At 42.6% G+C, this 56,465-nt stretch overlaps 2 protein-coding genes across 2 annotated transcripts; one reads left to right on the top strand and one right to left on the bottom strand.

Annotated features, from left to right (window-relative positions):
* Positions 1-19,044: 19,044 nt before the first annotated feature.
* On the top strand, positions 19,045-19,725 carry LOC308313425 (protein rapunzel-like; the record flags this gene model as incomplete). Its single annotated transcript, XM_080760522.1, has 1 exon — positions 19,045-19,725. The coding sequence occupies one exon, from the start codon at positions 19,045-19,047 to the stop codon at positions 19,723-19,725; it is 681 nt and encodes a 226-aa protein (XP_080616648.1).
* Positions 19,726-30,162: 10,437 nt separating this feature from the next.
* Positions 30,163-55,601, bottom strand: gtpbp2b (GTP binding protein 2b; the record flags this gene model as incomplete). The annotated part of the gene is made up of 13 exons (XM_080760520.1): positions 30,163-30,375; positions 33,221-33,385; positions 34,303-34,474; positions 35,530-35,588; positions 36,917-37,052; positions 39,639-39,706; positions 39,959-40,110; positions 42,062-42,236; positions 44,492-44,689; positions 45,926-46,037; positions 46,793-46,977; positions 52,015-52,041; positions 55,395-55,601. The coding sequence occupies 13 exons, from the start codon at positions 55,599-55,601 to the stop codon at positions 30,163-30,165; spliced, it is 1,869 nt and encodes a 622-aa protein (XP_080616646.1).
* Between the last annotated feature and the right edge of the window lie 864 nt (positions 55,602-56,465).

The raw sequence follows: 56,465 nt of genomic DNA, 5'->3' as shown, positions 1-56,465 counted from the left end.
ACTGTTCAGATATAGACCAGCTTCTATTGGCTACAAAAACACTGTTCAGATATAGACCAGCTTCTATTGGCTACAAAAACACACAAACCTGTGTGTGTCAACCAATGGGACTGCGGACCCCAACATGAGCCGTGAGACATTCAGACTATTGTGTCCTCACTCAATGTTTAATAATATATTGTTATCAGAAAGAAACCTTCTATCTCCGTGTTTCAACATTTTGTAAATCAATGAATGCCTATAGCTTCATCATACGAGTGTCAACTAAAAAGTAGCAAAGAAAAAGAAATGCCGATCCACAAGCTGACAATGTGTCACATTTCATTGCGTTGTGAGCTTGCAGATCTGCTATTTCACCATGTCTGTGAAAATGCAAGTGATTATGTGCAGTATGTCTGGGTTTTATAAATATTTAACCAATGAAAAGCTTTTTTATTTTTATTTTTATTTTGACGTGCAAGGTTTCCAGCCGACAGCAATGATATTCTGGTCCTGATTTCTAACATGGAACCAGCTTAGAACCCTCTGGAATAAACCCTGAACACTGGAATGTACTGGATTTTAGCACACAGTAGAAACCAACCAAGAGACAAGGATTAGCGTAACAACACTGGTCATACACGTCTATGATGCCACCATTTTTGTTTGGCGTGATGTGGTCGTGAGCTGCACTTCATTGTGACTTGCATTGGTCCTCAACGATGATTTCACACAGCTTTGTTGAAGTGGTTGGTCATTAATGTCAAGAAACAGATACATAATGAATTCATACTTATCTGAGATATTGTCTGTTCTGATATTGTTGAAGTCGGGCAGAAACCTTGTACTGTATCTCCATATTTCAACTTTGTAATATTGTTTTCGTCAATTAATGCTACATGCGCGAAAGCTTGTAGATCTGGATTTCATTTATTTATTTTTATCCTAAAAAGTAACCGTTATGGGCATATATGAGGTTTCCACCCGACAGAGAATATCTGATACGATTGCTTCTTTGGCAGATCCATATTTCAACTCTTGTTTGCGTAAATGAATGTCTCACTTCATCATGTCACCCCAAAGTAGTGAAGATAGCTGATCTACAAGTTCACAACGCTGCGACGTGTGGTTTTGGACATCCGACAGTGACGATATAATATGATCTATCTATAAATCTAATCTATTCTAATCTATACTGCCATCACTGCACTACAAAAGCCTGGTTCCAGCCTGAATCGTTAACCACGCTCATTAAAAAAAAATCACACCTGTGTGAACTGAGTGGTGCAACTCCCCTCTCCCCCCCCCTGTTCCTTGGAGTCGGTTGCACCACGCAAAAATATATGTTCTGGTGATTCCAGAAGTGAAACAAAATGAAAATTCGGTGTCAGGCTAGCATTCCACAGGTGGGGAGGGGACGTTGTATCTCTGTTGGTTCCTGCTGTGTGAAGGTATACCTTCTCCACCTCTCTGACGGAGCAAAGGTTTTTCTACTGTGTGAATGTACCTTTTCTTCTCGGCCACTTGGATGGAACTGGTTTCTGTTGTTTCATTTCATAAGATTTGGCGTGGGCTATACTGTATATACGGTAGTCCCCCGCCCGTAAGCATCGGTGTCATTTGAGATTTTAGCGTTGACTATTCAGAAATAGCAGAGCTCACGGCGGGTCACTTTGTGCAGCACTGCGAGCTTATAGCATACATCTGCTATCTTTGAAAGATCTTGAAAGTTTGAGAACTACTGACTTAGAAGGCATTTTGTAGAATCGCTCTTAATCAGGTTGAGAAAATGAGAAATGTGACTTTGCAATGTGTGAACTAGATGTTCTTATGGCAGTGTTTACTCATCAATGCAGGTTTATATTATCTTATCGAGATTCCAGTCCGACTAATGGATGACAAAGTTGTAGCATTACTGTAGCGTTTGTTTGAACAAAAATCAGTTGACTACAGTTTATAAGGACGAACCAAAGGTGAGACTGAGATGCATCACAGGAATGTGTGAAGCAAATCGACTTTCAAATGCATTCCTGTTAAATAAAAAAAACCTTTAAGGTATATACATTCATGGCAGAAATCTGGTTAACCCATTAAATCAGGGAAAGCACCTGTGTAATTTTAGATTTTTATAGCTATACTGTGTATATCGTCTGTCGGGTTGAAACCTCGTATCTCCAAGACTATTACTTTTCAGGATTCAAATTCAAAATGAGCAGATTGACCAGCTCAAAGCGCGTTTTAGCTTGTAGATATTGCTATTTTTGATGCTTTTTGTGTGACGCTCCAGTGTAGGATGATCAAGTATTGATCTGCATTGATTTACGAAAACAAACAAAATGAAACGTTTAAATGCGGAGGTTTCTGCCCGACAGCAACAGCATATAGCAACATGTTTTTGAGGAAACTGTTTTAGGATTTTAGAAGGCATTTGTAGTATCGGCCTCAGGTCTTAATGGGTTAAAACAAAGACAGGTTTGTGAATGAATGCTTCTTAAAGGTAGAGTAAGTGATTTCACTCAAAAAACCTTAGGTTTCGTTTTTGGCCTTGGCCTTTTGGTTTTTAGCCTTCGTCCAATCAGGATAGAGAGTCAAAAATGAAACCTAAGGTTTTTTGGCCCCCAGGGGTTAACTGGGGACAGGGAGGAACTCCTTATATGGTCAGCACACTATTAGTAGAGAGGATTATCACAACAAAACAAAAAAATAAGTGAAATCACTTACTCTACCTTTAATGTAAGTTGATGACTGAGTTCCTCAGTTTGGATGTGACGCTCTGTGATGTGACGCTGTCGCTTCTCGCTGCCTCTGCTGTTCTTTTTTAGTGTATATTTTAAGAACCTGGGTGTGCCTGTGTCTGCTAACATGGAGAAAATGTTCTCGCTTTACTTCAGAATTGTGAAAATAAAGAAAGAAGAAGCTGTGACAATGAACTATGAATGTCATTACCCTTACCGCACAAACCCTGACATGCCAATCCGCTCTGCAACAAGATATGCTGTTTAGCCTGAATATGAATTAAGACAAAAATGTGATATCCACCATTTTGTGTGTTGAGTGGAGCCTATCTTTCATAATTACTATAGCACAAAAACAAATTTGACATTTTTTAAGGATGGATTATATCCAGTATAATAATGGTATGGATGATGTTGAGGTAATGGAACTGAATATAAAATTAAAAAAAAAAACTCTAATTGTTAAATTTGATTTGTGTTTTTATACATTTGCATTTCTGAAAAAAACATCCCCAAATAAAAAATATATATATCAGAAGAACTCACTGATTTATGCTGAATTCTTGTTTCTAAATGTATTTTTTCTGAATCTGTGTATCGTTTCTGAATCCGTGTATCTTGTGTTCAATCAATATTCTGCCTGGTGTCCCAAAATTGAAAATCGAAAATTGGCTTGTTTTTCAATATCAGCTTTTTGAAAAAACGAAAATTTACTGAAATCGTGTTTTTCTTTTTTGTTAAACACAACTTATTGCCAAGAGAAATCCAAAAAATGATCTTCTTCCAATATCCGTGTTTCACCAACGTGAACGGAAAACAATGTCTGCTTGCGTTTGAGCTCCGTTCTGTGATCACGGATAAGAATTCCGGTTTACTTCCTGTTTATGAGCTAAAGCAGCACTACTTTTGGGGTGTCAATAGTCAACGGCAGATTTTGGCACAAAACATAACTTTCACCTAGAAACTCCATTCACACTTTTTATAATTCAGCTAATAGGTTAATCTTACGGTGGACATGTTTCGTCTTTTTTCCAAATCCTCAAAAATGTGCTATAGTATGCCGTCCGAGGCCATGGGCTGAACTTGAACCCACGACCTGTGGCTCACATATAGACAGCAATTTAGCTTGAACCCACACCCAGCTAACATGTCCTCCTGGGCCCAATTGGGTTTTGACATGGGCTATGGGCATGGGTTCCAAGTGGGCCGTGCACCCAGTTTTCACAAAGGGCCCACCCGTGTTAGCCCATATGGGCTTACGTGGGTTTCTAACTGGATCTTAGGTGGTATCCAAATGGGCCATTGAACTGGGATCTGATTGGGCCTTAAGTGGGTACCAGCTGGGCGAATTATATGTGACCCATGTAGGCCACACTTGTGTCCGCCCTCATTGTCTTCCGTCCTGTTTCTGTTGTCACCTGCTGTCGATTGTTCATTCCTACGGATAGGATGCAGTGCGCCACATTGGCGGTGTTTCCAGTTTTCTGTAGTATAGTTTCTTCAAGTGTTCAAACTTTATGACTGAAAAGCACTCGATCTGTCCTACAGTACATTACTATCTCCTACGATCAAGGGTTAGGGTTACTGTAGCATGCTGTTTTTCATCATTTTTGAGGACGAAAATCACTCCGACACCATGGACTGTAGCCCATGTTCTGGAAGTGATTTTGTCTTTTTTCAAATCCTTGTTTTTCATCGTTTTTGACCATGGATTATAGCCGGGTTAGGGTTAGGTTAGGGTCCTTGACAACAAAAGGTTTGGGAACCACTGTTGTAGAGGGTCTATAGAATACATAGATGTTGATAGTATTAAGTTAGTGACTTTGACAGTGTACAAATGGAACCGGTTTTCAGCAGGTCAAATGAGGTACAGAAAACCGTATGACTCCCAGGCTGATCTCACTGGGGGAAAACTGTATGAGTTTATTTGTTTAAGAACTAACAATACATTGAAAAATATATTCTGGATGTGACACTTACAAAACGAAATAGCGCAGTTGGTAGAGCATTAGACTGAATATCTAAAGGTCCCTGGTTCAATCCAGGCTTTCGGCAGTTGAAATGAGGTACATTTCAGATTATAGGCTGATCTCACTGGGTGAAAAACTAGATGAACAAGACCAATTTCAGGAGAACAAAACAAACAAAAAAGGGGTGTGAATTGTCTTGAACCAGTGGCTCAGTGTGTTAGAACATTGGCCACATGATTGGGAGATGGTGAGTTCAAGCCCCACTCAATTCTTTACTTTCAAGACCGATTTACAGAAGAACAAAACAAACAAAAAAGCACTGTGAATTGTGTGGAACCAGTGGCTCAGTGTGTTAGAGCGCTGCCACATCATTGGGAGATGGTGAGTTCAAACCCCACTCAAGTATTTACTTTCACAACCAATTTTCAGAAGAATAAAACAAACAAAAAAGCAGTGTGAATTGTCTGGAACCAGTGGCTCAGTGTGTTAGAGCGCTGCCACATCATTGGGAGATGGTGAGTTCAAACCCCACTCAAGTCTTTACTTTCACAACCAATTTCAGAAGAATAAAACAAACAAAAAAGCAGTGTGAATTGTCTGGAACCAGTGGCTCAGTGTGTTAGAACGCTGCCACATGATCGGGAGATGGTGAGTTCAAACCCCACTCAAGTCTTTACTTTCAAGTCCAATTTCAGAAGAATAAAATAAACAAAAAAGGAGTGTGAATTGTCTGGAACCAGTGGCTCAGTGTGTTAGAACGCTGCCACATGATCGGGAGATGGTGAGTTCAAACCCCACTCAAGTCTTTACTTTCAAGTCCAATTTCAGAAGAATAAAATAAACAAAAAAGGAGTGTGAATTGTCCCGGAGCCAGTGGCTCAGTGTGTTAGAACGCTGCCACATGATCGGGAGATGGTGAGTTCAAACCCCACTCAAGTCTTTACTTTCAATCCAATTTCAGAAGAATAAAATAAACAAAAAAGCAGTGTGAATTGTGAGGCAGGAGGAGAGTAGGCGAGGGGGCCCCAGGCTGGAGGAGAGTAAAAAATCACTTTCACCTAGAAACTCCATTCACACTTTTTATTATTCAGCTTACTGTGGAGACACATGCTGGAACCTTTTACTTTGAAATGTTTTGTAGTTTCTGGGTTATTTAACTTACACGCCCAATGCATTCTCTATGGCAAAAGCACTATATTTCTAAAACTATGAAACATTTCAAAGATTCCTTTTCAGGCAAACATGTCCACCCTAAAATGAACCTAAGTAGGCTAGAATGGGGTTGGTAGGTTTAAGTATGTACTATGTACTAGTACAGTAGCATGCCAAAGTTTGTGCTATTGCCATAGAGAATGCATTGGGCGTTTAAGTTAAATAACTCAGAAACTACTAAACATTTCAAAGTAAAAACTTCCAGCATGTGTCTCCACAGTAAGCTGAATAATACAAAGTGTGAATGGAGTTTCTAGGTGAATGTGATTTTTGAATGCCTAAAAAGCTGCCATTGAGCCCCATGTTAAATGTCTCAAATTTGAAAGCACTATATTTCTAAAACTATGACACATTTCAAAGATTCCTTTTCAGGCAAACATGTCCACCCTAAGATGAACCTAAGTAGGCTAGAATGGGGTTGGTAGGACTAAAACGTTATGAGTATGCCGTACGATATGGGTTATAGCCCATGGTCCAAAATGATGAGAAACGAGGATAACTATTTTTTTCAAAATTTCAAAAAACATGGGCCCATCGTTTTTTTCAAATCCTCAAAAATGATGAAAAACGGCGCGCTATAGTATGCCGTACGATATGGGCTATAGCCCATGGTCCAAAATGATGAGAAACGAGGATAACCTTTTTTTTCAAAATTTCAAAAACATTGGCTATAACCCATCGTTTTTTTCAATTTTTCAAATCCTCAAAAATGATGAAAAACGGCATGCTATAGTATGCCGTACGATATGGGCAATAGCCCTTGGTCTAAAATGATGAGAAACGAGGATAACTTTTTTTTCAAATTTTCAAAAAACATGGGCTATAACCCATCGTTTTTTCCATTTTTTTATTATTTTTTAAATCCTCAGAAATGATGAAAAACGGCGTGCTATAGTATGCCGTACGATATGGGCTATAGCCCTTGGTCCAAAATGATGAGAAACGAGGATAACTTTTTTTTCAAAATTTCAAAAAACATGGGCTATAACCCATCGTTTTTTTCATTTTTTCAAATCCTCAAAAATGATGAAAAACGGCGTGCTATAGTATGCCGTACGATATGGGCTATAGCCCATGGTCCAAAATGATGAGAAACGAGGATAACTATTTTTTTCAAATTTTCAAAAAACATGGGATATAACCCATCGTTTTTTTTCATTTTTTCATTTTTTTTAAATCCTCAAAAATGATGAAAAACGGCGTGCTATAGTATGCCGTGCGATATGGGCTATAGCCCATGGTCCAAAATGATGAGAAACGAGGATAACTTTTTTTTCAAAATTTCAAAAAACATGGGCTAAAACCCATCGTTTTTTTCATTTTTTCATTTTTTTCAAATCCTCAAAAATGATGAAAAACGGTGTGCTATAGTATGCAATACGATATGGGCTATAGCCCATCGTCCAAAATGATGAGAAACGAGGATAACTTTTATTTATTTTTAATTAAAAAAACACAGGCTATAGGGGTTGGTAGATTTAAGTATGTAGGACTAGTAGCATGCCAAAGTTTGTGCTATTGCCATAGAGAATGCATTGGGCGTTTAAGTTACATAACTCAGAAACTACAAAACAAAAAAAAGTTCCAGCATGTGTCTCCACAGTAAGCTGAATAATAAAAAGTGTGAATGCCTGCACTATGGGCAATCAGAATCTTGGACTCAGGTAGAAGGGAGAGAGAGTAGGAGACTGGCTCCACCATACCTATATTCAATTCTTTATAGGATCAATATAAGTAAATTGATATATGATAACCCTTCCACAATAGCAGCTTTCATATTTTCTATTTTTTGCATATTTTCCCTATATAATAGGCCTACCTCATTTGCATATTTCAAGAAAATACATTTAAAATCCAATAAATCATTGCCCTCGTGTAAGTAATCAACCCACTTGGCACTAGGTTATATTGGCTTACTAGCACTCCTCGGTTTCCTCCTAGCATTCATGGTAAGGAATCTTCCAAACAACTTCAATGAAGCTAAGTTAATTACTTTCAGCATGTTGATCTTCTGTGCCGTGTGGATAGCCTTCATACCAGCATATATCAGCGCCCCAGGCAAATATGCCGATGTAGTGGAGGTGTTTGCTATTTTAGCATCTAGTTTGGGCATTTTGGTTGCTCTGTTTGGACCAAAGTGTTATATAATCATTTTGAAACCTGAGAGAAACACTAAGAAGTCCATCATGGGTCGAGGTGCCGCCACGTAGAAGCAGACATTTTTAACCAATTAACTGCTTGTGACGGAACGTCATAAAACATGCGTAAACTAAGAACGTAACAGTGGAATATCTATATAATGAACCTATACATATAAACTACACTGTTAGCCCAGATTTTGTATCATGTAGTATCAATGTAACTAAAAAAAGTACAATGTAAATACACTATTTACGTTTTATTGCATAACTAATAAAACGACAGTATATTCAGCAACTTAGTACTTGTAATGTGATGGGTAAAGAAGTATTAGTTCAAATATTTTAACATGTTTTGGTATACTTTTAAAATAACTTAACATTCATAAGTTGAAGACTGCAATGTATTGTGGGAAGAAGGAGAAAGGAGGAAGGAAAGCACTAAAGCTGAAGAACGCCATTATCAGCACAGTCACTCAGTGGTCAGAGAACTTTGACAAGTTGGCCAACTTTTATTTTGGTTTAAGAGATATCTGTTCGGCATCGTTGAGGCACTTGTGGCCCAGCGCCGGTGCATGTTATTATCTCGGGAAGCAGTCAAATCTCTCCAGAGTTTATCGGGCGTCCAGCACCAACTTCTAAAAGTACCAATACAACACTGCATAGGCGGCTATACCGATATCAAAGCAACAACAAAGCCCGTTTAAAGTAAACTGGTCACAACTTTTAAAACGAGGTAATTATCTGGTCCACTCACTGCACTGGTAAATCTGCATATTGTGGGGAACACATTTCAGGCTGATGGAAGAGAAACACAATCACGTTGGTTTGGTTTCAGGCTTCAGCCATAGACTGTGCCGTACTGTAGACTGTAAGGTTTCAGCATTGTTTGAACTTGTGAATCAACACCGCCCCCATCTGGCAGAGTGTTGTTAGAACCCATTTGCCAGAGTTAACTTCTGAGTACTAGAATACAGTAAAATCATTTTGTTTTATAAACAGTTTACAGTAGCAAAAGAGTACAAACATAGACAAATACCCTTTATATCATTACATTATACATGTATTAGTTAATATGCACAACATGTTGCAATGCTGGTTCCACTGTACAGTATGTGGACCATGGTGACATTGATCAATTCTTGATGAAAAAAAAAACACAAGGTGCCCTTTTTTCACTTGAGCACCTGCCCCTCTAAATGTCTGTGCACGCCACTGATGGTGTGTGTGTGTGTGTGTGTGTGTGTGTGTGTGTGTGTGTGTGTGTGTGTGTGTGTGTGTGTGTGTGTGTGTGTGTGTGTGTGTGTGTGTGTGTGTGTGTGTGTGTGTGTGTGAGAGAGAGCAGGGGGGAACGGAAATAATATATTGAAACTGTGGAATATATTTGTCTACTATAAGAGGTTGAAACTGCTGCTTTTGTGTATAGGCATGCTATTTTAAACTAGAAAGCAGTTCCTGTAGAAACTGCGTGGGCTCGCATAAAATGCAATGTATAAAGTTATTGCTGTGACAAGTTTGGGGAAACTTGGGGACCGGAGTAATAGTGTTCCCATTGGTGGTCTAAATCCATAATCAAAATTTCGAGACTGTAGCATATTGTAAACAAAAGTAGAAAATGTATTAAAGCTGAAGTAAAAGTTTAAAAAAAGTATGAAAATTTGTAAAAACTATAGTTTAAGCATAAATAACTGCATAAAGCGGAATAAAGTATATGTGGAAGTAGTATGATGCCCAAAAAGTGGCAGAATAAAGTAAGTAAAGTTATAACTGTGTCTACTAATGATTTGTAATGTATGAATAATGCTTTACAATGTATTCTTGATTAATTAAGAAAAGGTAAAAAGAAAAAAATACATCAATGGAAATGAAAGCATGAATGAGCAGAAATTGTATTAAATAGCATACTTTTACATTTAAAAAAGGGTCAAATAGCATATATGCCTATCTTTTTAAGTTAAAGAATAAAATAAAAATAAAATGTAAAAAGTTAATAAAAAATAAGTTGTTTATTAAGTTTTTTTAAGTTTTCTTTTTAAGTTTAAAAAAAAAAGTTAAAATTTTCTTTAAGGTTTTTATTTTATTTTAAGTTAAAAAAAAATTAAGTTTTTAAAAAATATATATATATTTTTTTCTTTCTTTTTTTCTTTTTTCTTTTATAAACATGCGTGCGTGCGCGTGCGAGAGCTGTGTAAAGGCCAGCAAATAGGAACTTAGGAAGACAGGGTGTGTATCCCCGTAGGCACACTGGACGCGTCAGGAGCGTCAGAAGAAGCTGAAGCCCTTCTTCTTCGTGGGGTTTTTAGACAGCTGGTGGATGGAAAAGAAGCTCCACCTCCGCGCCAGACGGACGCGACGGACAGCTTCACGGACGCGCTCTCCTCCGCGTCCGTTGGGTGCGGAGGTGGAGCTTCTTTCTTTCTCGAAGAAGGGCTTCAGCTTCTTCTGACGCTCCTGCCGCATCCAGTGTGCCTACGGGGTGTGTGTGCGAGAGCTGTGTAAAGGCCAGCCAATAGGAAGACAGGGTGTGTGTGCGTGCGTACGCTTGCATGTGTCAGCCTAATTGTGCAAATAGCAGACCTATACAAGCTCACAAGGTATTGCAGAGAAACTCATTGAGATCTTGTAAGTTTAATGTCAGCCCTGTAATTAAGCCCTTATGTCTCAGCTGTGAAGAGTAAAAGAGTGCAAGCACTATGCCAGCACTATGACTGGGAGATTTCAATGGTCCTGAATGGGGGAAAACCTATGCCCGAAACAAATTGCTCTATGGCAAAAAGTAAAAGTCGAATGCAAATATTTTCTTCGCTGTGAGTGGCCTGAGTTATTGAGGTACACCATGTGCGATTGTGGTGTTGGTACGATCGAAACAAAGTATAGTAATGATGCTGCAAAAGTGAGGTTGATTTAGAGATAGCGTCCCATACATCAGGGATACTCAAATAGCTGAACCTGTGGGCCACATTATGAAAATGGCAAGGGGCCAAAAATTATAATGCACAGTGTCTTTCTTTCAGTGGAATCGGTAGTTCTGTATTTCTACTCAGCCTCTGACTCTGGCTGTGTACTCGGGTCGTGATCCTGTCACTCCTTTTCCATACTCCGTATACTTCTGGTTATCCTCTTCCTTCCTTGGTAGTTCTCGTAGCAGCGCTACAGTTTGCACGCGCGCTCCAAGTGCGCGTTTAGCGTGCTGTCGGTATAAGCCTGGGGGAATCCTAAAGTGGTAAAATAAAAGATACATGAGAAAATTTAACACCAACAAGAAACTTGGGCCAACTGAAGACACTCAGGTTGCCCAAGTGTATAATGTGATCATGTGTTGTGTAAGTGTACTGTATAATGTAATCATGTGTTGTGTAAGTGTACTGTATAATGTGATCATGTGTTGTGTTATTGTTATGTATACAAACAATAATAAAGTAGTGAAACCACATCAATCTGCTCAGATCGGTCTGTCTATCAAATAAACACAAACTAAAAATACAAATAAATGATAATTTCTTTTCAATTAAAAAATAATAATAGTCCAGCTAGTACATACTAGGAGTGAAATAAGTAAATTAAAAACCTGTGTATTTTACAATATATAGTAATGGCATTTACAAATTGTACCGGATCCCTCTTAATGGTTCCGGTTCCTAACGGTTCCTAATATTATTTCTTTCCCCCTTTTTTCTGACATATATTATGCTTAATTATAACTAACCAAGTATTTAATAAAAATAAAATCAATTATTGTATTTGCACTTTACAATTATGAGGTGGCACTGTTGACATTGAACCACGACAATATCATTGTTGCAATTTGTACTGTATATTAAATATACAGTAGCCTACAACACATTGCAATAATGATATTGTTGTGGTGACAAATATTGTCTCTAATGTTCAGATTAATTTAATATGAAGGACACCAGTTACTCTAATGGAAACAAGCCATAGTGCTTTCTTGGGTTATAAAATCCTCTTAGCAGACCTTGTATTGAACTGTATAGGCTACGTTCCTGTGCTTTTTTCTGCAAACTGTTTATAAAGTAATCAATGTATGGAGGTATATATATGCACCTAAAGGCTGGGCTCTCAACAGTTGCGCGATTAATTTAGAGCCAAATCAAAAGCAGTTGAGTTGCTTATAAGTAAAAATAAGTGCAGACAAATTGATTTTTATTTAATTCATGGCTCTATAGTTGTTTGATTTTGAGATGTTTCCTCAATGTGGACGTGCAACTGGTGCAAGTTGCAACGACCTTTGCAGGAAACTATGGCATCACATTTATTGCGTGCTCAGCCTCAGTCATTTCCCAGAGGCCCCTTTTCCACCAAAAGAACTTCGGTTCAGAACCAGTGCCGTTCCGAACCTTGGTGCTTTTTGCGAACCGGTAGCGAACCGGCTGCATTCAACCGGTTCATTTGGTGGCGCTACCTAAACACAAAATGTTGAAAAGGAGAAGGATCCGTCATGCCCGCAGACGCCCCGAGGGTGTTGCACAACACAAACCGATGTAAACAGTATCCACGAGGTTGTGATGTCAAGGTTACAAGTTATTATAACGCCCCGCAAGTCTCCGCTGGATTCTGGATCGCGATGCATCCGTATACGTTTGGATCTTTTCATGTTTGCGTTGGCAATTAATGTAAACGTATTTTTGATCACATCGAATATCTGTTACGTGTGTCACTCACTGTGTCTGCGACCTCCCAAGTTCCAACCCACTGACAAGTTCCAACCTACTGACACACCCACTTATATCGTCTCGGTTCACAAAGCGTGCGTGCAATTACAAAGCTACAAACCACCGTTTTGTGGTTCACATTGGGAACGAACGTTTATGGTTCGGAACTAACTCATTTTCAGTGGAAACACTGTCAAGCTACCTGTTGTCACCAAGGTCCCCAAAGCAAAGAGTCAACAAGGCCTGTGACAGTAAGGGCCCCAGCGACTAAGGGTCCCAAAGACGAAAGAGTGTCCAATGTGCAGGTGAATGCAAACGAGGAAATCACAAAGAGGAGATGGTCTACTTCGTCACAGGAGCATGTGAATGCAAAGAAAAATGTCGAGTTCAAAAGGAAAGAAGTGCTTGAGAGATGTCAAGGTGGGAGAGAGGAAAAATGGTAAACCACCAGACAGATCAAAGGTCAACTTGAAAACTGGTCACGGTTAAACTCAACTCAAAGGTTCTCAAACATGATTTCAGAGTTCAAAAGGTTGGGACTAATGAAGTCAAGTTTTTGTATATACATTTAAGGTGTGGTATAAAGGGTTGAACTGCTTGAAGCAGTATTGTGATTTATTAAATTGTGGTGAATTATTGAAAATTAACTTAAGCCTAAATGAAATCCCAAGATGTGATTTGGTGGGAGTTTGGCTGCCAGAAATATGTTTCTGTCATTAACCTTCTCTTCTCCTCTCCAGTGTTTCTGGGACCTGCGCTCTGTGGAGCCTAATTTAATTAGTTCATCATGAAGCCATCAGCCAGTGTGACTTCTTCAGAGAGAACATCTGACTGACACCTACAGTAGACTAGCAGGTCGAGACGACTAGACACTAATGGACGTGGCCATCACCATTGATATTCATCCAAGCTCAGTCATTACAATTGTTTCAAGCTGTGACACATGTTTTGTTAGCGAGGTTAGCGAGGTGCGAAAACTGTGAATGGCTGTGCAGGCTTGCGTACGTTGAACTACCAGGGCGGCACCCTTGGCAGTCCTCCTGAAGAGGATCTGCATGATAGCCATCAGAGGTGAGATCATCAGGCTGCTACCTGTTGAGATGTTGATATGTAGGGATTATCCACATTCCCATCTATCGCTCCAGATTCCTTCTGCTTCTTCTGCCCTCACCGAGTACTGTGTCTGCAGGGAGGTAGATTCTCATGAAGTATACCTATTAATTAACCTGAGCATTCTGATGAAGAAACGTTAATCTATAGATTATAGATTAACTTGCTTTACAAAGTCACACTGTAACTTTGAAAGCTCCCAGTCAATTAAGGCTTTACAAAGTTACAGTGTGCGGACTTCTATATTTTTATAATGCCTTATCCACTGTTTGGTCCTGCCCCAGCCATCCAGTAGATGTGCCAATATAGGCTACTCTCTCATTCTGTTATTCTCCCATGTTAATTTATTAAATGAACATTACAATATGAACGTGATTTGTGCAGGATCCCTGGGGTCCGGGGACCCCCAGGGGTCCTTGAGGGAGTTCCAGGGGGTTCCCCAGCTAAATGATAGTTTGGAACCAAATGGACCCTTATGGGTCTGTAACTATACAAATAGAACCAAATACGGGTCCATTTGGTTCCATTTGTACACTCTCAGAGTTAAATTAACATTGATTTTACAATATAAATTGGGGGTCCCATGAGAGATAGAAATGCCATTAAATGGGGGTCCGTAGACTAATGCATGTCAAACTGGGGGTCCTTGAATTTAAACGGGTTGAAAAACACTGCTACAGCCGTGAAAATCTTCTCTTATGGGGGTCCCTGGCATATCTTTTCAAATGGGGGAGCGTGGGCTAATTAGTGTCAATTTGGGGGTCCATGACATGAAAAGGTTTGAGAACCACTGCTCTCTATGTAACAATCTGAATTTGTTATAAAGATAAATCACCAGCTCCCCCTTGTGGACAACATCTGGAAATACGTTTTTGGTTCAGGAGTTATGATGATCAGTAATCGCCCATTCAGAGACTTGGCTGCTTAAATGCCTAAACCTGAGTCCTGTATTGTAAATTAAAATCAGCAGTAGCCTACGACGTACCTCACGTAACAAGTCATAGCCTACATTTAAACATTTGTGAGTAAATTGTGACTAAAATTGCTCGTGTTTGTGGATGAGTTGACTCTGCCCTGCTGGTCTCGGACAGGGACAAATTAGCACCATATAATGAGCCAGGAATAGACTGCGCAGGTTGAAAAGACCCTGCATGAACTAATCTGCACCTGGCTCGCTGATAACAAACTTTCATTACACCTGGGGAAAAAGACGAGAAGATTACCTATAGATTCCATCCTGGAGGCAAATCTTTCCTTTGCCCCTTGATGAACTTGAAGAACGAATGAGGCAGTTAATTGGTCTGTGTATGTAGCCTACTGACGGCTTTATTGTAGCAAGCATAATCGCTTCCAAAGCCCACGTCAAAACTGACATATAAAACATGATCAGAATGAGCAACATAAAACAATTATTCCTCCCAACACTAAAACATATCGTCATTACGTCACCATCGAAAATGTTTGCAAAAGCGATATGAAAAGAAAATAAGAAAAAAAGTACGGGTTTGTACCTAGATCTGCTATTTTTGAATAGCCAAAGAAATGTAAAATGACGGATGACTTTCCCAGTTTTAATGGGTTTTAACTAGTGGTGGTTCTCAAACATTTTCATGTCAAGGACCCAATTTACAATTACAATTTAGGCATTTAGCAGACGCTCTTAATCCAGAGCGACTTACATTAAGCAAGAACAAAAGCATGGGAATACATCACATAAAAACATTCATCATGAAACATGCGTAAGCTAAGAAAGTAACAGTGGAATATCTATATAATGAAATGTATACGTATAAACTTTACATATATACTACTATGCTATACATTATACAACTATGGCGTGCTATGACTATATACAATGCAATTCTAGTGCTGTCTACATAACATGCTATAAGTCTGTTTCAAATGCTATCTAAGTCTACAGAAGTGCTATCTAAGTGCTATGGGCCATGATGGAGTCTGAAAAGGTGGGTTTTCAGACTACGGCGGAAGATTGGGAGTGATGCTGCAGTTCTGACTGCCATGGGAAGTGCATTCCACAGTTTTGGAGCCAGAAGGGAGAAGAGTTTGGGACGTGTGGAGCGTTGTCCCGGCGTTTTTAGTGAGGGTACTTCCAGCTTCCCTGCGTTAGCTGATCTGAGTGCGCGGGAGGGTTTGTAGGGTTCAATCATACTTGCAAGATATGGGGGAGCCATACCTTTGGTTGCTTTGAATGCCAGCATCAGAGTTTTGTATTCTGTGCGGGCAGCGACCGGGAGCCAGTGGAGGGAGCGGAGCAGGGGGGAGACATGTGAGAATTTTGGCTGGTTGAAGACCAAGCGAGCTGCGGCATTTTGGATCAGCTGGAGAGGCTTAAGTGCACATGCTGGTAGGCCAGTAAGGAGGGAGTTACAATAGTCAAGTTTTGACAAGACTGTTGTCTGGATTAGGAGCTGGGCTGATTCCTGGGTGAGGAACGGTCTAATTCGTCGTATGTTATAGAGTGTGAACCTACAGGATCGAGTGACAGCTGTGATGTGAGCTTTGAACGAGAGCTGATTGTCCAGGACAACACCAAGATTCCTGGCTGTTGGGACAGACGTTACCAGGGCGTTGTCTACGGAAATAGTTAACTCCCGCATAGGGCAGGACTTAGCTGGGAAGAAGAGAAGCTCAGTCTTGTCTGGGTTCAGCTTGAGGTGGTTGGAGGACATCCACTGTGAGATGTCAGCCAGGCATGCCGTGATGCGCTCTTCCACCTGAGTGGCAGAAGGGGGGAAGGATAGAAACAGTTGTGTGTCATCGGCGTAGCAGTGATAGGATATATTGTGGGCAGAGATGATAGTGCCAAGGGATTTAGTGTACAGTGAGAAAAGGAGGGGACCAAGTACAGATCCCTGTGGGACCCCAGTTTGGAGGGTTCGGGGGGATGATAACAGACCTTTCCAGGAAACCTGGTAGGTCCGTCCGTAATTAATGTTTTATATTATGTATTTGTCCGCAGACGATTTGTGCCATGACAGCACCCCCATTCATGATTTAAATTCTTCATTTATCCTTTCCCGGGGGAAATCGAGAGGCAACATTCAACTTTATTGTAAGATCACATTTAACTTTAAATTCACATTAAAAAGATGGTTGGCTGATAACATGACGTACATTTTAAAATCCATACTGACCATTTAGATTAGAATAGGTTAAAAAACAACAAAGAAAATCTAGTTTTTATTGGTTTTTGGTTGGGTTTTTTGTTTTTGTTTCTTGTTATGACTTTGTCTCCTGCCCCCCTTTCGTTAGTTAGTTAGTTTCATTTATTGTCCACGTGTGGAAATTCGTCTTCGGTCTCAACAGTAAAAAACAAACGGTTACCACAACAGCAACAACACTTAACATAATTATTTTCTCATGGCAAAAAAGTGCAGGACAACAGTGGCAAATACATTGGAAAAACAAACAAATCTAGCGAGACATTTAGTGCCTTAATGGCATTTGGTATGAAATAATTTAAAAAAATGTTGTACCGTCTACCAGAGGGAAGCAGTTCGAACTCCCCGCAGAGTGGATGAGAGGGGTCGTTTGCTATCTTGATAGCTTTTTTACGAAGTACCTCCTTGTAGATACAGCCTAATTGTTGCTGTCTGTCTGTTGCTTCCCAAAAGGAACAGGGCAAAAATACCAAAATGGTATTTTGTTTTTGTCTGTTTTGTTGTGTTACTCCCCATGTCCCCCTTTCCCCAAAAGGACCACAACGGAAACAAGTCTAACGGCTTTCTTGTGTCTGTATCCTTTTGAATTAATTTTCAATAAAGTTTTCAATCAATCAAAACAGTACAAAAGAAGAAGAAAATTGAAAAAATAAATGAGGGGGAAATTGTTTTTTTTTTGTTGTTGTGTAAACTCAATGCAACCTCCCAGAAACCCCCCAGAACCCGCCCAGACCCCCCAGAACCCCCCCAGGACCAAGCACCCAACCTGGTGGACAGGTCCGGTCCCCAGTCACCGCCCATGACTGTGAAACTCACTCTGGACCCCACCTTCAAAAATCAAAACCCACCTAACATTAAATATAATGTCCCATATCCATATTCTTTAATTTATTGAGAACACACAACACATCATCACACATACTGAATTTGGCAACCACTTTTATTGTGGTTTGTGTTCAACAGTTGCGCACCCGTTAGAAAATGAAAGACAATAGAGATCTTAAAATAAGGATTGTATTAACAGCAGTCGGAACAAAGCTTCATTAAAGGCCTATTCCTTCAGATGATTAGAGACACATTATCCATCTCAACCATGAGGACCACGAAAACAAACACAAACATATTGTCACGTATATAGAAATGATTGTACTTCACAGGAGTAGGCTCAACTAAAAAGGCACAGCAGCCGGAGTCAAACATAATTGCCTTTTGGACTTTAAGTTATGCAATTTCATTTGCAAATACTGCCCGGGTGTTCAAAACACCATTGAAACAATATATTATTCTAGTCATATTTCCACCCGCACCAATACTCCATTCTAGTACTACAGCAACACTCCAGCAATGTTAGTTAGTGCGACACAATACTCAGCCGGCATCCGTTATGCTCATTCAAAAGGCAAAAGAGATCAATACAAAACTGGAGGCAATATCTCCCTTCACACTATTTCAGACAAAAATAGCTACAACAGTGTTAATTCAGAAAGGATTACAATGTAATCTTAATAAAGTGATGGTGATCTTTGGTAGAATATCACCTTACATGATATACCGGTAGCCTACGTAAGTCTAAGAGTTAGACAGTTAAACGTGACTGTTTAATTATGCATTTACCTTGCATCACTGTAATTTAATTAGTTCATCATGAAGCCATCAGCCAGTGTGACTTCTTCAGACAGAACATCTGACTGACACCTACAGTAGATCTAGCAATCTGATTGGTCAGTTATTCAGGAGGTAGCCAAGGGCGGCCCTTTAATAGAGGATCTGGCAACAAATTCACGTCATTGTCATTTGGAAACTGTGGTGCAACGGACTCACACATATTATAGTCAAGACATATTAAGGCTAAAGTGTCGCTGAATTGTCGCTGAATTTGTTTCAGTTTGGTACTTTGGAGAGGGAGATTGTGAGAGAAAAGACATCACCTTGTCCAGGACAAAACCCTTACTCATTCTGAAGATAAAGGATTATTAAGACATCTTTGTGATCTTCAAAAGAAGAATTCTTATACTTCCATATTTCACTGCATAGTGATTTCCATCATGTCAGAGGAGATCATTGCTGATAGCTCCAAGCTGAGGGAGGGCCTGGTAGCGGTACTGAACTGTGTGGCCGCCATCTCTACAGCAGCAGCCACAGTGAACCCTATTTTCGGTTTGGCTGGCTCCCTTATCCGGTTGGTGCTGAAAAACGTCGACAATGAAGTCATCAACAAGCTGAAGCGTCAGTTTGGCACGATCGAAGGTGCCCTTGACACGCTGTCCCAGCAGATCAACGACGCCTTGTCGCAGATCCAGATCGGAGTTGTGGATTCTCAGTACGGTCCTGTGGTGGAGAGACTGCAGAACCAGTTCCGGATGTACATGGAGATGCTGGAGGCACAGCCTAGGCACCGGGACAGTAAGAAGAACGACTTCATGGAGAGCTACAGGAATGACCTAGATGACCAGCACCTGAACTCCCTCTACAATGGTGTGTTAGGCACGACTAGCGTCTTCGGCCGACCAATCCTGGATGTGTACCTGAGGCACTCAGGGCGCAACCGCCACACCATGGAACGTCTCTGCACCCGTCTCAGAATCGTCTTCTGCATGGGCCTCGTCGCCCACATGGGCAACACTGCTATCGTTGGAGGTGATGAAGACAAGCTGATGAGGGACTGGTCCAAGAATATGATTAAAGTGGAGAAGAAGATGAAGGAGGCTCTGCAGAGATGCAGATAAATGAGTATGTCTGATTAAAGAACACTTACCGGTAACTACTTTCTCTTTCAAAATGTTTCAAAAATAGCTAAAATTGTTGATCTATACAAGCTCACAATGCATCATCTATTTTCACTACTTTTGCACAAGACTGTTTTGTATGACAAAACAGGCCATACATTTACAAGAAAAAAACAAAAAGTTTAAATATGGAGATATTAGGTTTCTGCCAGACTATGACGATATTGTTGTATATTTTGACATTATGTCTCTCATGTCATAATTGAATACTTTAACTCCAAAATCAGCCTAGGAGTTTACAAAGAGAAGCTGAGTTACTGACATGCCCAAATGGGAGTCAGGATCAGAATTGCTTTTAACCTAAACAATGCTTTGTTTAGCTTTTGATAGAGAAAGACCAAGGGCCAGCCATCTTGCTTTAAGGTGAAGACCCATGTTGGAAGACCTTTTGTTCTGGGGACAGGGGAGGGTCATTTTACATGTAAGCTGTCACACACACACACACACACACACACACACACACACACACACACGCACATCCTCTCGAAAAAGTAAGCCCCGTTTTTAGGTTAGACCCACTATGGGCTGTTTGATGTTTGTGGAATAAAGCATGGGAGTTAGAGAAGGACAGAGAGAAGAGGGAAATGGGGAACCAGGCGCTCTGTGCCCTTGGACGGGGAGGCCTAAACATGCTGTAACTGGAACTAATTGAATGTATGGAAGCTGTTTTATCTAGTAAATGATGGACATGCATTTCAACCAAGTGGCTAAACCAAGGAATTGGTCATATAATCCACAAGTACAAGATACGACAATATGTAGACAGTTATGAAATGTTCTTTTGTATTCGTTGATAATCAACAGTTATTTGTTGCAGTGTTGAATCCTAAAGTGGTAAAATAAAAGATACATGAGAAAATGAACACCAACAAGAAACTTGGGCCAACTGAAGACACTCAGGTTGCCCTCATATGTGTTGTGTAAGTGTATAATGTGATCATGTGTTGTGTTATTGTTATGTATACAAACAATAATAAAGTAGTGAAACCACATCAATCTGCTTAGATCGGTCTGTCTATTAAATTAATACAAACTAAAAATACAAAGAAATGTATCAGAAATGATAATTTTAAGGTCATTCTTTTAGGTGTAAAAATGTTTTATAGTCCGACTCCCATACTAGGAGTGAAATAAGTAAATTAAAAACCTGTGTATTGTATACAATATAGTATATAATGGACCCTTATGGGTCTGTAACTATACAAATAGAACCAAATACGGGTCCATTTGGTTCCATTTGTACACTCTCAGAGTTAAATTAACATTTACAATATAAATTGGGGGTCCCATGAGAGATAGAAATGCCATTAAATGGGGGTCCGTAGACTAATGCATGTCAAACTGGGGGGTCCTTGAATTTAAACGGGTTGAAAAACACTGCTACAGCCGTGAAAATCTTCTCTTGTGGGGGTCCCTGGCATATATTTTCAAATGGGGGAGCGTGGGCTAATTAGTGTCAATTTGGGGGTCCATGACATGAAAAGGTTTGAGAACCACTGCTCTATGTAACAATCTGAATTTGTTATAAAGATAAATCACCAGCTCCCCCTTGTGGACAACATCTGGAAATACGTTTTGGTTCAGGAGTTATGATGATCAGTGATCGCCCATTCAGAGACTTGGCTGCTAAATGCCTAAACCTGAGTCCTGTATTGTAAATTAAAATCAGCAGTAGCCTACGACGTACCTCACGTAACAAGTCATAGCCTACATTTAAACATTTGTGAGTAAATTGTGACTAAAATTGCTCGTGTTTGTGGATGAGTTGACTCTGCCCTGCTGGTCTCGGACAGGGACAAATTACTAAAATTAGCACCATATAATGAGCCAGGAATAGACTGCGCAGGTTGAAAAGACCCTGCATGAACTAATCTGCACCTGGCTCGCTGATAACAAACTTTCATTACACCTGGGGAAAAAGACGAGAAGATTACCTATAGATTCCATCCTGGAGGCAAATCTTTCCTTTGCCCCTTGATGAACTTGAAGAACGAATGAGGCAGTTAATTGGTCTGTGTATGTAGCCTACTGACGGCTTTATTGTAGCAAGCATAATCGCTTCCAAAGCCCACGTCAAAACTGACATATAAAACATGATCAGAATGAGCAACATAAAACAATTATTCCTCCCAACACTAAAACATATCGTCATTACGTCGTCACCATCGAAAATGTTTGCAAAAGCGATATGAAAAGAAAATAAGAAAAAAATCTACAAGTACGGGTTTGTACCTATAGATCTGCTATTTTTGAATAGCCAAAGAAATGTAAAATGACGGATGACTTTCCCAGTTTTAATGGGTTTTAAGTGGTGGTTCTCAAACATTTTCATGTCAAGGACCCCCTAATTAATGTTTTATATTATGTATTTGTCCGCAGACGCCCATCTGAAAATAATTTGTGCCATGACAGCACCCCCATTCATGATTTAAATTCTTCATTCATCCTTTCCCGGGGGAAATCGAGAGGCAACATTCAACTTTATTGTCAGATCACATTTAACTTTAAATTCACATTAAAAAGATGGTTGGCTGATAACATTTTAAAATCCATACTGACCATTTAGATTAGAATAGGTTAAAAAACAACAAAGAAAATCTAGTTTTTATTGGTTTTTGGTTGGGTTTTTTGTTTTTGTTTCTTGTTATGACTTTGTCTCCTGCCCCCCTTTCGTTAGTTAGTTAGTTAGTTTCATTTAGTGTCCACGTGTGGAAATTCGTCTTCGGTCTCAACAGTAAAAAACAAACGGTTACAACAACAGTAACAACACTTAACATAATTATTTTCTCATGGCAAAGTGCAGGACAACAGTGGCAAATACATTGGAAAAACAAACAAATCTAGCGAGACATTTAGTGCCTTAATGGCATTTGGTATGAAATAATTTAAAAAAATGTTGTACCGTCTACCAGAGGGAAGCAGTTCGAACTCCCCGCAGAGTAGATGAGAGGGGTCGTTTGCTATCTTGATAGCTTTTTTACGAAGTACCTCCTATACAGCCTAATTGTTGCTGTCTGTCTGTTGCTTCCCAAAAGGAACAGGGCAAAAATACAAAATGGTATTTTGTTTTTGTTACTCCCCATGGCCCCCTTTCCCCAAAAGGACCACAACGGAAACAAGTCTAACGGCTTTCTTGTGTCTGTATCCTTTTGAATTAATTTTCAATAAAGTTTTCAATCAATCAATCAAAACAGTACAAAAGAAGAAAAAAATTGAAAAAATAAATGAGGGGGAAATTGTTTTTTTTTGTTGTTGTGTAAACTCAATGCAACCTCCCAGAACCCCCCCAGAACCCGCCCAGACCCCCCAGAACCCCCCCAGGACCAAGCACCCAACCTGGTGGACAGGTCCGGTCTCCAGTCACCGCCCATGACTGTGAAACTCACTCTGGACCCCACCTTCAAAAATCAAAACCCACCGGTGAATCCCACAGAAACCCACCTAACATTAAATATAATGTCCCATATCCATATTCTTTAATTTATTGAGAACACACAACACATCATCACACATACTGAATTTGGCAACCACTTTTATTGTGGTTTGTGTTCAACAGTTGCGCACCCGTTAGAAAATGAAAGACAATAGAGATCTTAAAATAAGGATTGTATTAACAGCAGTCGGAACAGAATTTATTATACACCTCACAGATTATATCAATTTAGCCACGAGACATCACCCAATTGTCTTCAATGTCAACATGTTAAAGGGGACTTAATCCACACGTTCTGGAACTGCCGGAAGTTAAATTATTATTGGAAATTTATATTTGAACAACTTTCAAAAATGATTGGAAAAACGATTACTCCAGACGCACAAATAGCTATTTTGGGTGATGTCTCTTATGATGAATTCCTGTTCTGTTCTTTATAAGTGTCTATTTGTACGTCTCTAAATGTTTTGATGAATTGAACAAGGTGGACCCTCTTGTAGAGTGTAATTATTGGGTCGTCCACTCACAGTTAACAGTCTTTGTATTGAGTTGTGCTTAAACTATTTCCTCTATTTTGTTTTATACACGGTAAGTAAATGTTTCATTTTGTCATTCTTGGTAAGTGAATAACATACTAAGAGCAGAAAACTCTAGTGCAATGCTTAATTGGGTCGTCCACTCACAGTTAACAGTCTTTGTATTGAGTTTGTGCTTGAAATGTATACTGTAATTCTGCAAACTGTTAATAAATATTTCAATCAATCAATCAATGTTGGAAGACCTTTGTTCTGGGGACAGGGGAGGGTCATTTTACATGCAAGCTGTCCGTCCACACACACACACACACACACACACACACACACACACACACACACACACACACACACACACACACACAACCTATCGAAAAAGTAAGCCCCGTTTTTAGGTTAGACCCACTATGGGCTGTTTGATGTTTGTGGAATAAAGCATGGGAGTTAGAGAAGGACAGAGAGAAGAGGGAAATGGGGAACCAGGCGCTCTGTGCCCTTGGACGGGGAGGCCTAAACATGCTGTAACTGGAACTAATGAATGTATGGAAGCTGTTTTATCTAATACATGATACGGATGAGCCGTTGAAGATGGATGGACATTAATGAATAAGCAGTCAATGCCATGATTAATTATTTTTTTAATGTTCAAGCAGGGCATAATAGTCTGACATTAAACTGTAAATCTATGAAGCAGGAATGCTAATACATTTGGACATGCTTGTAGAACCAACCTGTACTGTATCAAGGGTGATTTATACTTAGATCCATGTCTGTGTTGTACACCGAAAATAGCAGATCTACAAGCTCACAACGGGTCAAGCTGTGACACGTTGTAGATCTGCTTTTTTTGGTGTGACTGTGCGACTGAGTGTGGAACAAGTATATCAAGCCCCTTTACAGTACCAAATGTTTCCCAGTTATTGTATTACAACAACCATCAGTTAATAAAAATACATCCAGATCGCCAAAACCCTTAAACCTCAATTGGTATAGAGCGCCGCAGTCCCGCCCCCAACGAGTGGCCCAGGAAATGAAACCCCAATGCATTCTCCCATCGCATTTTCTAATATAATTTATTTAAAGACGGTTATACGCCGCGGACAAAGCCAACTCGGATCGTGACAAATCATGACAATGAACACAATGTTTTGGGCCGATCAAATCATTAGAAAGAAGAAAGGAAAGTCAAGAGACAACACTGTTTGTTTTGTTTTTCGTCTTATAAATTATTTGATCGGCCCCAAAACATTGTGTTCATTGTTCATGATTTGTCACGATCCGAGTTGGATTTGTCCGCGGCGTAACCGTCTTTAAATAAATTATATTAGAAGTGCCGATGGGAGAATGCATTGGGGTTTCATTTCCTGGGCCACTCGTTTTTCTGAGAGGGGGCGGGACTGCGGCGCTCTATATAGGTTTGGGTTGTGTTACAACTTGTGTATAGTTTACCTTGCAATGATGTAACTCCACATAATGGTGAGCTATCTCACTGCGTTGCTGTTGATTATAAATCGATATTCCAAGAACGGTCTCATAGCACGCTGAAACAGGTATTTAGCACATAAAAGTAACTGTAACAGTTTCTGCCAATAACATCACACAACTCCAGTAAAACAATTAAGTTAAGATGATGAACAGAATCAGCTTTGTTTCATTTATGTGCTCAAAGAGCTGTTTCGCTATTAAGAAAGCCAGGAGATTATCTTTGGAATATCAATTTAGCAATCGACAGAGCAAGATGTACCTCAACAATAATATATGGAGTTACATCATGACAACCCAAATCTCCACCAAAGTGTCATTGCGCTTTAACGGTCCTACATGACATGTTGTTCCTCAAGGGTTCTATTACTCTGAATGTGGTTCCGATCAGTGACAAGTAACAAACAAAGTAATGTCATTCTACGTTGTGCTTTCATAGCTGTTTAGATGTCATTCTTCTGATGTCTGAAACCTTGCAAAGAAGTTAGATGTATCAGTGGTTCTCAACCTTGTTGGATCAGCAGGCCCACATGAAGTGTTTGTGGGCAACTGGGCATGTTCATTTAAATGATCAATCAACCGATTGTGTACCTGCTGGGACCAATGGAACTAGTAGTTAAGTTCCTATTCATGAAAAACATATTTGTCAAGGTTAAATATATACACACACACACACACACACACACACACACACACACACACACACACACACACACACACACACACACACACACACACACACACACACACACACACACACACACACACACACACACATATATATATATTTGCCAATTATTTGGGGGCATACTTGCAATATCCTCACGGCCCACAGGTTGAGAATCTCTGATCTATATAATTTGACAAACTGACTGAGATTCATGAAAGCAGATTATTGTCCATAATTCTCACACTTTTGGCTTTCAACCAATGCAGCTTTCTCATCAAACAAACAAACACACGTGATTTGAGTCACCGGGCATCAAAATACATGAAGAGACTTATCTTTTTTACAGTACAAAGTGCAAAGTCACCAATAATTTTCCACGGATGACTGCCATAGTGCTTATTACACACAGCGTCCGTGGAAGGTACATTCAATATTTAATTTACAATTAATTGCACAGAACCGAAAGTAAAAAAAAAAAAGGGAAAAAGGTCAAACCAGTTTCCCAGACTGCACTAGATTAGTTTACGTCGTATTCTATTGAAGGATTAGGTTAATTTGTCATCGCCATGCACGATCTAAACATGGTTTGCAGTGAAAAGCTGCCTGGTACTGTACTTACTGTAAACAAACATTTTAGCTCATGTCATGACTCATGACCCAAAGAGAGGTTTGCCCTTCACTACTTCTTTAAAAAATGCTTTATAAGTTATGGACTTTTGACTTGACATATTTGCTTTTTGGGGGGAATGTTTTTGGAGAATGTTTTGAAATAATACAAAATTTAAACAAAATGTAGGAAACAAACAATATACTGTAAGTGCACTAGCAGCGCTAATTGATGATGAATACTGAATACTGTCATTACTTCCTTTTTAAAATAAAATTATGATAAATGATAAATGAAAGTAATTAGAAGGACAAGTCACCAGAAGCAGGGCTGTGTGGTCTAACATGGTTCATAAAATGGAGTTTGAATTTCAATGGGTTTATACGAAGCCTATATATAATCTCATAAAATGAATATCAAATATCGAATCAAGCAAATTGTTTGGGTGTCTTGCACACAAAAGACCAAATAGATTAAAATGATCCCAGAAGTGCAGGTTTCGAGTGAAATACCCATTTTGGACATGTAATTTGTAATGATGTGGTCTTGAATGCAGTTATTGTTTAAAATATATATTATATATATCCCACGATTTTGTAACCCATTTTTCACCCCTGTGTCAATAATTATCTAATGTGATCCTGGCCTCTACACACCCTCCGTCAACCCGAATGCAGTTATTTTAATGTCAATATTATTTAGTTCGTATTAACACCCAATTTGAGAGGAATTCATGATTTATCAGGACGGAACTCGACTTGAACCTTAATTGAGACTGCAGCGAGTATACGGTTGGGATTCCGGAACCTGATCCAACGTTGAGGAACCTGAATGGGTTTCTTCACATTTTGGAACCAGTTTTAGCACCACTGGAATGTGGTCTTCACATTTTGCTCTACAATTATAGGTGGGTCTCAAAGTTGTTCATTTCAAGGACCGCCATGACTCTCAGAGGGTACAAAGTGTGAACACTCTCAGAGTTATACGCACTTACAAGGGTCCATTTGGACAGCCCTGTGGGAATCGTTAAAGGGAACCGCTGAGGAATCGGAAAGGATGGACCTGACGGGGGGGGGATACGAATTTATCAGATCTGTATGAGGAAGGATCGATCTGAGTACCTCAGTATGATGGTATAGGTTATGGGTCTCAGTATGGTGGTAGGTTCTGGTTCTAAGTATGGGGGGTTGTGGGGTTCAGTATGGTGGTTGTGGGTCTCAGTATGGTGGTTGTGGGTCTCAGTATGGTGGTAAGTTCTGGGTCTTAGTATGGTGGTTGTGGGTCTCAGTATGGTGGTAAGTCCTGGGTCTCAGTATGGTGGTGGTGGGTCTCAGTATGGTGGTAGGTTGTGGGTCTCAGTATGGTGGTTCTGGGTCTCAGTATGGTGGTGGTGGGTCTCAGTATGGTGGTAGGTTCTGGGTCTCAGAATGGTGGTTCTGGGTCTCAGTATGGTGGTTGTGGGTCTCAGTATGGTGGTTGTGGGTCTCAGTATGGTGGTGGTGGGTCTCAGTATGGTGGTTGTGAGTCTCAGTATGGTGGTTCTGGGTCTCAGTATGGTGGTTGTGGGTCTCAGTATGGTGGTTGTGGGTCTCAGTATGGTGGTTGTGGGTCTCAGTATGGTGGTTGTGGGTCTCAGTATGGTGGTTGTGGGTCTCAGTATGGTGGTTGTGGGTCTCAGTATGGTGGCCGTGGGTCTCAGTATGGTGGTAAGTTCTGGGTCTCAGTATGGTGGTTGTGGGTCTCAGTATGGTGGTAGGTGGGTCTCAGTATGGTGGTAAGTTCTGGGTCTCAGTATGGTGGTAAGTTCTGGGTCTCAGTATGGTGGTAAGTTCTGGGTCTCAGTATGGTGTTAAGTTCTGGGTCTCAGTATGGTGGTGGGGGGTCTCAGTATGGTGGTTGTGGGTCTCAGTATGGTGGTAAGTTCTGGGTCTCAGTATGGTGGTGGTGGTGGGGTTCAGTATGGTGGTTGTGGGTCTCAGTATGGTGGTAAGTTCTGGGTCTCAGTATGGTGGTAAGTTCTGGGTCTCAGTATGGTGGTAAGTTCTGGGTCTCAGTATGGTGGTGGGGGGTCTCAGTATGGTGGTAAGTTCTGAGTCTCAGTATGGTGGTGTTGGGTCTCAGTATGGTGGTAAGTTCTGGGTCTCAGTATGGTGGTTGTGGGTCTCAGTATGGTGGTAAGTTCTGGGTCTCAGTATGGTGGTTGTGGGTCTCAATATGGTGGTAAGTTCTGGGTCTCAGTATGGTGGTAAGTTCTGGGTCTCAGTATGGTGGTAAGTTCTGGGTCTCAGTATGGTGGTAAGTTCTGGGTCTCAGTATGGTGGTAAGTTCTGGGTCTCAGTATGGTGGTAAGTTCGGGGTCTCAGTATGGTGGTAAGTTCTTGGTCTCAGTATGGTGGTAAGTTCTGGGTCTCAGTATGGTGGTGGTGGGGTTCAGTATGGTGGTTGTGGGTCTCAGTATGGTGGTAAGTTCTGGGTCTCAGTATGGTGGTTGTGGGTCTCAGTATGGTGGTTGTGGGTCTCAGTATGGTGGTTCTGGGTCTCAGTATGGTGGTAAGTTCTGGGTCTCAGTATGGTGGTTGTGGGTCTCAGTATGGTGGTTCTGGGTCTCAGTATGGTGGTAAGTTCTGGGTCTCAGTATGGTGGTTGTGGGTCTCAGTATGGTGGTTGTGGGTCTCAGTATGGTGGTTGTGGGTCTCAGTATGGTGGTAGGTTCTGGGTCTCAGTATGGTGGTAAGTTCTGGGTCTCAGTATGGTGGTTGTGGGTGTCAGTATGGTGGTAAGTTCTGGGTCTCAGTATGGTGGTAAGTTCTGGGTCTCAGTATGGTGGTAAGTTCTGGGTCTCAGTATGGTGGTAAGTTCTGGGTCTCAGTATGGTGGCGGTGGGGTTCAGTATGGTGGTTGTGGGTCTCAGTATGGTGGTTGTGGGTCTCAGTATGGTGGTAGGTTCTGGGTCTCAGTATGGTGGTTGTGGGTCTCAGTATGGTGGTAGGTTCTGGGTCTCAGTATGGTGGTAGGTTCTGGGTCTCAGTATGGTGGTGGGTCTCAGTATGGTGGTAAGTTCTGGGTCTCAGTATGGTGGTAAGTTCTGGGTCTCAGTATGGTGGTAGGTTCTGGGTCTCAGTATGGTGGTAAGTTCTGGGTCTCAGTATGGTGGTTGTGGGTCTCAGTATGGTGGTAAGTTCTGGGTCTCAGTATGGTGGTAAGTTCTGGGTCTCAGTATGGTGGTAAGTTCTGGGTCTCAGTATGGTGGCGGTGGGGTTCAGTATGGTGGTAAGTTCTGGGTCTCAGTATGGTGGTGGTGGGGTTCAGTATGGTGGTTGTGGGTCTCAGTATGGTGGTTGTGGGTCTCAGTATGGTGGTTGTGGGTCTCAGTATAGTGGTAGGTTCTGGGTCTCAGTATGGTGGTAGGTTCTGGGTCTCAGTATGGTGGTTGTGGGTCTCAGTATGGTGGTAAGTTCTGGGTCTCAGTATGGTGGTAAGTTCTGGGTCTCAGTATGGTGGTAAGTTCTGGGTCTCAGTATGGTGGTTGTGGGTCTCAGTATGGTGGTAAGTTCTGGGTCTCAGTATGGTGGTGGTGGGGTTCAGTATGGTGGTTGTGGGGCTCAGTGTGGTGGTAAGTTCTGGGTCTCAGTATGGTGGTAAGTTCTGGGTCTCAGTATGGTGGTAAGTTCTGGGTCTCAGTATGGTGGTGGTGGGGTTCAGTGTGGGGGTGGTGGTTCTGGGAGGCAGGCAGCAGGCGGCTGACGTGTCCGATGCCCTTGGTGACTCCCTCTCTGAAGAGCAGCTTGGCTCCCAGGCGGAGGTACTCTGGATGCTTGATGAAGCAGAAGCGAACCACCGCCCTCTCTCCTGTACGCAGCTCCTCCTGGCAACGCAAACCACATGCCCGAACTGGAGCGTTATAGGGGTGCATACTTAGTTTAGACTAGTCATTGGTTAGACATGGGTATATTCAGTGATTTCACTCAAAAAAACGTAGGTTTCGTTTTTGGCTGGGACCCAAGCCTTTCGTCCAATCAGGATAGAGAGTCAAAAACTAAACCTAGAGCTTTCTCTGTCCCTTAATGGTATTTCCGTCCCGCGTCACCCTCTATATTTTTTTGCCGACCCCGCCTATAGAGGTGTGGCCATGGGCGATTTTAAAAGCACTGGTGGAGGGGCTGCAGCACAAGTGAGACGTCAAGACAGCAACGCAACACTCCTCCATGGGCTATAGACCGTAAAGGCTATATGAAGCAATGAAGCACTATAACGGGCAACGGATGAGGGCCATTAACCCTCTAAGACCCAGCGTTGCTTTTTAGCAACAATTTTATTTTAATTCATTACTAAATTATTATTTTTTTCTGTTCATTTTTCACCTAAACGTCATCAGTGATGTTCATTGCAATGCCATTGCAATGCCATTGGTCATGATATTTGCATATAAATACCCCCCCCACAGAGGCTGACATTCACACAAATAAAAAATGTCTGGACGCAATTTTGAACATTTACCCTTTTGACCTTTACCCTAATAAAAGTAGGTAAAATAATTGTAATATATGTTTTTTTTAGAATGTCTAGAACATGTTTTATTCATTATTGTGAAAGATATCCCCCAAATGTAAATTATTAATTTATTATATTATTATATAATTATTATACATTTTTCATCAAACTTTTATTTTTATTTATTTTTTAACATATTTTTTAGTCTTAGTCCTAGTAGTACAAAGTAGTAGTAGGGTTGAAATCTATTTTTTGCAAGTAGAAATGAATGTGTGTCTTAGAGGGTTAAAAGCAATGGCACGTGGACTGGTGATTGGTTTGCCCAAACCACACCTATGCATAACCCATTCTGACCTGAGATCAGATTCTAAAAATGTCTTCTACATCCTGACAGTTTTCCATTCTGACCTGAGATCAGATTCTAAAAATGTCTTCTACAGTCAGTCGCTCTTCGGTTTTTCAAAAATAGCAGACCTACAAGCTCGTAGCGCGTCACTCGGTGGCGCGCTACGAGCTTGTAGATGTGCTATTTTTCAATAGCTAAAGCACGACATGATGCTAACGCCAAAATGGGTTCCCGCCCAGAATGGGTTAATATAGCGGGTAACGGAGGTGTTTTAGGGATTTAGACAGGTAACCAAAACACCAACTTTAGTGGGGGAACACCCCTTCCCCACTGCTAAATCCCAAAACAGTGTATTTAGAAAGATCAGACGAAAATGGAGCCCATATAGACTCTGTGTCTTGAGTAGGCATACCATATATTCTGAATGACCTAAAAGAGGACGCATGCGCGCATGCATGTTCGCGTGCACGTCGTGCATGTGCATGTGCATGTGTCGTGCGTGCGCGGTTCTGTTTGAATTAAATTCAGGTGTCAAAATAATCTATAACAAAAAAAGTGATGCTCCTAAATTTGATCAAATATGCTCTGTATTAGTTATGTATTTGTTTAAAGCAGTGGCTCTCAAAGGTGTGGTCCAGGGACCCTCATGGTTCCTTGAGGGGGTTCCAAACGGACCCTTACAGGTCTGTAACTCGGAGAGTGTAGTACAAATGGAACCAAATGGACCCTTTTATAACTTTTGACTCTGTGTGAGTTTGTGAACAGCTAATCTCAGGCCCACCATGACACCTCGCATGCATGTACTTCCAGCAGGTCAAGGAAGAAGCTTAGACCGTTTCACTAAATAAAATAAAATAAGACATTTGTTTTTGTTATAACCACAGAAATATCACGTATTACGCTACCTTTAACGAAGGTACAATAGGGTTAGGGAGTGCTAACCTGCACTGGTAAAGAAACAGTGTGTCACGATATCTGTCTGTGGTGTAGCCTACTCTTATTGTGTAGTTGCGTTCCAGTGTTTATTTGTTGATACCTGCCTTGTCTCACCAGTCTGCATTGTAATTCACCTGTGTCCTGTAACCTGTTTAGTGTCAGCCAATCATGTGTTGATTGTAGTTATGTTGCACGGTGCACCTGTGTCTAGTTAGTCTTTGTGTCTATTCATTTATACCTCCCAGTGTTCAGTGTTCCCTTGTTAGATTATAGTTTGTTGTCACAGTGTCCTGTCGTTGTATGTCCTGTCGGTAACAAGAAGACTCACCCCGGTGCGTGCCCGTTTTTCCACCCGGAATTGTCCCCAGTGAGGGGGATAACTTTGTAATATTATGCTATTGGCTGTTTGTATTCTTTTTGGAAAAATATTAAAAAATACTCCTGTGGAAAGGCTATATTATATTGACCCTATAAACAATTTAGTATTATTTAGTATATGTAAGGTTTTGCCCCCTCAAATGGTACCTCGTCAGATAATCCCCACATATCCCACAACAACTTCTGTGAACAGACTTCACTGTAGTAGCTTTTCATAAATTATATTTGTACATGAAAGTTTATAGTTAGAGAAATTCAATGTCCAGCCTCTCCTACCCCTCACTGGGGAAAATTCTGGGAGGAAAACAAAAAAAACGGGGTGAGTCTTCTTGTATTCGTCCTGTCTAGTTGTGAATACATCTTCATTCTACTTTATCTGCCTGCCTGCCTGCCTGCTCTTGGTGCTGCATTTGGTTCATCACATCACACCGTGAGTGACACAGTGAACTAAACTAAACTATCATGGAGTGGAAACCGCATAAAATGAACCGGGCCCCTTTGGCAGATCCAATCCAAAGCAGGCCGGGGCCGGGCCAGGCCAGGCCAGGCTGAGACTGACCTTCCCGTGCAGACCCTCCACGGTGGCGGTCTGCCGGACGTTCCCCACGTGCACGGTGACCTGGGAGCCTGTCCGGAACGTCTTGGCGTGGAACAGCAACACGATGGCCGCCTCAAACTGCCGACAAATTGTGGGGTTCATCTTGGGGCTCACCATGACCATACCCTGAACACACCACACACACACACACACACACACACACACACACACACACGTTAATTAAGGGTTAATAATAATATTAATAATTTAGTTTTAACTAAAATAAAAATGTAAATAAAAACCCCGTTTCCCGCGAAGATATTTGGTGATTTTCGATTGAATGAATATGTTATTAGTCAGAAATGTACAGTATAGTACAGCACGTGGTACAGTAAGACATTATGGCTGAAAGGATAACACACAAACCCGTGGACTTGTTTCCATTGCGGTCCTATGTATTCAACCCATCAACATAGCATAAAACAACAAATTATCACATACAGCAGTGAAAGAAGCGCTGTCTTCCCCCCCCCCCCCCCCCCCCCCCCCCTACCCCCCCATATTAGTCTGATTATTATTTTAGTAACGTGTGAGTCTAGGTGAAGTTGGGCCCAAATACATGGACCTCTATGGGGCTATGGGTTTTCTTTTGGGCCCAATGACAGCGCCACAACAGGCCATTATATGAACTTTCAGGAAATCCCGATTTCCTCAGTGGGCTTCACAAAATATCTGTCTGACTGCCCCCCCCTGGGGTCTTAAACCCATTTTTGACCCGAGATCAGATTCTAAAAAATGTCCGTTTGAAAATGACAGTTTTCTAAAAAAAAAAGCTATGTCTCTATGTCAGTCCTTCGACTTTTTTCAAAAATAGCAGACCTATATACAAGTTCACAGCGCACTTGTAGATCTGCTATTTTTCAACAGCTAAAGCATAACACACTGTAACGCTTATAAAACACCAAAAGGGGTATATATCCCGCCCCCCCCCCCCCCCCCCCCCCCCCCAAAAAAAATGGGTTTAAATAAATATGGAGATAAGAGGTTTTTCTGCCCCCAACAACAACAGCAGCCGATAATGTGACAGATAAAGGAGCTCTGACCTTGCGCAGCAGCGAGCGGTCAAAGTTCCCCAGGGCCAGCGTGGCGGCCTGGCCCGCCCTCAGCACCCGGCACGCCGAGCGGTTCCTCTGGATGCTCGCCACCTTCAGGCGCATGAAGCGGCCCTCCTCCGTGGGTCCCACCACCAGCCTGTCCCCCTCGCGGCACACGCCACTGGCACGCACACACACACACACACACACACACACACACACACACACACACGCAGGAATACCCCCCAAGGGGTTAACATTCTGTGTCCGTATACACCGTATATTTTTTAATGTTTATAATGATCCCCATTAGCTTTTGCCTTGACAAAAGCTATAGTCTTCCTGGGGTCCGACACAGGACAAACATTTAACACTTGACAAAGGCGATACTTACACTTGTTTACAAACACTATAACTCAAAATAAAACACAGTAAAATAAAATATAAAATAAGAAATAAAAAACATAGGAGAAAAACATAGCAAAAAGTCACTTTCAACACGTTATACATTTGAATTATTATTTTCCCAGGGGTATATACTTGCAGTATATGGTTTACATAAGGGTGTTCTTTTAACTTGTATTTGTATTGGTTACACACTTTGGTAGTGCATTCCAACCTGTTACTGCTCTATAGATAATAGAAGATTTAAGAATATTATTTGTTCTTGGTTTAGGTGCCACCACCTAAACCAAGACATTTCTCCTATGTATACACACAGCACCGATACTTTTTCATGTCAAGGACCCCCAGATTGATTTGTATTTTGCCAAGGACCCCCCCCCCCCACACACCCCCCATGTCAACATTTTTTGTGCCAGGGACCAAACCAGAAGACAAGATTTGTCCAAACATTTTGAGACTTTACTTAATTATAGTTTTAATAGCCAATATATGTATAAAATATGGATAGTGCGTTCAAATGAATGTGACCGCTGTATGAACAAGGCTTCAGCCTGATGGGTGACGGCAGACTGCTGGGTGAGAGCTGGCGCTTTGGCATGGGGGGGGGGGGGGGTGTCGGATCGACGTGTGGAATGAATTATACTGCCGTACTGGCGCGGCCATATATGGAGCGTGTCTTTGAGTGTACACAGGGTTTGATGAGGTCAGATCAACAAGAGTAGCTTATTTTCAATACTAATATACTTTTTCTATACTTTGTACCAGAGCTGTGAGGAATATGCCACTGCACCTGTACAGTGCTACTGTACTGTACTGTACTGTACTACTGACCTGTACAGTGTTCCTCCAACCACTGTCCCCACATCTGGCACCGAATAGATCTCATCCACCTATAAACGCACGCGCGCACACACACACACACACACACACACACACACACACACACACACACACACACACACACACACACACACACACACACACACACACACACACACATACATACACGTTGATCTTAAAAAAACGACAAAATAATGAGTAATGTGGATGACTTATACTTATTACTGTATATGTTTTGTATTTGTGTGTTTTTGGATGTCAGTATGTGCGCGCCTGCAATGTAAGCAGATGCCGATGAGTTCACTATCCCATTCTGACCTGAGATCAGATTCATACGAGGTTTCCACTGGACACACACTGGTCTGATAAACCCATTCTGACCTGAGATCAGATTCTAAAAAATGTCAGTCGTTCTTCGATTTTTCAAAAATAGCAGACCGACAAGCTCGTAGCGCGCCACTCGGTGGCGCGCTATGAGCTTGTAGATCTGCTATTTTTCAATAGCTAAAGCATAACATGATGCCAACACCGAAATGGGTTCCCGGTCAGAATGGGCTATAGTCCCCCTTACACAGAAGTCCCCATGTATATCAGTGGTTATCAAAGCAGGGTCCGGGGAGGACTCCCAGGGGTCCTTGAGGAGGAGGTTCCAGAGGGTCCACAGCCAACCAAACGGACCCTTACTGTACGTGTCTGTAACTCTGAGAGTGTATACGCGGATGGAAACAAATGGATCCTATAGCCATGTCCATTCATTTGGCTCCATTTGTACACACTCCCTGCAGGGTTCCTTTTGTAAGATTGCAGGCAGACAAGAGACCTTCGATAATGTGATCTTGAGAGACCAGATTTATACTGTAAGCCTTATATGGCTTTGCTTGAGTGTCATATCGCTGTCGTTTGCATGTTTCTTTGCGCGCAACGCATGTGGTATGTGTATCTGGAGTTGTAACCCCTACTGGAACACTCGAAAAGGCATGACCTACGAGAAAATAGCTCATAGAACGGCAATTGTCGACCAAAAATAGCAGATCTAGCTGCTAGATCAGATATTCATTTTGGGCGCGGGGAACCCCTTTTGGTGTTAGCATTATGCTGTGATTTAGCTATTGAAAAATAGCAGATCTACAAGCTCAGCGCGCTATGAGCTTGTGTAGGTCTGCTATTTTTGAAAGATCGAAGAACGACTGACACATAGAAACACGGCTTTTTCAGAAAACTGTCAGGATGTGGAAGACATTTTTTAGAATCTGATCTCAGGTCAGAATGGGTTAAGAGATGTGTTGCGTGCGTATACTGTATGCATGTGTGCATTCGTGTGTGTGTGTGTGTGTGTGACTGTGTGTGTGTGTGTGTGTGTGTGTGCGCGTGCACGTACCTGGAACTCAGTCATCTGCTGCATGAGCTCCTCCTGCTCCTTGCTGTTGCTCAGAGGAGGCAGGATGTTGAGGAAGACCTTCAGCAGGTCCAAGCTGTCCCCTGACACACTGGACAGCATGAAGATAGGAGTGACACTGCACGCACGCACACACACACACACACACACACACACGCACGCACACGTACGCGCACGCACACACACGCACGCACACACACACACACAGTTTGAATATGGAGATGAGCGGTTTCTGTCCGACAGCAACAACGATATGTAAAAAATATAAATACAGTGAGTGAATATATTGGATGAATATAAACCTGCCTGCCTCTCTGTGTCTGTGCCTGGATGTCTGTATACCTGGCAGTGTTGTTTTCGTCGACTAAAACGAAGATGAAAAATGTTCGTCCGACTACCTCTTTCCACTGACAAAAACGAACGGACACTAAATGAAAACTAAGCTACGACGACTGAAACTAAGACTGCATATACTGACAATTTCGTCGACAAATAAAAACTAGACTAAGATGTTAGGAAGGGATTAGTGGACGAGATCCACTATAAGTCATTTTACTCTTGGTTGCATGCTGAAAATAGCCGATCTACAAGTTCACAACGCGTTGTGAGCCTGTAGATCGGCTATTTCCAGCAAGTGTAAAAAAACACTCATTACGACGGCATCAAGGTCCGCCAAAACGCATTTTAGTCGACTGAATCACCTGTAGATTCAGTCGACTAAAATCTCATGACATTTGGTCGACTAAAACTAGACTATAACACCAAGACATTTCCAGGTGACTAAAAATGTGACTAAAAACTAAAATGACGTTTCAGTCCAAAGACTATATGACTAAAACTAAAAATCGAAATTTGCTGCCAAAAACAACACTGGCGTCACGGTTCAGGACAGGCAGGTGTTGGACCCAAGCAAGCGCAGACAAAGGCAGAGGACAGGCAGGTCGCATACAAGGGGGTTTATTAACCAAAATCAGGATTCTAAAACGGGTAGTCCCAATACTTCATTCTGATTGGCTGGTTACCGTCACGTGACCGGTGTAAACTCACCGATAACCCACTCCTTCAATCACTTTGTATCAAACTGCAGCCTTGTAGCTGAACTGGGGAAGGGGAGCGCTTCATTGCTTTACAAACACATGCCGTGCGGGCGTCTAAGCACCGCCCGTCTCATATGACTGTGAATGTGTGGCTCCAGGCAGCCCCGTAAAGATATCAAGCGCTATTCTCCCGTCACATATAGCTACTTGCGGGGAAAAACAAGGAAGTGCTGTGGCTCTGGCTCGCTCGCTCTGGTGGCGCAAAGCGTAGATACTTTTGTGAATGTAATAGTTTTATTAGGTTAATATTGCTATAATGTTTGTAACCGTTTTAGAAAAGCAATAAGCCACTCGAGGCCCCAGTTTACCGGGTATTTTACACTGGCTGTGGGGGTAGAAGACCCTCTGCTGCGCGTCAGGTCTGCCTACGCCCCCAGCCAGTGTAAAATACCCGGTAACCTGAGACCTCTCGTGGCTTATTGCTTAAACATACACTGGAGCACGAGGAAAAAACTAGGAGCAAGGCAAAACATGGAAAATCACGAGGAACAAAAAAAAACACTGACAAACATTTTACGAACGAACGAACAAGGAACTGAACGCACGAGGGGCAAACTTATAGACATGGGATAACTAACTAGACACAGGTGAACACCACTGACAATCAACACTGGGACAGGCTGCAGGGGAACTAAGGGGGACACAGGTGGAAACACTTGACAATCACAGGACTGAGTGAGACAAGGCAGGAACAGAACTACTAGGGGCAGACAGGTTAAGGCACAAAACAAGACTATACACAAAATAACGGTTCACAGTGTCAAGCAAAACTGCAACTATAAGAAACAAGGAAAAATACAGTGTACGACATCACAGTAACAAGGTTAAAACACTATAACTAACTAAAGCCATGAAACAGGGTGTATATATATATACTGTATATATTAGCCCAAATTTTTAGATTCTCGTAGAGGTTTTTTTTCGATTCTGACGAATATCTCTACGAGAGTCTAAAAGTTAACCCCGCCCCTAACGTCGAAAAAGCAACCTTGATGCCTTTAAATCACTCTTACCTTGTACAAATGCAAAATCTAAGCTGCTTTTAATGTTGCCCCACTTGTTTGTGACGTCTGCGGAACCATATTAAACCCCGCAGATGCTTATTTTTCCAATAAAAAAGGTATTTTAATCAACTCTGTCTCGGAATCTGGCGGCCATCTTGCTTTTCTCTCCATTGTAAATGCGCAAGAGAACCCTGGCCGCTATAGGGGCGCGGGCAATATTCTGTTGCGCCGTTTACCGCATTTACAATGGAGGATTCAGAAACTGAGTGGATTAAAATACCTTTTTTATTGAAAAATAAGCATTGACAGAGTTTAATATGGTTCCGCAGACGTCACAAACAAGCGGGGCAACATCAAAAGCAGCTTAGATTTTGCATTTGTACAAGGTAAGAGTGATTTAAAGGCATCCAGGTTGCTTATTCGACGTTAGGGGCGGGGTTAACTTTTAGACTCTCGTAGAGAGATTCGTCAGAATCGGAGAAAAAAAAACCTCTATGAGAATCTAAACATTTTGGGCTAGGTATATATATATATATATACACACAAGAAAACATTTAACACAAGTCACCATGACCGCGACAACTGGCGTAACATGTTTATTACCTGGACGTCTGCGTGAACTGCTGCGCGGCGCTGACAGCGTCGTCGGGCCCCGAGACGAGCATGGGCACCTTGTTGCAGCCGGGCTGCTTGAGGAGGCGCTCCAGCTGCCGCACGGTCCTCTCCGCCGTGGCGCGCCCGCACAGGTCCACCTTGCTGACCACCATGAAGATGGGCACCTTCAGGGCCATGGCCAGGCCCACGTGTTCCCTGGTGGTCCCGGCTGCATAATAGGGAGGGAGGGAGAGAAGAGATTATTATGGAGTGTTATAACGACCTTTAATTAAAACCCCATCGTCGGGCCCCGAGACGAGCATGGGCACCTTGTTGCAGCCGGGCTGCTTGAGGAGGCGCTCCAGCTGCCGCACGGTCCTCTCCGCCGTGGCGCGCCCGCACAGGTCCACCTTGCTGACCACCATGAAGATGGGCACCTTCAGGGCCATGGCCAGGCCCACGTGTTCCCTGGTGGTCCCGGCTGCATAATAGGGAGGGAGGGAGAGAAGAGATTATTATGGAGTGTTATAACGACCTTTAATTAAAACCCCATTCTGACCTGAGATCAGATTAAAAAAAAAAATGTCTTCTATAAATCCTGACAGTTTCATTATTAACCCATTCTGACCTGAGATCAGATTTTTTTTAAAAAAAGTCTTCTATACATCCTGACAGTTTCATTATTAACCCATTCTGACCTGAGATCAGATTCTAAAAAAAAATGTCTTCTATACATCCGGACAGTTTCATTATTAACCCATTCTGACCTGAGATCAGATTCTAAAAAAAATGTCTTCTATACATCCTGACAGTTTCATTATTAACCCATTCTGACCTGAGATCAGATTCTAAAAGAAATGTCTTCTATACATCCTGACAGTTTCATTATTAACCCATTCTGACCTGAGATCAGATTCTAAAAAAAAAATGTCTTCTATTACATCCTGACAGTTTCATTATTAACCCATTCTGACCTGAGATCAGATTCTAAAAATGTCTTTGGATTTTTCAAAAATGGGAGGGAGGGAGAGAGAAGAGATTATGGAGTGTTAACGACCTTTAACCCCATTCTGACCTGAGATCAGATTCTAAAAAATGTCTTCTATACATCCTGACGGTTTTCCATTCTGACCTGAGATCAGATTCTAAAAAAAATTCTTCTATACGTCAGTCGTTCTTCGATTTTTCAAAAAATAGCAGACCGCGTAGCGCGCCACTCGGTGGCGCGCTACGAGCTTGTAGATCTGCTATTTTTCAATAGCTAAAGCATAACATAGTGCTAACACCAGAATGGGTTCGCGGCCCAGAATGGGTTCAAATGGCAATTAAATACATTTCTTTTCCCAGATTGCACAACAACGAAATGTGGGCCGAGGTGTACGAGGGAGGTTTACAGCAGGTTGCGAGGCTCCGTAGCTGCTATACTATGCAGTTGGAAATATTCAAGTCATGTCTATGTGCAAATCTTTGAATTATTATATATTTTCAAGGCAAACATGTTTAACTCAAATCTCTGCTTCTGGGAGGTCCCTGGAAACGAAAATATTTTGAGATGAGGGTTGGCTGCGAAATGTTTTGAGTTTTGAGTGTGTTGAGTTTTTGAATGTTTTGAGTTTCACCTTTGATGAATTGAACAATGTGAACAACAATTGAACAAACAGTGTGTTGAGTGTTTTGAATGTTTTTGAGTTTCACCTTTGATGAATTGAACAATGTGGACCCTGTTGTAAACAAGTGTAATGCTTAATTGGGTCGTCCACTCGCAGTTAACAGTCTCTGTATTGAGTTTGTGCTTGAAATGTACTGTAATTCTACAAACTGTTAATACATATTTCAATCAATCAATCAAAACCACTGACTGATTATAACAACATACGTTTTTTCAGAAAACTGTTTTGGAAAACATTTTGTATAGAATCGGCGTCAGGTCTAAATCAGTTGTTCTCAAAACTTGCTCGTGCCAAGGTTCGTGTATTTGGCCGTGGACCCCCAGAAGAAAGACAATTAACGCTTTCAAGATTAAAAAAAAACAAAAGGTTAGAACCCACTGCTCTAAACCAATGTTCTAAGATAAAAATCTAAAATGACACGGAATAATGAATTGCATTTTTTTCATAGCGCTTTTTTCCAAGTGCTCAAAGCGCTTCACAACGGTTCATTCATTCACACATTGAGGAGGTGAAGCGGGCGGACAGTCGACGCCAGCGTCCTCACTTCCCCACATTCACACACCGACCGACTCATTGGAGGCGACGTATAGGGTTCAGTGTCTTCTTGCCCAAGGACATGTAGGACAGGAGGAGGTGGAGCCGGGATTCGAACCGCCGACCTCAGTGATCATTGGACGACCTGCTCTCTATACCTCCTGAGCCACAGCCGCCGCCCACAGATGCTTCCTGCACACTTTCCACACAGGTCGATTAATAACTGACCTATCCCAGTGTTGGCGCTGACCACCAGCATGGCAAAGTCCGGGCAGTAGCTGGTGAGGCCAAAGATGGTGGTCTTCAGGTACTTGTGGTGACCCGCCAGGTCAATGAAGGTGATCATCTTGGAGGAGCTCTCGCAGATCTCCTCCGCCGTCCGCGAGTCACTGTAATTCACCACCTGGGGAGTGGGAGGAGACATTATATTTCCACTGATTATATAACCTGCATTTCTGACCTGAGATCAGATTCTAAAAATGTCTTCTACTGACATCCTGAAAAAAGCTGTTGTTTCCGTGTCAGTCGTTCTTTGATTTTTCAAAAATGGCAGACCTACAAGCTCGTAGCGCGCGCTATGAGCTTGTAGATCTGCCATTTTTGATCTACACCTATCTATGTGTCCGTGTGTCCGTGTTCACCTATCTATGTGACGTTAATGAGCACCAGTATATGACTATCAGTACCAGTAGGGGGCGCTGTTGTGCCAGAAACAGAGAGAGGGATAGTGCTGCACTGTTGCCTGCTAATGAGAGAGAGAGAGACAGAGAGAGAGAGAGAGAGAGAGAGAGAGGGTCACTGAGGATGGGATGATTGTGACAAGTCCCGGAAAAGGCGTGCTGTGATTGGCTAGTATAGTCACTTTGAGTGCCTCTGCCATTTCTTTGCTCAATATGGCGGCCTGGGAGGAGGCATCTACCTTTTAATGTGTATATGGCGGGGACAGCCCTCCATTCCTGGTTGTTGAGGGCCTTGTATATAGGTGGTGTTTAGTGTCTTTGAAATCTATTCTGTGTTTGACTGGGAGCCAGTGAAGGTCACAAAGGCAGTATCCGAGTCCACTTCAATTCGGCATAGAGTATAGCGCAAACATCGCTCACTCTCTGCTGATTTCTGATTGTCTGCACCTTTGTTAAATTGACGCACACACACACTCCGCTCTCTCCCTGTCGCTCTAAGTAATTAGTCTCATGTCGCGCAGCTGCGCATAGTTTCTCCCGGCGGATCCTGCCGGGAGCTGCCTATATGCCATAGAAAGCATAGGTGAGTTCCAGGCTACCGTGCTATAGTGGACACCTAATGATAAATAATACATATATTCTGAAGAGACCGACATTCACTAATGTTGTCATCTTTGTGATCAAAATGACAACATTGTAATGTTATATATATAATGTAACTAAAAAACAAACAACACGGACAAGGCCGAGTCATGCCACGGGCTACGTTGATGACCCCTTCACGGAGGACTGGTTTGATGTAGGGCATTCACTTCTAGTCATTTTTACTAGTTACTAGTCAACTAGTACCAACAAGGTAGACTAGTGGATTCACTGAACTAGTCGACTAGTTGCTTAATTGCCCTAGTTCAGGGGTGGGCAACTGGCGGCCCGGGGGGCCACATGCGGCCCCCACCTTCACTTAATGTGGCCCTCAAGTTAATATCAGAATACTGATATCGTATTGATTTCAGCTGCTACAATTCCAAACCTGCTTTAACCCATTCTGACCGGGAACCCGTTTTGGTGTTAGCATCATGTTATGCTTTAGCTATTGAAAAATAGCAGATCTACAAGCTCATAGCGCGCCACCGAGTGGCGCGCTACGAGCTTGTAGGTCTGCTATTTTTGAAAAATCGAAGAACGACTGACATTTTTTAGAATCTGATCTCAGGTCAGAATGGGTTAATCAGACCAGTGTGTTTCCAGTGGAAACCTCGTATGAATCGGATCTCAGGTCAGAATGGGTTAATTACTAGTATTAAATGACTAGTACTTAATGACTAGCATTAACATGTTATTGTCTTTTTGTGTCCAATGTAGTTACGTTAACAGTTCATGAAGTTAATATAACTACCGGTAAATGCATTTGAAATTCAACAAACAAAAAAAGGTTACTTTTCAGGATTCCAATTCAAATATAGCAAAAAAATAGCCGATCTGCAGTAGATCGATCCACATTCACCCTCTGGAGTGAATGTGGAAATATATTGGCCCTCCTCGCTACATCCTCAAAGTCGACACAACCCCTGCCCTATAGTTTGATGTAGTCCCCGGATACTGGGCCCCACGCATTTATATATACCTTTATTGAAAGGATAAGCCCCTTGAGATGTCGCATCTCATGTTAGAGGGGGTCCTCAACACAGATACATTGCACAATACAGTTCACAAAGCAATACAACAGTACAACCATACACACAGACAGGACAAAACAAACAAGACAGAACAAAAGCTCTCCCAAAGATAGCTCCCACCCCACTGTTTCAACCCTAAATAGCAGAGTTCATATGGGGGGGGGGGGGGGGGGGGGATATATATATACGCTTTGCACAATAATTATCTTTTGGCTCTCGAGCTTAAAAAAGGTTTGGGGCGAAATAAACACTGGTATATCTACAGCAGGTATATATGATACTGTACCAGTGTATAACCGTACCTCTCCTTTGCTGTTGAAGCCCAGGATCTCAAAGCTGATGCTGGAGGTTCTGCCGGTCTGGATCTCGTGCAGGTGTCTGAACAGGTTGAGTCTGGCCCGGCCCCGCCCGTTGTCCAGCTCCCCCTGGGTCAGCACGCCCAGCAGCGTGGACTTACCCGCGTCCACGTTGCCCAGCACGGCCACGCGCAGATCCAGGAACTGTTTCAAACACACAACACAGGAGAGTATAGAAATGACTCAATCCCCCCAGACAGCAGATCTAGGAACTGTTTCAAACACACAAACACAGGAGAGTATAGAAATGACTCAATCCCCCCAGACAGCAGATCCAGGAACTGTTTCAAACATACAACACAGGAGAGTATAGAAATGACTCAATCCCCCCCAGACAGCAGATCTAGGAACTGTTTCAAACACACAACACAGGAGAGTAGAAATGACTCAATCCCCCCAGACAGCAGATCCAGGAACTGTTTCAAACACACAAACACAGGAGAGTATAGAAATGACTCAATCCCCCAGACAGCAGATCTAGGAACTGTTCAAACACACAACTTGTATTAATTGGACAAAAAAAAAACACAGGTATAGCACATGTAAGAGACGAACATAACCATGATGACTAGACAAGCCAGCTCGGGTGTTTTGGTGGCACCTAAACCAAGAACAAATATTCTTAAATCTTCTATTATCTATAGAGCAGTAATAGGTTGGAATGCACTACCAAAGTGTGTAACCAATACAAATACAAAATTCTTCTTTAAAATCAAGTTAAAAGAACACCTTATGTAAACCATACTGCAGTAACCCTGGGAAAATAATGATTCAAATGTATAATGTGTTGAAAGTGATGTTTTGCTATGTTTTTCTTTGTTTTTTTTTAAAATTTCTCCTATGTTTTTTATTTCTTATTTTATATTTTATTTTATTTTTATTTTGAGTTAGTGTTTGTAAACAATTGTAAGTATTGCCTTTGTTAAATGTTAAATGTTTGTCTGTGTCGGACCCCAGGAAGACTAGCTTTTGACAAGGCAAAAGCTAATGGGGATCCTTATAAACAATAAACAATAAACAATAAACAACGGAGAGTAGAAATGACTCAATCCCCCAGACATTGTAGCAGCAATAAATAACAACAATAATAATAATAATAATAGTAATAATGACAATTCACACGCACGCACACAGTGTCATTGATAAAGCATTGCTCTGCTATCATTTCATGATTTGTGAATTCAGAGAGTGTGTGTTTGCACTTACATTTAGGCACAAAGATATTTCATGTCAACAAATTGTTTGCATTAAGATGTCACTGACTAACTACCGAATTGCATCATTCTGTGATGTACGTATATAGAAATGATTTTGTATTAGGTATTATTATTTGACACTGTGTGGACATGGAACGGACAGGGTTTCTTCGCGGTGTCTGACCTGCTGGTCGTCTGGGACTTTACGAACTAGGACTTCGGCGATCTTGCGACAGTTCCGGTCCAGGTCAAAGTCCACCTCTCGCTCTCGCAGTAGAGTGATGTCGGCGCCCACCCTGAGGGACACCACAGTGAGACAGCGACGCGTCGTCATGCTGATGAACGTTGACAAGTGAACACATTCATCACATCCATGTCACCTTAAGCCATTTTGGGCGAGGTAACCCCTTTTGGTGTTTTAACTAAGCATTATGTTATACTTTAGCTATTGAAAAACAGCAGATCTACAAGCTCATAGCACGCCACCGAGTGGCAACCAAGGACCTGGACATCACTCCCTCCAAAACTAAACTAAAATCTTTGCTGCTGGGGGTCCCCATGGAACAAAATATATTTTTAGATGGAGGGGCGGGGGGGGGGGGAAACTGTTTCAGGAAAAAAAAACGTAATGGGTGAGAGAAGGAATCGTTTTGGGCAGGAACCCCTTTTGGTGTTAGCATTATGTCATGCTTTAGCCATTGAAAACATCGGAGAACGACTGACACACAGAAACATAGCTTTTTCAGAAAACTGTCATTTTCAAACAGACATTTTTTTTTTAATCTGATCTCAGGTCCAAATGGGTTAACCCATTCTGGGACGGGGAACCCCCTTTTGGTGTTAGCATTATGCCATGCTTTAGCTATTGAAAAACAGCAGATCTACAAAGTCGTAGCGAGCTTGTATATAGGTCTGGCTATTTTTGAAAAATCCAAGAACGAAACATAGCTTTTTCCAAGAAAACTGTCATTTTCAAACCAGAGACATTTTGACCAGGGGGGGGGGGGGGAATCCCAACCAAAATGAACAACATGCAAGTTCTATAACGCACTTCTCCGCCATCCTCCTCAGGGTCTTCAGGGAGGCCGTCATGTCGGCGTGGCTCAGGCCGACCAGCAGCCCGTTGTCCTCCACCCCGATCTGGTACACGGCCTCGCCGCGGCCCTCCTGCAGCCGCCACTTCAGCTGCGTGGCCAGGTGCTCGAACCTGTACTGTGTGGGGTTGACCAGCTTCAGCTGACCGCGCGCACACGCACGCACGCGCACACGCACACACACACACACACACACACACACAAACACACACACACACACACACACACACACACACGCATTTTTCAGTGGTGCACAACCACTCCTACAACCAGCACTGACCGTGTATGTACACCTATGTACCTATATGTGTTAAAGGGACACTTCACCCTTTTTGCAAAAGAATATATGTTAATGACGTTTAGGAGCTTTAGAACACTTTCCTGGGGGTATTTATGTGTGTAATATGTGGTTTTAGATATTTTAGATTGTAGCAGTGAGCCTGTTGTCTCCGATGTCATGGACACTGGGCTCACTTCCTTCCTGGACTACATGTTGTCTCAGTAAGACAGCTCTCCCCCCTATCCACAAGGAGGAGCAGTGCACCAAAGAATTATGGGAATTGTAGTCCAGGAAGGTAGTGAGACCAGTGTCCATGACATCAGAGACAACAGGCTCACTGCTACAATCTAAAATATCTAAAACCATACACACATAAATACCCCCAGGAAAGTGATCTAAAGCTTCTAAACATCATTAACATATATTTTTTTGCAAAAAGGGTGAAGTGTCCCTTTAACAATGAGCACCAGTATATGACTATGAGTACCAGTAGGGGGTGCTGTCGTGCCGGAAACAGAGAGAGAGAGATAGTGCTGCACTGTTGCCTGCTAATTTATATGAGAGAGAGAGAGAGAGAGAGAGAGAGAGAGGGAGGAGGGGGGGGAGTTGCAGCACTCAGTTCACATGGGTGTGATTCTTTTTCATAGTCTTGGAGCTTTTTTTGTCTTCAACCCACTAAAAACCGTGGAAAGCATCCGTGTCATTTTAGATTTTTAGCCATAGCACATTGGTTCTCAAAGTGGGGCACTTTGGCTATGCAAAAATAGCAGATATATATATAAGTTCATAGCGCGGCACAAAGTGACGCACTATGAGCTCGTATATCTGCTGTTTCAGAAAAATAATGAAAATGTGTGCATCTATCTATCTTTGAATATATATTTAAGCAAACATTTTATATTATTTTTTATTATTTTTGAATCCCAGACGGTGTCAATTGCCTGTATATTTATATATAATATATATATATATATTATAATTGCCTGTATATTGCCTGGGTGACACTCTCCCTCGGCCAAGCAAACAGAACCTTTGCTTCGGCGGGCGTCCCTGGCACAAATTATATGCAAATATACATATCATTTTGGGGATCCTTGAGCCCTAAAATAGAGCTTAAATTGATCAGACAAAAAAATTGATTAATTAATACTGTATATATTGTTCAATAATAACCCAAAAAGTGATTCTTGCTTGTTCAATTAACTAATCACTCACTGTGATATGTTAGGATCTGTCCCTCCTCAGACCATGTCAGCCCCGGCCACTCCCATTTTTCCCTTCCACTCACTCAGTCCCTGCACTCACCTGTCTCCAACTCCCTCGTCAGCCCACCTGTGAACACTTGGACAATTCACCTGCTCACTACTTAACTGGACTCATTGCAAGACACTGTTGTCAGTTCATAGTTTGATGTTGTCGATGTCCCCTGTGTGTTCCTGGTTCCGTATGCTCCTCTGAGGTTTGAGTTTTGGACTTTGTATTTTGCGCTTTGCATTTGTGTTTGTAAAGTATTTTTCAGTTTTGGCATTTTCTGCCCTTTGGACATTTTTGGGTTTTCCTGAGCTTGAAGCTAGTTTTTGTTGTCCGCTGCCTCATTGCTAAAATAAATACCTTTATATTTGAACATACTGTCGTGACTCTGCATTTTGGGTTCAGTCATCCTGCTATCACAACAGTATGAACTGACCATAAAGATGAACCCAGCAGAGCTACTTTTTTTGACAAAGAAGGTGTTGATTTTTGGAAGTGATGTGGATCGTCTTGTGGCCTCTCCCCCTAACCTGCATGCTGAACTTCGAAGGGAGATTTCTATCCAGCAACAGTGGTTTAAAGAGAGGCCATGGGTGAGCCATTTTGTCCCCCACTTTGATGTGGTTTGTAGGAGGCTTGAGAACTTTGAGACCAGCTCATTTCCCAGTGCTTCCCAGCAGGCCCACTCTATTAGGGTTGGAGTGTTCAGCCTGCGTCCCACTAGCCCTGGTGCTAACCGGCAGAAAACTCAGAGTGTGGATTATCTTCCTTGTTTTCCCAGCGATTAAGTTTGTTCTGAACTTCACACTCAAAATCCGTTTTATGGCACCCGTCTGGCTCGGGGGGGTCCCCGTTGTGTCAACAGGCGGGGGGGTGTCTCACTGGGTCTCCCAGTCACCAAGCCCACCCGACCAGCCTGTCCTGACAGTGTGGGGAACCGGGGGCCGGCTAGAAAGAGGCATGGCCGCCTACAACGGCAGGAACCACCGCCACCCAGCCTGTCACGTCTAGCTGCAGTCCCGCCTGCAGCCCCTTCACGTCCTGATGCACTCCCGCCTGCAGCGGTGCAGCCCCGTCACGGGCCTATACTACGGCAGCGGGACCCCGGGGGTGTTTTTCAGCTACCTGACCCCTGTTCCTCGCCCCCAGTGACTTTGTCTCCAGTCTTTGTGAAAAGCCTGCCCAGCTCTCCGTCGTCCTGTTTTCTGCCGCCCAGCACTCCTCCGCCCAGCCTGCCCAGCACTCCACTGGGTGCTGTGCTGCCCGGCGTCCACGAGCCCTCCCCGGCGGCCTCCATTGGTGACCTGCCTGCGCCCTCTGCACCCTCACCGACTGTACCTCCTGCTGAGCTGCCAGAGCCCTTGCCGGCCATCTCCCTAGGTGTCCTGCCTGCGCCCTCTGCACCCTCTACAGTCCTTTCAGCCGGTGACCTGCCAGAGCCCGTGGCAGTCAACTCCAGTGGTGACCGGCCTCAGCCTGACGTTATGGAAGCTCTGGCCCTGGGCTTTTTGTTCGGCTGCTTCCGTCAGCTGCTGTCTGCCGGCTCTCCATCTCCAGAATCTGCAGCACCCTCCTCATCCCCTGGGTGTGCAGTGTTCTCTGGGGTCCCAACATCCTCGTCTCCTGGGTGTGCAGCGTCCTCTGGGGTCCCGTCTCCAGAGTCTGCAGCACCCTCCTCCTGTTCTCCGCCTGCAGTCCCGCCTGCAGCTCCGCCTCCGCCTGCAGTCCCGCCTGCAGCTCCGCCTCTGACTGCAGTCCCACCTGCAGCTCTGCCTTTTCCACCTGCAGTTCCACCTGCAGCTCCGCCTCTGCCTGCAGTTCCACCTGCAGCTCCGCCTCTGCCTGCAGTCCCGCCTGCAGCTCCGCCTCCGCCTGCAGTCCCGCCTGCAGCTCCGCCTCCGCCTGCAGTCCCGCCTGCAGCTCCGCCTCTGCCTGCAGTCCCGCCTGCAGCTCCGCCTCCGTCTGCAGTCCCACCTGCAGCTCCGCCTCCGCCTGCAGTCCCACCTGCAGCATCTCCGGCGTCGCCTCAGCCTGCAGCATTCCCGGCGTCGCCTCCGCCTGCAGCTTCCTCTGCGGTCCCGTCGTCTGCAGCGTTTTCTGGGGCCCCGCTGCTGCAGCTTGCCTCCGAGGCCCCGCCGCTGCAGCTCGCCTCTGAGGCCCCGCCGCTGCAGCTCGCCTCTGAGGCCCCGCCGCTGCAGCTCGCCTCTGAGGCCCCGCCGCTGCAGCTTGCCTCCGAGGCCCCGCCGCTGCAGTTCGCCTCTGAGGCCCCGCCGCTGCAGCTCGCCTCTGAGGCCCCAGAGCCTGCAGCCCCAGAGCCTGCAGCATCTCCTGTTGCTCCGCCTGCGGCACCCCTGATGTCACCTGCAGCATCACGTCCAGCTCCTGCAGCATACCCGGCTCCGCTTCCACGGTCCTCCGCCTCGTCTCAGCCTCCAGGCCGCCCTCCTGACTCCACCTCCTCAGCCTCGTCTCGGCCTCGGGGCCGCCCTCCGGATGATGTCACTGCCTCATCCCAGCATCCTGGCCGTCCCCCCGATGGTGCTCGTTCTGCCGCCCCCCATCCTCCTGGACGTCCCCCTGAGGTCACCCGACTTGCCTCTGGCCGTCGTCCTGGCCGCCCACCTGAAGATCCCCTTTGCTCTGCCTCAGTTTTCCCTCCTCCAGGCCCCCTCCACCCGCCCTGCTCGTCCCTCTTTGATGTTGTTGGACGTCTGGTATCCGTCCCTTGAGGGGGGGGGTACTGTTAGGATCTGTCCCTCCTCAGACCATGTCAGCCCCGGCCACTCCCATTTTTCCCTTCCACTCACTCAGTCCCTGCACTCACCTGTCTCCAACTCCCTCGTCAGCCCACCTGTGAACACTTGGACAATTCACCTGCTCACTACTTAACTGGACTCATTGCAAGACACTGTTGTCAGTTCATAGTTTGATGTTGTCGATGTCCCCTGTGTGTTCCTGGTTCCGTATGCTCCTCTGAGGTTTGAGTTTTGGACTTTGTATTTTGCGCTTTGCATTTGTGTTTGTAAAGTATTTTTCAGTTTTGGCATTTTCTGCCCTTTGGACATTTTTGGGTTTTCCTGAGCTTGAAGCTATTTTTTGTTGTCCGCTGCCTCATTGCTAAAATAAATACCTTTATATTTGAACATACTGTCGTGACTCTGCATTTTGGGTTCAGTCATCCTGCTATCACAACATGATAATGGATATTTGCTTTGTTGCCTTTTAATTGCTATTATATGTCTTGACTCTTATACTCAGTAATGTGAAACGTTTTCCTCTAGTGTCAACGGCCCCATCACCATGGCAACGCTGCATGGCTCCCAAAATGAAGGTTTGAAAGGTTCCCCTGATGTTTCATCATGCCCGCTATAGAGCAGTGGCTCTGCCATTTGATTGGCTGATAAAGATAGAAGAAAGCTAAACGGTCCACTGTACCAGAATACACATTTCATTGCAGCTATATAGGGATGCAGGCAGTTAATCAAACTAATCCACCTGGTTTAACGGATAATAAATCTCTCTCTCTCTCTGCGTGTGTGCGTGTGCGTGTGCGTGTGCGTGTGTGTGTGTGTGTGTGTGTGTGTGTATTTTTGCCTCTACTATACTCTCTAGTCTCTACACTATTTAGTGAAGTTTAATGTCAGTTACCTTATACTCAATGTTTCCTTCTTCTGCCTGCAGGGAACACAGAGCACAGCAAAAACAATAAGATACACAACATTAACAACAACATGCAACAATAACATAACACATGGTCTGTTGGGTGAAACCTCAACAATAACATAACATAATGGTCTGTTGGGTGAAACCTCAGAGCTTAAATGTCTAAAAACTGTTTACTTTACAACAATAACATAACATATCATCTGTTGGGTGAAACCTCAGAGCTTAAATGTCTAAAAACTGTTTACTTTACAACAATAACATAACATATTATGGTCTGTTGGGTGAAACCTCAGAGCTTAAATGTCTAAAATCTGTTTACTTTACAACAATAACATAACATATTATGGTCTGTTGGGTGAAACCTCAGAGCGTAAATGTCTAAAAACTGTTTACTTTACAACAATAACATAACATATGGTCTGTTGGGTGAAACCTCAGAGCTTAAATGTCTAAAAACTGTTTACTTTACAACAATAACATAACATATCGTCTGTTGGGTGAAACCTCAGAGCTTAAATGTCTAAAAACTGTTTACTTTACAACAATAACATAACATATGGTCTGTTGGGTGAAACCTCAGAGCTTAAATGTCTAAAAACTGTTTACTTTACAACAATAACATAACATATCGTCTGTTGGGTGAAACCTCAGAGCTTAAATGTCTAAAAACTGTTTACTTTACAACAATAACATAACATATGGTCTGTTGGGTGAAACCTCAGAGCTTAAATGTCTAAAAACTGTTTACTTTACAACAATAACATAACATATCATCTGTTGGGTGAAACCTCAGAGCTTAAATGTCTAAAAACTGTTTACTTTTAAAGATTCCAATTCCAAAATAGCAAAAGTATAGCAGATCTACAAGCTCAAAATGTGACGTATACGTTTCAAGCTTGCAGATCTGGCTGCTCTGCCGGAAACATCGCGCAAAAAAAGGTTACGGCCATTTTTGTACACCACACCATACAGACAACCAATAATAATATATAATAGACAAACGTGAAGCGATATAACGTGCCTATAGTTCATTTTCAATGAGACCTGGGGAGCCCCTATACGTCCAACCAGGGAAACTCCCCCCTGTCAGGTGTAAAGGAGAAACTTGGACACTCATGCATGAAGGAAGCATGAGTTCAAGTCCGTTGCTCTCCCCAGGTTGGTGGAGGGTGTGTAGAGCCCAGGTTCACATGCCACAGACGAAAAACTGTCTAAATCCACACTATTGATCCATAATGTATAAATGATAGATAAGGGTCCAGGACAACGAGGCCTTTTCGTGGAGGGGTCAGAATGAAATTTGGACTTTGACTGTTTTTCGTCTGTGGTACTCAGGGACACAGGGGTGAAAAATGGGTTACAAAATCGTGGGATAAAAAAATTATATATAAAAAAAAAAGAAACGTGAACCTCTACCACGAGGACATACCACGGGTCACAGACAAGGTCAGAGAGAGACAGTGAGACACTGACTGTGCCAGGCACCCGGGGAACTGGTGGCAAGCCAACTGACACTGTGTAAGTCAACCTATAAGGCACAGCCAGGAAAGGAACCACCACCTACACATAGACAAAGCTAACAAAACTGCACAGCTGAGCTCAATTAAGACCCTGATGCCATGAGTGTAGACAGGAGGCTGTGGAGGGCAGCGATTCAGTTGCTGTTGGGTTAGTATCCGCAATCGCGTCGCAGAACTATCATTTCCCTGGCTTTAACCCATTCTGACCTGAGATCAGATTCATACAAGGTTTTCCACTGGACACACACTGGTCTGATTAACCCATTCTGACCTGAGATCAGATTCTAGAAATGTCAGTCGTTCTTCGATTTTTCAAAAATAGCAGATCTACAAGCTCATAGCGCGCCACCGAGTGGCACGCTACGAGCTTGTAGGTCTGCTATTTTTCAATAGCTAAAGCATAACATGATGCTAAACACCAAAATGGGTTCCCGTTCAGAATGGGTTAATCTGGCGGGAACCCCTTTTGGTGTTTTAAGCAAATTATGTTATAATTTAGCTATTGAAAAATAGCAGACCTACAACCTACGAGCTTGTAGGTCTGCTATTTTTGAAAGATCTTTAAAATGAGGCGCAAATCATTGAATATATATTTCAGAGCGAACATTTTTAACTAAAATATTGGCTTCTGGAGGGGAGGGGGGGGGGGGGGGGTCCCTGGAACTACATATTTTGAGATGGGGGTCCGTGGCCCAATAGAGATAATTCTGGGGGTGCTTGACATGAAAAAGGTTGAGCACCGCTGACATAGAAACATGGGTTTTTCAGAAAACTTTTAGGATTTAGAAGCCTTTCTTTTATAATTTATACCTGATAAAATAGCTCTTGCTATCCAAGTACAGAGGAGCAAAATAGTACTGTATTGTTCTTCTACTTTATTCCTATTCCCTGTGCTACCTGTTTACTCATTTTAATAGAGTATGGATTACTACAATAACAAAGCCTAGTATATGTGGCTATATCAAAGAAAGGATATTAGAAAGAGAATTCCCATATGCCACAGTGACAGTGCAGGGTTCAAATCTGACTTGAGCCTTTCTGTGTGGCATTCAGGCCTTGAGCTGTCTATCTAGATAGACATCTATGTTTAGTCAGTTATTTTTTTGTTTTTGTGATAGTAATCATTTGCATTTCGTAACAGGGGTCTCTCCAGCTCTTTAGCAAACAACCCAGTTATATTGAACAAGCACTCCATACTAATTATTACTATCAGATAGATATTATGCATTTCATATATAGTATATATATATATATATATATATATATATATATATATATATATATATATAGTATAGAGTATAACTGTGTATTTTACGTGTAGCCTAATCAAGTCAGTGGGAACCAATTTGAATGTGTGTATTTAATTCTCAAACTCAATAAATAATAATAATAATAATGAACAGTCATTGAATCAAGCATTCCTCACAAATGTGTTTGTAATTAATTACAAATTTGTAATTCATCCATTAAATAGAGAATTAATGTGGTTGTTGTGATTGTGATGTGGATGTGTTAAGTGATGGGGACTGCATCACAGGACTGTTTGCTAACGTTAGCTGCAGCCCCGTTACATCGTAACTAGTGACCTATATAACTATGTGACTCCACACAAGACAGGTCCGTTCAATTAGTTTTTTTTATAAAGAATCGAACATACTGAAATACATGTCAGGAAAAAGCTAATGGCGTTCTTTTGCATGCTATTTTACATCCGGGAAATTCAATGTCCACGTTTTTCCAGGTGAAATAACATCAACCAATTGAATTTGTAACATCGACCTCCAAGAAGTCACATAATTCGATAGGGCAACATCTACAGTGTAACAGTGACGGCGACGGTACCTCTGGTGGGAGATACGGGGGTGGAGATTTGACGTTACTCCTGTTCTTTTTACTTCTCCTTCTCCTCCTGCCTCGTTTGCCTTTCCTGTTCTTCTTGTTGGCCGCCGTCCTCCTGCCATTGCAGCTCTGCAGAGCTGCTCGGTTCTGGTTCTGACCCGCAGACCCTGCACTGCTGCTGTTGTTGTTGCCACACAAGCGAACCTCCATGTTTAAAGATCCAGCCTATAATATACGCTATAGGGGAGTCAGTGTGATGATGCTCCTGGAACCACCACATCACTCGTTCATAAACGACGGGTCGCGGACCCGTTTTTCGGTCACCGACCCATTTCCATGGGTCGCGAGTTAATTCAATATTGTGTCCTTTTTGTTACATTTGCACATTTATTTTTACATTATGCAAAATTATTTAAATACTTAAAACCGTTACTATTTAATAAATTATAGGGAAAAAAATTATTCAAAAGCATTTAAGAAAGTAAGCCTTGATACAATACAAGACTGTCATAACATATTGGGCACGTTCGGAAATAGCGCACTGTGCAATGCAAAAGGAGGGTGCGCTCCGGTGCGGTGTTTCCGAAAGCGCCCGTATAGTGGGGATTGAACCCCAGTCTCCCATTCGCCAGACCGAGAGTCCGAGACACAACCTGTCGTGCCAATATAGGTAGGATGTATTTTTGGTAGGATGTATTTCACACATGGCTATAAAGCAACCAAATAATTATATTCATGACTAACATATTTGGAATGCAGCATGGTGAGTCTTCATCAATCAGCGTTATGGATACAATAATGTCAAAGCAAACCAAAGCAAAGTTCATTGTTTACCCAGGGAAGTGGACTAAATCTCGAGATGCTTGTTTACAGCCAGGCCCTGCTCATAGAACATTTCATGGTAGGGGTTCAATGCCTTGCTCAAGGGCACTTCAGCGGTGGTAATTTCAACGCGCCATGCAGTCCGGGGATTCGAACTGGCGACCTTCCCGTATCAAGAGCGCTCCGCAAACCGTTCGGCCACCGCTGCCCCAAATTGTCCACCTAATTCCCTATAATAAAACATGTGGGTTA

The sequence above is a fragment of the Protomyctophum bolini genome (assembly GCF_963924005.1).
Source record: "Protomyctophum bolini genome assembly, chromosome: 3".
NCBI classification, from domain to species: Eukaryota; Metazoa; Chordata; class Actinopteri; order Myctophiformes; family Myctophidae; genus Protomyctophum; species Protomyctophum bolini.
This window is presented reverse-complemented; position numbering and strand designations above follow the sequence as displayed.